Source organism: Phyllostomus hastatus, unplaced genomic scaffold (assembly GCF_019186645.2).
Source record: "Phyllostomus hastatus isolate PE091 unplaced genomic scaffold, TTU_PhHast_1.1 phas_contig_210, whole genome shotgun sequence".
Classification (NCBI taxonomy): domain Eukaryota; kingdom Metazoa; phylum Chordata; class Mammalia; order Chiroptera; family Phyllostomidae; genus Phyllostomus; species Phyllostomus hastatus.
This window is the reverse complement of record NW_025333737.1, coordinates 17418645-17487772: the sequence shown is the minus strand read 5'-3', so window position 1 is coordinate 17487772 and position 69128 is coordinate 17418645. Positions and strand designations below refer to the sequence as shown.

The window sequence follows — 69128 nt, the reverse complement described above, 5'->3', positions numbered from 1 at the left end:
TCTGAGAGGAGATGTGTTTGTTTCAAGTCTCTGTCTCCTAGGAGATTGCTGGCTCCCTCAAGGTAGGGCGGCGTCTGTTTTGCTTATTGCTGGGTGCCCAGGCCTGAAACTGCTAGGCACATGGCAGACGTGCAAAAAGCATTTGCTGAATGAATGAGCTGCTCCCCCAGAAGCCGGCCCACAGCTGGTCCCTCCAGGGCATGCTTGCCCCGGCGCTGGACCGGAGCCCCTGCTGCAAGGCCACTCAGAGGGAGTCTGCTGCAGAGCAGCCCTGAGCACCCAGGACCGCAGCCCCAACCAGCGGGGCTTCCTCTCCTTCCTGAGGAACCGGGGCCGGGGGAGGATGGGTATCTTCCTTGAGGACTTGCCCCTGCGGGAGAAGCATCCAGGTTGCTAGGGTTTGAATATTTGTGGCCCCCCGCCCCCCCGCAATTCATTTTGAAACCTAGCCTCCCCACCCCAGGTGATGGCGTTAGAGGGTGAGACCTTTGGGAGGTGCTTCGGTCATGAGTCACCCTTATGGATGGGACCTCGCTGTTACAAAGGGATCCCTCTCCCTTTCTACCACAAGAGACATCCATGGTCTGGGAGGAAGAGGGTCCTCACCCTGCCGGCGCCCTGCTCTCCGACTTCCAGCCTCCAGAACTGTGAGAAATAAATGTGGTTTACAAGGTTGCCAGCGGGTGCTCATTTGGTTACAGCAGCCGAATGGGCTGGGGCCATCCGCAGCCAGGCCCTCCCGCCCCTCAAACCCGGGGGTCTGCGCTCTGCCGTCCTCTGGCCTCTCAGCCTTTGCTGCCACTGAGCCCTGCCTCGAGCAACACCCTGGCCTCCCCAAGCCCCCACTTCCAGGGCGAGCCTGTCCACCTAGGACCTTTGGGAACCTCCCCGGGCACGTGCCCACCAGCCTTTCCTGCCTGCTCAGACCTCCCCGGGACGAGGATGCAATGGGGTTGCTGCAGCCTTGTTCAAATCCCTCCGAGGCCTCACTGTGCTCTTGCAGCCAAGTCCAGGCTCCTCAGCCCCTACGAGTCCTGCCTGCTCCCCCAGCCCAGGTCTCCACCCCCACTGTCCACCCTCCCAGGCGTTGACGTTCATCTTGCTGACCTTGCCCTGGGGACTTCACACGCTTTCACCATCTCCCCTCAGCCTGGAATCTCTTCCCTTCTTCCTTCAAATCCCAGCCCATGGGCCCCTCCTCCAGGAAGCTTCTGCTCCGTCTTCCCCCTTCTGAGCAAGGCACTCACACATGTTGTTTTATAGTCAGTGTTCAATGAATGTGTGATTTGGACAAATTACCCCTCCTGGGGAGGCCTTGCCCGTTTGGAGGAGCCTAGAGGAGGCTGAGGGGCCCGGGGACCATCTGGGGAGAGCAAATTCTCCCCCACCCTGGGCAGCAGCCAGGGGGAACCCCCAGAGCTGCGTGGCCCCTCCTGCCCTGGAGACCAGTGCAGGCCACTGGGTTCCTGCCCTCTGGGTGACAAGCTGCCAAGACCCTGAGCCTGGGGAACCTGGCCTAGATTTAGGAGATTCTGGAGATTTAGGCTGGGGGTGGCCCAAGGGGCCTTCATGTTGGGGTGTCTGCGGCTGAGGACAGAACCCCCACAGGAGACTGGGCTGCCGCAGGGAAATCCTGAGGGCAATGAACCCGGTGCACAGGCCGGTTGATGGGCCCTTCTCTCTCTTCTGAGGGTCCCAGGCCCAGCGGGGAGGCGTTTTCTCCTGGCTCCTGTGTTGCAGGTGACCTGGGGGCTCTTGAGCTGCAGCAGTGACTCCCTCTGACCACTAGGTGGGGATCTGGAGTTGTTCAGCCCTGGAGTCCGGGGCTTGGGTTTCCTCCTGCCTCAGGCCTGTTTCAGTCTGGGGCTCCCAGCCTGCCTGGCTGCCGCCTTCAGGGGGAGCCGGGTCTGCGTCTGTGCCTCCATCCTAATTTATGACTAGGTCCTGCTACCGGACAAGGGCGCTGAGGGGAGTCAGCGCTCGGACTCTGTGCGGCCAGAGAGACCTGAGTTCGGATCCCAGCTGCTTCTCTATCGCTGTGGCTTTGACCCTTGAGCCTCACGTGTCCTCCTCTTTAAAATGGACTCCTGTCTACTGGTTCCACAAAGGGCAGGGAGGTGCGTGGCCGTGCTGACTGCCACAGAGAGTCGTGGGGACAGGCAGTGCTCTCATCGCTCATACTCAGGTAGCACAAGCAGACTCAGGAGGACAAACTGAACGTGGGCCAGTCTCCATCCGCCCCATCCAACCCTCCCCCGAAGCTGCTGCTTTCAGGGCCTCTGTGGGGGCCCTAAGGAAGCATGGCCCGCCCCCTCGCTCAGGCTGCCCACAGACAAGCAGGGTTGGAACAGGCTGGCCCACTAGGGGGCTTCAGGCTGTTTATCCCCCAAGGTAGGAAAACCCCATATTCCTTCTGTCCGGAATGCCCACTGCCCTTCCTTATTTTCTAAGACTCAAGTCAAAAGTCCTTTACTTCATCATGCCTTACTTCACCTGGCTGCTCCTCCCTCCAGTCCTGGGTGCCCACCGTCCCGGTGTGTCCCCATCTGCTGGCTCGGCTCCTGGATGAGCGAACTTTGGCTGAGTTCTGGCTTCTGGCACAGAGGAGGCGCTTAATGCACACAGCAACGTTGCTTAAAGATGAGGAAGACTGCAGAGAGAGGCCCCAGGGCAGGGTATCCGGGTTGCATGGGGAAGTGGGGAGCCATTCCTAGCTCAAGAGCAGTTGGGCGCTCTGCTCAGGGCAAGCAGCTCTGAGAGGAAGGCAGGCCCAGGAGGGTGGGGTGGCTGGGAGACCTGGAAGGAGAGGAACTGACTCCTTAGAGGGTCTCCCTGGAGCCCCAGACTCCAAACCTGCAGCTTGTCTGGCCAGGTGCTGGGGGCAACTGGGACTAAGCCAGCCTCTCTCCGGGGTCCTGGAACCACCTCCTCAGCTACCACCTTGGGGGAGACAATGAGGCCAAACCTTGTGATGGAGCTGGGCACTCAGGTGGCTCTCTTTGTGCCCTCCTGGGGGCAGTTGTTAATTCTTCTCATGGCTCGGTTTTCCAGGGGGCAGAGTCGAAAGAGCTTGCATTGTGGGGCCAGCCGTACCTGGCTTCTGACTGGCTCTGATGCCGCTCATCCGGGTCACCTTGGGCAAGTGGCTCCACCTCTCTGAGCAGAGCTGGCTTCCTCACCTGTGGAATGGGAGTGAGAATGCTCCCACACGCCCAGGTTGCCGTGAGGTGTAAGGAACCAACGTGTGTCACCACTAATGGTCGTGCTGTTTCTCCTCCCTCAGGGGACCAGTTAAATGCATCTCTGCCCCGCCAATGCCTCCCACTGGGGGCCCCAGGTTCCCTCCCACAGTGGCCCCCACAGTGCCATCTTCAAGAGGGCAGCTGCACTGCAAGTTGGCCTTGACTTCCCCACTCTGAGGCTGAGCCTGTGCCTCAGGCTGGTTTGTGGTGTCCGTGTGGCTTGCCCTCCCAGACCTGCACACTCTCCTGCACGCTGACCTCCTGAACGTGCAGGGCTTTCTGGAGAGCGCCCTGTTTTCCACACCTTCCCCGCCTCTCTGGTGGGAACTTTCCTTCCCAGAGCCCACTCCCTCAGGTCCGTGTTGGGTGTCGACCCATTTGCCTACTGTGCCCCTCCCTCCAGGGCCACGTGGGCAGCTCCATCAGCACCTGGAGGCGGGACTCTGGCCTGGCTCCTAGGGCACCATTGTCAGAGGCTCTGACATCCCCTCCCCCATCACACAAAGGCGCTGCCTTCTCTGCTTCCACTGGGCCCTGGGCCAAGGCTGAGGGATAATCTCCCCTTCTCTCCGCGCCCCCCACCCACAGGCAGGGAAACTGAGGTTCAGAGAGCCTAGCGCAGGTTGCACACGTGGGAAAGGGTGAAGGACTGGCCAGGGAAGTGAACAGAGCTTGGATTTTTCCTTCCAAAGGTGCCCCTTTCTGCCCAGAACTCCTCCGTCTGTCCGCAGACGCAGGAGGGATTGAGTGAGACTCACCTGCTGAGATATCAGAACTAGCCAGGCCCGAGGGAGCTGCTCTCCAGAGGTCTCCTCCCAAGAGGGAAAGGCAGAGGGCACGAAGAGGTTAACTGTTCCCGCTTTCAAGCCACGTCCACAAACAGTGCCCAGTGACCTGTACCCTGTCCTGCGTGCCGGCATCATCCTCACTCTCTCGTTTCTCTCCTCATTTCCACAATTGAGATATAATTCACGTACCATAGAGTGGACAATCCAGTGGTTTTTAGTATATTCATAAGGTATATTCACCACTATCTAATTCCAGAACATTTTCATCATCCCAAGAACGAATCCGGACCCATCCATTAGCAATCCTTGTCTCTGCCCCCAGCCCTCGGCACCTGCTAATCTAGTTTCTGTCACTATGGATTTGCCTACTCTGGACGGTACCTGTAAATGCAATCACGCAATATGTGTTTTTTTATAAATGGCTTCCCTTACTTAGCATAGTATTTTTAAGGTTCACCCACACTGTGGCATGTATCAGTACTTTCATTCTTTCTCACTGCCGAATAACGTGCTACTGTATGCATACGCCACACTTTGAACATTCAGGAGGGATGTCTTGGGAGTGAGGAGTCCCAGTCCCACACCAGGCCCCCCAGCTTAGGGCTCCAATGCCAGTGAAGGTCCCTCCAACTTCTGGCTGCAAAAACTAGTGGGGATTGAGTTGGTGGAAGAAACTGCTGGAGACCCAAGCAGTTACTCTTAAAGAACCCACACACGGACTCAGCTACTCAGACTTAACTCCCTCTGGGCTCTGGTGATGGGGTAGTGGCTTGAGGGGCACCAGTGGCATGCAGGGGGAGGCTGAAATGCCTGCCATCAAGGTGAGCAGAGGCCATTGTCCCTTTTCTGGGCCCTCCCGGCAAAGAGCAGGCAGACTTGTGCCACAGCTAAGATTCCACCACCCTGGCTAACACTGTTTGGTCTGCCTCGAAGGTCCCCAGAGACTCTGCCCCACCCAGTTTATAGACCCCCTCAAACTGCTTTTCCACATGAATGGCTGGTCTTGGCTCTTGCTTCACAACTTCCTAAATCCTCTCAAACAAGCAGCAGCTGGCTTCAGGGGGCCCCGGGCCGGTACTGGGAGTCTAGATTTACAGTTTGGCTTTGCCTGGGGACCTCTAAGCCCAGCACAAGAAGCAGCCATCTCAGACTGCTTTAGAGCCCAAGCCAGGTGTCTCTGGGCAAAGCACAGGCCGGGGCTGATCTTGGCCTGCACTACCCGGTGAACCCCAGGGGCCAGGGCACCCGGTGGACAACTACAGACCATGTCAGAGCACTACCACACTGCCCCTGCACAGCTGACCCTCCACGGAAGGCAGATGTTGGTGGTCAGTGGTCATAGCCAGTCCTTGCAGCTAACTGGCCTGGGTAAATCTCTCCCATTGATCTGCAATCACCAACTAAACCTCAACTACAAGAAGGTGTACTCAGCCCACACAAAGGGTGCACCTCGAGTACCCAGCTTGGGTGATAGGGGAGGCTGTGCCACTGGACCCTACAGGACACCTACTGCGCTAGACCACACTACCAAGACATGGAGTCAAAGCAGCTCTACCTAATACATAGAAACAAACACAGGGAATCTGTTAAAATGAGGAGGCATAGAACATGGCCCAAATGAAAGAACAGATCAAAACTCCAGAAAGAGCCCTGGCTGGTGTGGCTCAATGGATTGAGTGCCAGCCTGCAAAACCGAAGGGTCACTGGTCTGATTCCCAGTCAGGGCACGTGCCTGGGTTGTGAGCCAGGTCCCCAGTAGGGGGAGTGAGAGAGGCAACCACACATTGATGTTTCTCTCCCTCTCTTTCTCCCTCCTTTTCCCTCTGTCTGAAAATAAATAAATAAAATCTTTAAAAAAAAATAACTCCAGAAAAAGAGTTAAACAAAATGGAGATAAATAATCTATTAGATGCAGAGTTAAAAACACTGGTTATAAGGATGCTCAAGGAGCTTAGTGAGGACCTTAACAGCATAAAAAAGATCCCGTCAGAAATTAAGGATACACTCATTGACATAAAGAACAATTTCCAGGGAAACAACAATAGAGTGGCTGAAGGTAAGAATCAAATCAATGATTTGGAACATAAAGGAGCAAAAAACAACCAATCAGAACAACAAAAAGAAAAGAGAATAAAAAAAATGAGGATAGTATAAGCACCCTGTGGGACAACTTGAAGCAATCCAACATTCATTTCATAGGGGTTCCAGGGAGAGAGAAAGAGCAAGAAACCAGAAATCTGTTTGAAAAAATAATGAAAGAAAACTTCCCTAATTTAGTGAAGGAAATAGACCTGCAAGTCCAGGAAGTGCAGAGAGTCCCAAGCAAGATGGACGCGAAGAGGCCACTCTAAGACACATCGTAATTAAAATGCCAAAGGTTAAAGAAAAAGAGGTGGGAGGGTGGGTGTGGGAGAATGGGTGAAAGGTAAGGGGATTAAGAAGTACAAATAGGTAGTTAGCCCTGGGAATGTAAAGTACAGAATAGGAAAGGGAGTAGCCAAAGAACTTACACACAAAGACCCATGGATGTGAACAAGGGTGGGGGGATTGCCTGAGGGAGTGGGGGGTGCTGGATGGAGGGGGACAAAGGGGAAAAAATTGGACAACTGTAATAGCATAATCAATAAAATATAATTTTTTAGAAATGATTTTATTTATTTTTAGAGGGGAAGGGAGGGAGGAGGGAGAAAGAGATAGCAACGTGTGAGAGATACATCCATCAGTTGCCTCTCGTCGCACCTCTAACGGGGACCCAGGCATGTACCTGACTGGGAATCGAACTGGTAAACTTTGGGTTCACAGGCTGGTTCTCAGTTCACTGAGTCACTCCAGCCAGGACTGCATCATTGTTCTCAGCTCAGTGCCTGGCCCACAGCACCTGCTCAGTAAACGTTTGCTGAGTAACACCTGAGTGAAGACAAGGAGGGGCTGCACTTCCCCCAGTGCCACCGAAGCCCCCGCCTGTGTGTTTCTCCACCGCCAAATCTGTCATGGGGCCTCAGCCCAGACCGCTCGTGTTCTCACCCTCCCCGACCGGGGGTGAAGAGGAGCCCCACCTGCTCCTTAAACTGGGCGGGAGGTAGGAACAGCAAGTTTGTTCTCCACGCAGTCCTCGCAGCAGGCCCACCTATCGGATGGGACAGTATTTATGCACAAGACAGCAGTTAGTCAAAGGATTTGAAGGTGGCAGCTGGAGAGGGCATTTGAAGTGGCATTGGTGCCCTGCACTGGTCCTGTCTGTCCCCCTTCAGGACTCGGTCTGTCTCAGACACTGGCTTGATGGGAACGGACTGGCCTTACGCACGCCAGGAGTGAGGGACAGACTGGCCCAGCTGCAGAGCTGGCCCTGTGGGTGTTTTATGGCCGCGTGTCAGCCGGCCTCTGGGCACAATAGTCAGGAGTCCTCCAGTGGCGAGGGGCAGAGATCGAGCTCACGCAGGTGGAGAAGAGCAGTTCCTTGGGTCCCGTGGCACTTGGAAGTGCAGGAGGGGGGGCAGCTGGGGGACAGGGACGTGGGTGTCCTGGGCTCTCTCCCTCTCTGCCTTCCCTCTCCTTCCCATTCTGTGTGCTGTGTCATTCTCTCTGACCACAGATGGGCTTCTTGGTGGGACAGGCAGCTTGGCTGCGGGGAGCTTGGCTGCAGGCAGCTGGAAGCTACGGAACCCAGTTACTGGCCCCTGAGGGAGGGAAACTCCCTGCTGCTGCCCTCAGAGCCACCAGGAAATACTCCGTCTTGTCCAGCAGGGACCACGTGCTCACGTCTCTCGTAACCCGTGTGATCAGTCCATCCTCGCCCTGCACCGTTGTCACACGGTTACGCCAGAAAATCGGGCTTGCTGGTCTCCCACACTGCACCTGCTGAGTGCCAGGTACTTGGCAATATGGTTTCTTTTAATCCCCACACTGCCCTGCAGAAAGATACACTGGTCAGGGCTCTTTTGGTTCCTACTGACAGAAGCCCAACTCCAATTAGCTTTAGCCAAACAAACAAACAAAAAAAGGAAGTTATTGCTCACATCACTGACAAAAGCAGGAGTGAGCTTTAGGCACAGCTGGGCCCAGGGAGTAAGATTACTCTGGGCTGTGTCTCAGCTCCAGCTCCTGACCTGACTTACCACTGTGTTGGCTGGGCTCTTGGCCGAATTCTCCCCAAACAGCAAGAAAGTTGCCCAAGGTGGCTGAGGCCCAGATGGCTTTCCCAGCCCTCAGTCCCAGGAGAAGAGAGAGGCCTGCCTTTGTATGCAAAGCCAACTGCTTGGGGAGACTGACTGGCTCCTATGAAGGTCATTTATCTACTCAGTGGACAGGGGAAGGGCAACTGTAATTGGTCAGAGCCAGTCACATGTGAGGCTTGGTGCCACCAGAACCAGGAAGGGGCAAGCAGGTTACACATGGTCAGCTGCAGTCAGTATAATTTTCCCAACTTGCCCAGGGCCATACAGCTAGAGACACAGCTGGGATTGGAACCTATGTGCTGTCTGTTCTTCCCAGAACATTGCCCCGCCTCCTTTCAGAGTGATATTGACACATCACTTGAAGATTAGATTCCTGGTGTCAGCTGTGCCATTCCCAGCCCCCTTGCAGCAGCCGTGGCTGCGAGGCTGTCCCGGGAGGCAAGTGCAACCACACTCTCTACAAGGTCTTTCACAAGCCCCATCCCACGATGGGAAGAGTCTCTGAGGTCCTGGGTCCTGCTGCCGTACTGACTCAGTAACCGTCACCTGAACACCTTCTGTCCGAACACTGCTCCTGGCAGGGACCTCCCACCTCGCCAGGCAGGCAGCTTGCTCCAGCTCTGAACTGGTCTGATGGTTAGAGAACACCACCAGTGGCTGGAAACAGGGCAGTTTGGGCTGGTTCTGATCATTTGTCTTCACTCATCTACAGAAAAGCTTTTGCTTTATAAGGGAAGAGGAAAGAGAAAGGTAGAGGGTGGGGCCATCCAAACATTGGAAAGATGTTATGCATCCCCTTCCTCTATCGCTACCCGTTTATCTCCCCGAGTTCCTCAACTACTCTCCGCTGATGAGGTTCCTCCACTGGGTATAGTATTCTGTCTCTAGCAGTAGCATCTCTACTCTCAAGAGCCCCCTAGAAAACTGTGGGCCTCAGTAGGTGGAGCTCAGAAGACAGGGGTCTCTCTCCTCCCGCACTGGTTTACACGGAGCCCCGCAGCACTGGCTGATCGGCAGCCACAAAGCGCTGTTGGCTCAGGTTGTTCCGTGGGGTCTGTGAGTAGCCAGGACCTCTCTCCACTGTGGCCGTGTGACAGTGATGTTTTTTAAAAGTCAAAAGTGAGGGGCCGATGGTGTTTTTTAGCAAAAGTGTAAAAATCCAGCCTAAAATGTATATAGAATTCCAAGGAACCTTAAATAGCCAAAAAGAGTCTTAAGAAAGAAGAACAAGACTCACTTTTTCCAGTACATGGTGACCATGCGCTGGATTTTGTCCTCCTGTGTCTGGTTGGTCCGTGTCAGGTCGGTGCTCCTGCCGTTACCCAGTCACTTGCCGTCTCCCTCTGTGGGTCTGCCGTCAGCTCTGCGATGCCTCCTGAGCCGACACTACGCCGTCCCCCACCCCTATGATCAAAAAGTCAAACCAGGCAGAGCCCTGTGGCTCCTCAGCGCAGACCTCCTGCCACCTGGTGTCAGCCTGCTAACCAACGCTCCTAGGGAGTGGCCGTCCAACTGCCACTGGTCCTGCTTGTGCTTCTGGAATGACACATTGTTATGCCATGTCCTGCTCCCCTCCTCACTGGTCTTCTCCACATTTTCCCACATTGTCCTCGAAGATTTAATGAGAACTAGATCAAAGGCTTTACCACACTCCAGAGAGGGTATATCCTTTATCTGCCAGCCTGGACATCCTGTTATAAGAAAAGTGAGGTTGCTGTGGCCTGCCTGCAGCTTTGAAGGGGCAGGGGAGTGCAGGACCGTGGTTTGCAAATGTGAGCATACATCTGAACCACTTGGAGGGTGTTTCGGGGTCTGCCCGCAGAGTCCCAGGTTCAGGGGGGCTGTGTCGGGTCCCGGCATTTGCATTTCTAGTAGGTTTCCAGGTGATGCTGAGACCACTGGTCCAGGGACCACGTTTGGAGAACCACTGATGTGTTGGGATAAAAGGGAATGTTCTGGAGTCAGGTAGACCTTCACCTCTTTGAGCTGCAATTTCTTTGAAATGGAGATAATAATCCCTCCTCACAGGGTAGTTATGGATTAAGAGGGTAATGCATAAAAACTCTCAGCTCAGTTGCTGACCAGGTAGCTCAGTGGGTTAGAGCATCATCCCAATGCACGAAGGCTGCGGTTTGATCCGCAGTCAGGGCACATACAGGAATCAACAAATGAATGCATAAAGGAGTGGAACAACAAATCAATGTCTTTCTCTCTCTAAAATCAATAAATAAAAATTTAAAAAATGTTCAGCTCAGTGCCTAGCACATATGTGATCAATAAATACTGAGTCATGTATCAATACACCTAGTAACAAACCTGTGCTGGCTGCCTTTCTGAACTGCTCACAGCCCATTGCTGAATAATCCATCAGTACACTGGAGCAGGAGTCGGTCAGTTACTCACCTGCCTCAGTTTTTCCTGGGCTGATCTAGGTAATGGGTAGATTTCAAAACTAATTGCCTGAAGAAAGTAGGTTGATTAGCTAAGGAAGAATGGGGAGAAGGGCATAAATCTTTTAAGTGGGAGGCAGGAGGGCTGGCTGAACTGGGAGAGGACCCCTCTGCTTCCTTTTCGCCTCTCAGCTGGTCGCGTGTGGCGCTGTTAGAATTTTACATTCTACCACCCATTCCTAGACACCAGGCCAAGAAGATGGGTACCTGGCCACCAGCCCTCAAGCAGGGCCAACCTCTGCCCCAGATGGACGGCCCCTCAGGCAGTTCTCAGCTGCAGGGGCCTCCCCGTGAGCGCCCACCTTCCTGCAGCTCCTCGGATGCCAGATCTCCTGCCCTGCTCTCCAAATGCGTGTCTCAAAACTGACATGTTGCCTCAGCTTCTATTCCCAAGATTCCGTGTTGGTTCCTTCCTGAGCCTTCTGTCTCACCAGTGGCTCCCAGGCTCAAGGACTGAACAGGACTCACGGGCCAAGTCAGTCGGGAAGCCAATTCACCCACCATCTCTGTCTTCTTCCTCAGCCCACAGGCTTAGGTGCAGAGAGGTGCAGCCCACTGTGTACCCTCCCATCCCCCACCCCCAGGCCCCGGGAGGAGAAGGCTGTCCAAGGCCCCCCTCACCCAGAACTGTGGGGGCGGAGCCTGCACTGGTACACAATTCCTAACACCAGCGCGGGTGAAATGATGCAGTGGTCCTGGGGCTGCAGTGCTTACTCTCTGGCTGAGCAGCTGCAGACGCGCTAATGAAGCTCCTGGTGCTCCCCAGTCCCCTCCTTTGTCCAACTGGAGCTATGACCTCACCTGCTTCAGAACTGCCCAGGGCATTAAATCAGATAGTTTACTTCTAGGGTTTAGGACAGATCCTGACACATAGGAGATTCTTAATAATATTAATCTTCGTTACTCTTAGCTTCTGGGCCAGTTTTTTAAACTCATGGTCAATCTGTGGTGGGTTGAATAATGTCCCCCCGTAAGATATACCCATGTCCTATGCCCTGGTAGCCATGAACGTGACCTTATTTGGACAGAGCCTTTGCAGAGGTGATCAGTGAAGGAGCTCACCGTGACATCATGCTGGATTTAGGCTGGGCCCTAAGTCTCATGGCTGGTGTCCTTACAAGAGAAAGGGCACAGAGACAGACTCACAGGAAGGACGGCCGTGTGGAGGCCGAGGCAGAGATCAGTCATGCTGGCACAAGACAGATTCCTGTAGCTACAGGGAGCTGGGGGAGGGATGGAGGGGCTCTCCCCCAGAACCTGCGGAGGGAGGTTTCCTGGCACCTCGATCCCAAACCCTGGTCTGCAGAGCTATGAGAGAAGGTTAAGCCACCCTAGGAAACTAACCACCCCCTTATCCGAGGGGACGTGTCCTTGTGTACTGTCTGTGGTTCTGCCCATGGTTTCAGGGACAGTGCCAAACCCTATGTGTACATGTATGTGTATAATACATGTCTGTGATAAAGTTTAATTTATAAAGTAGGCAAAATAAGAGATTAACAACAATAACGAATGCAGGTATCTCCTGTTAACTCAATAGAGCATTCCTATGGAATCTTCCATAAGCCAAAATGGCGTAAAGTGAAGAAGCAATGATTTGTTGATCTAAAAACAGAAACCCTCTTTGGGTTTCTTTCTGTTAGTGAAAATAGGTACAGAACTAACATAGGCCTTTGGTAAAAGTAGAGTGTTTGATAAAAGCAATGTGAAATTTTAAAACGTGGAGGATACCTGTAATAAAAAGGAACAATTATATCAATAACTGTGATAAAAAGTTATGTGAACATGCCTTGGCTGGTGTGGCTCAGTGGATTGAGCATGGCCTGCAAACCAAAGGGTCACTGGTTCAATTCCCAGTCAGGGCACATGTGTGGGTTGCAGGCCAGGTCCTTAGTATGGGGCGCATGAGAGGCAACCACACATTGATAATTTGCTCCCTGTCATTCTCCTTCTCTTCCCCTCTCTCATAAAAATTAATAACTAAAATCTTTTTAAAAAGTTATGCAAACATGCTCTCTCTCTCCATCTCTCTGTGTGTCTGATAACGGATCTGATAACTGAAAGAGCTACTAACTGACGGGGCAGGTGACGCCGTGGAGATGCGCTGGACAAAGGGACAACCACGTTCTTGGCAAGATCCCATCACGCTACTCAGAGCGATGTGCAATTTCAAACTTACGAATTGTTTACTTCTGGAATTTTCCACTTAATATCTTCAGACCGTGGTTGACTGTCGGTGACCGAGACCATGGGAAGCGAAGCCGCAGGTGCGGAGGGACACCCTTCCTTGTGGTTGTGCACGGCCCTGCCCCCGCTCGCTCTCCCGGGCCGGGTCTGCCCGCGCCCCTGCCCCTCTCCTCGCTGGGGAACTCGCATCCCCCAGGGCAAGTGACCGCGGTGTTAAGTGGAAAAATTATGATAATGTAGTTAAAAGTCCTTCCCTCTGAGCCCTTAAAAACTTCCCTTCACCACCTCGCATCCCGAATGAAGCCTCCGGGGGGGAATGTGGTCTGAAGATGTCTGGGGTGCTCGCAGCCTTCCCGGCTGGGCGGCCCCTCCGCGGAGGCCGCTTCTGCCACGGCGCTGACCACGGCGCTGACCACACTGTAACGGCCGTGAGAGCCCTTTCTGTCCGGCTTTCTTAGCCTGGAGTGCAGGCTTGGCACATCGTCCTCCTAATAAATGTTTATTGATTTAATAGATGTGATGTCCCCATTCCTGGCCACCTCTACCCCAGTCCGAGAGAATTCCCTGAGAAACGAAACCTTACGTCCACACAGAGACTTGTACACGAATGTTCATAGAGGTTTTACTTGCAATAGCCAAATCTGAAACCGATCTAAGTGCCCATCGGCGGTGACTGAACAAACAAACAGGAGCGATGTCCATGTAACAGAACACTACTCGGCAGTGGAATGGATGCGTCTCAGAATTACTGTGCTGAACGAAAGAGGCCAAATACAACGGGACGCTTGCTGTGCAGTCCCATTTGCATATACTTCTAGAAAATGCAAATTACTCTGTAGTGACAGGGAGAGGTTTAGAAGTTGCCTGGGGCTGGGGTAAAGGGAGGATTGACTGCAAAAGTGGCAGGAGGGGACCCTGGGGTGGGATGGAAATATTCTGTAATTGATGGAAGCTGTGGTTACACCACAGTTTACGTTTGTTGGGAGTCATCCCATTGATACTTGAAATGGGTGCGATTTACTGCACGTACATTATATCTCAATAAAGTTAATTGAAAAGAAAATTCTGTAAAGCTTTTCACCCTAAACATTGCTTCCTCTATTAATAAAGACAGGACACGTGTCTTGCACGTCTCCCTAGAGAGGTCTACGGAGAATGTGTTTAGTCCACAAACATGTGTCCATCGCCAACTCAGTGCGGGCATCTGGTGGGCGCCGGGAGCAGGACTGTGCAGGTGGAACCCCAGGAGGCCCAGGACTGCAAGGAGCTTGCTTAGTTCTTGGAGAGGAGCCACAGCGAAAAGAATCTGCCAAGAGCAAAGAATACAAGTGTGTCTCGTCAGTGTTCCCAAACTTGCCTGAGGTGCTTGTGATGAGTATTGAAAACATCTGGGCTTGTCCCTGAGCTGCTGAGTCAGAATCGCTAAAAGGGCCGAGGAATTTTTATTTTTAAGTGTCTCAGGTAAACTTTGAAATCAGGTGCATTTAAGAAAAGTGCTTGAGTGGGTGGATCTCCATTTCGGGCAGAGCTGGCAATCGCTGTGCGCAGCTGATCAGAGGACTTTGAACTAGGAGCGGGTGTGAAGGTTGTTTGTCCACGCACCTGCCTTTGTCCAAGGAGAGTCCATCAGGTCGTTTGCTCCCTCCATTCCCAGGACCTCACGTTGGCCAGACGTCCCCGTCTGGTTAACACTCTCCCCCTTCCAAAGCTCATGATTTTCTGGTTCATCCTGGGAAAAACAAAACAGCTCCCCCTCCCCCAACCCCACCCTCACCCCACACTCTCCCATAAGGGTAAAGGTTTTTAGTAATCGATTCTGCAACTTGGGTCAGGCATGTAAGTCCTTTGGTGGCATTTCTGCTCCTGTGGCCCGAGAAGTCAGTGCTCACCTAGCAAAATGAGGGAACACATTTGCCACACACTGAGAATGGGGCTGGGGGCTGTGGGGGGACAGGGAGCTCACTCCTGCATTCACTTGGCGGCAGGGAGCCACGGTCACCATGGCAACCAGCACTGCGTCCTCTGCAGGCAGCCATTTTGTTGCCCAGCGCTGCAGGAAGGCAAGTGGTGGCAGTGGGAATGCATCATTCAGGAAAGGTCTACATCACAGCTAAAGATCACCCAGTACCCCAAAGTCAGCCTCCAGACCCTGGGTTCCTCCCCAGGACGCCAGGGCTGTGGGCAGGGGGCAAGAGTTCAGGTGGCTTCCTCCTTCTGGGTAGAAGAGGGTAACCAACCGCCCCTCTTCAAGAGCATGCTGCCGCGATTGTGTTTTGAAACCCCAAATCAGAAGGTCATGCCTGATTTTTAAAAAAAATTTGTAGATTGATCCATGTGAAAAGTCCTTTAAAGGTATATGAGCTATGCCTGGCTGGTGTAGCTCAGTGGATTGAACGCAGACCTGCAAACTAAAGGGTTATGGGTTTGATTCCCAACAGGCCTGGGTTGCTGGCCAGGTCCCCAGTTGGGGGCACAGGAGAGGCAACCACACATCGGTGTTTCTCTCCCTCTGTTTCTCCTTCCCTTCCCCTCTCTCTAAAGATAAATAAAATCTTTTTTTTTAAAGGTATACGAACCAAGTCACAGTGGTTTTTCCTGAAAATTCTAGGCTAGTTGTTCTAAACAAAGGTCACTTTGACCCCTGAGGGGACATTGGGCAATATTCGGAGACATTTGGGTTTTCACAGCCTGGGGTGGGGGTGCCACCTGCATGTAGTGGGCAGAGGCCAGGCATGCTGCTCCACATCCTGCAATGCCCAGGACAGCCCCTGAGCAAAGCGTTATCCAGCCCCAAATATTGACATTGCGGAGGCTGAGAATCCTGGCTTAGGCAACCTGGTGCTGTAGCAGGGGTCCGCCCAGGCACAGGTTTTTCCTCCTCCTGCTTTGGTCGTGGCTTTGACGCCATTGTCAGGTTGTCAGAAGGGAGAAGCTTGGGACCCCTCAGCTCTCCTCTGCTTCCTCTTTTGTTGGCAGATACAAGGAGACAACTGCCTTTGAAGACTATGGCCAGGGCCAGGCAAGGCCTTGGGTTAGCACCTCCCACGGAAGAGTGTCCAGAGCAGACGCCAGCGGCAGCCGGAGGGTGGGAGGAGCGCTGGGTTTAGGGGGAGGCCCTTGTGTTCTGGCTCTGGCTGACTCTGCCTCTGGCTTGGTCACTGAACCTCTGTGCCTCAGTTTCCTCAGTTCCTGTTCTGGGCACGGTTCCTGTTCTTGCCCTCCTTACAGGGTTGTAGTGAGGGTCAGGGGAGATGAAGGGTGGGGCAGGGTTTGGAAGGCACAAAGGTCAGGCAGCAGCAACCCACAGTGCACTGCCTGCGTTTGTTTCCCAGGTGGCTGAGCGAACAAACACCTGGGCCTGGCTGGAGCATCGAGGAGGAGGCCGTGGAGAGTGGCTGGCAGCATGGTGCTGGGCGGCTGGCAGAGCCTTCCTCTGAGGATCCTGCTTTTCTCTGTAGCTCTCAGACAGAGCGGGCCGGGGCTGTACCTCCGTGCAGGTGCCCAGAAGTGCGCCCGGGCCACCCGAGCTGGGGGAGGTCAGGGCGGGGGGAGAGGTGGGCTCTATACAGTTGACCCAACACAGGGGGACCAGCAGCACACAGGGTGTGACGTGATGAACACTTATACCCACCGCTGATGTCCTGAAAGTATTCATGTTCTTCGTTCCTTATGAAGTGGTTTTGCATCGTTTGGATACCTTTAATCATTCGTGTCCATCTTTTCAAGGGTTTCAAATGTACTTTTATGTTTCTAATTCTTTTGTAGCTAATGCTTTCTTCTCTGTTGTGTACATTAGCCGAGATCAGGCACGTTGGAGTGGTATGGCCCTAGACATATGTTGTGTATATTAGCAAACATTTTGAATAAGTGAAAAGTCAATCATTTATTGGAATAAAATTAGATATCTAACAACAAGGATTTATGGGAACAAACTACATGTTCACACACATATGAAAAAAACATAGCCAAAGATTATAGATTAAGAGAAATTTTAAACGTTTTGTAAGTAGAAAAAATTTGTCCAAACTCATAAATTCCTAAAAACATATAGATGTATGTGTATGTGTTTGTATAAATTTTTTGTGGAGGCCAGAGAGTAGAGTGGTCACACCTTCTGCCCAGACGCTGGAAAGGACCCTGTTTGCCAACAGGGAGACCGCTGGGCCGTCCCCCCTCCGTCTCCCCCCGACGCCGCGTTCTAGTCCGCGCGCAGGAGGTGGGCAGTAACCGCGTCGCCGGAGGGGCGAAGGAGCAGCTGACGGAGCGCCCAGTGGCCGAAACTGGACCGACCTGAGTGGTAAACACCGGAGTACTGGACCCAAAATGTAAAATAAGCTTCCGCGAGGTTGTACTGATATAAATAAGTGTTGGATAAATAAATAACGAATCTACTGTGGAGAATAAACAAATCTACTGTGAAGAATTCCGAACAAGGTCTGCAGGTGCACGTTCCCGGAGCAGGGGAGCGTGACCGCCCACTCCTGACCGCCCAGTCCTGCAGCGTGGGCCGCGCACCGTGACCTCCGCCCGCCCACTGCGGTGCGGGGGCGGGGAGACGCCCGCAGGCACCGCCTCAGCCGGCGGTCAAGGTCAGCGTCCTCTGTGAACTGATCATCTCGACAAGACGCACCTTTGATGGGACGTGATGAGAAAGGCGCGTCACTTCTTCCTCGGTCTGGCCCTGAGGGAAACATCAGACAAACCCCCGCGGAGGACGCTCGGCAGGGCGCCGAGCAGCGCGGCTCAAGTGTGTCAAGGTCACGGAAAACCGGGCGAGTCGGAGAAACCGTCCCAGCGGCGAGGAGAGGGGCGGAGGGGCCGTGATGACCAGACGCGATGGGACTATCTCGGATGGGAGGGATCCTGGAGGAGGGAGAGGACTTCGCGTGAAGACTCAGGAATCTGAGTCAAGTATGTACGGGCTTGAGTTAATAATAGTGTATCGACATTGACCCATTAGTTGTGACCAATACAGCGTATTAATATAAATGTTAACAGGAGGGGGACTACAGGGAGCTATATGGGAAGTCTGTACCCCATACACAGACTGCCTTTGCAACTTTTCTATAAATCTGTTCTAAAATAAGAAGTTGACTTAAAATTGGATGTAGTCTATGTTACGTTGTGCACTCAGGGACTTACCGTATTTTCGGACTATAAGACGCACTTTCCCCAGATTTGGGAGGAATAATGGCTGTTAATGCTGCTGTTGAGTTCTGCTTACATTTACATTGGTGAAATGTTATGTCACTTATGTTATTAAATGTTTTGCCACATTTTTTGCTTCAAAATTTTTTTTCCTATTTTCCTCCTCTAAAACCTAGGTGTGTCTTATGCTCCGAAAATATGGGGTGTATCAGGTATTTAGCATACTGGCACGTGGTAAATGTTTAAAGTTAGCTATTATTTATCATTATTGTTCTTATTCCTATTTTTCTTATTAAAATAGCAACCAATACATACTCATTCTAGAAAATTTATGATGAGCCAAAGACAACCGAGAAGAACACCCATAGTTGGGAATGTCCGAGACGACACCTCGCTGCGGACCCTGCAGAGACAGAACTGCACTTTCTGTAGAACTTGGGTCACACCGTGCACACAACTGGGCGAGTAGCCACACACTGCGTAACGTGTCTGTTGTTCCAGCTCTTTACTCTTACCCATAAGTCATGAGCACAAGGAATGGACTCGATGTTAATTAGGACGGAAAAAGAAAACCCTGAAAAATTCTAAAAACAACCTCGATGCTTAAATACGCACAAAGTGTGGCCAAATGTTCATTAAATCAACCCTCATATGAAGAGTTGATGACTTTTCTATTCTAGATCTGTTCTATTGCACGATTTTAAAACATTGTTTAAAAGTAAAGAAAAGAAAAGGGGAAAGCGTGCGGGGACTCTGGCCAGCCGCTGACCGTGGCGCTCTCCCTTGCCCCGGCTCTGATGCCGGCTTCTCTGCAAAGAGTGCGTTTTACTCTCAGGTGGGAGCAATGTCCAGACGGCTAACTCAACAGCAGGTGAGTGTTTGCTCTAGTACTTTTGAGCCAGCTGCCATTTTGCCTAAATTACTGGGTTCACTGATTTGCTTTCTAGGGAAGCTATTTACTATATAGTGTCCTAAATGCTTTCCATATATTTAATGACTGATGAAGTAAATGCTTATTTTGTTCACTTTACAGATGAGGAAACTGAGGCCGAGAGAGGCTAAGTTGCCCAAAATAATAATACCCAAACCACATGGATGCAGAAGCCCAGCTCTTTCCCACTGCACCACGCTGACCCCCAGACCCCCTGGGCCAACCTGCATGTAGCCAACAGCCTGCCCCAGGCTGGTAAGGAGGCGACAATTGCACTAAGCTTCATGATCCTGGGACCTGGCATCTGGAAGCCCTGGGAATCCAAGAGTCTGCAGAAGCCTCGTTGTGTGACGTGGGGATAGTCCCTTTACTTCCCCGAGCCTCAGTTTCCTTTTTGGCGAAATGGAAGTCCTTCCTGCTCCTTAGCACTGTTATGAGCACAGGTGCGTGAAGATGCTTCAGGAACTGTGATGTGTGCATGCAGGCATGGAAGCAAAGGAGAGAAGGGGGTGTCGTGTGAACAGAGGTGGGGACACGGGGCCGTGCAGGCCATTGTGAGGGAGCTATGTGCAGGGGACTCGGGGTCCTGACAAGTGGGGCTGGGAGGGAAAGGGGTTTGTTGTTAAACCCTGGAGGGTATTGTTAATGTCAGACAATAAGCTGGATGAGATTGGATGTGAGTGACAGTGCGGTGGGAAGGGGGACTGTCAGAGGGAGCCCACTGCGAAGACCCGGGGCAGTGGCGTGATTGTCTTCAGCCTCTCAGCGGGGCCTCCGGGCTCCTAAGCGAGTCTGAGACAGAGCTCCCCGGGGAAGGGCCCTCTGGGTAGGCGAGGGCCCCAGCCATGTGTCGGGACTACCTGACCAGTGTTCGCCAATGTCCATGAGAGAGAGGGATGGCACAGGAGGCGAGCACCACCTTCTTCCCAGAAGCCCTGGGAACCTGGAGTGTGAGCCTGTCTCAGTGGCTGCCCCCCTCCCCCCAGTCTGCTGTAGCCAGCCCATTTGATCTCCCTACTGCCTGGGAGGTAGGTAATCTCTTTTCTCCCCAGCACTCAATCTCTCTTACAAACGTTCCCCAGTGGCATTGAATTGCCTCCCTCCCCTAATCATTACTTTCTCCTCTTGACACTCTTGCCAGGATTTTATACTGCTGACCTCGCCTTTGCTCTGAAAAAGTTCCTTTTCTGCCAGGGCCATACGCTTGCTTGGCCAACAATTTAACTGATTTTTCTTGGGTTGCTTTGCTGTTTCCTTTATTCTTTCTCACACCCTCCAAGATTCTATTCTTGGCCTCCTCCTTTTCTCTTGCTATGAACTCTCTGTCTGCGTCCTCACCTACTGCCGTTCTGGACTCCCACCACCCACTCAAGTGTTCCAGCTCTTCAGCCCCCGAACTTCCAACTCCATCTCATCGTGGCTAAAACTGATCTCCGCCCACACCCACTGGCTCTTGCCTCACTTAATGTCATCACAGCCTGATAGAGTTCTGTCGTTGAAGCTGTTGAAGTGCGTGTGGCTGGCCCAGGCACAGAGGGCGTTTACAGGAAGGATGGGACAACTCATCGGCTTGGAGGAAAGGCTGCAGATCCAGGCTTGGAAGTGACAGCAGCTGGAGCAGCCCCGGAGTGCGGAGCAGCAGGTGCAGGTGGCTGAAGGAAGAACGTAGCATAAGAGTGTAGCTACCGCGTACCGCGTGTTGAATATTAAATGAGTTGTATGGGTAAGGAAGCGCAGGCCTGAAGAGGATGATTTAACTCCTGTCCATTCTTGCTTTCTGCCATTATGCTCAAGATCAGAATTCTAGAAGGAGAGCATCTAACATGGTCTTGGCAAAGCCCCTTCCCTGACGGTGCCACCAAACTCTACCCAATGGGAATGATTCCACTCAGAGTAAACCGGGTTTTGAACCTGAAAAGGGGGAGTGGACCTCCAGGGTGCAAAATCGCAAGTGTCTGCCATACTCCTGCTTAAGATGCCCTTAACCCCTGCCTCTTTCCTGCTCCACTTCTCCTAAAGGTCGTTCCAGTGATTTCCCTGCCTTCCTGACTGGCCTCCTTATTGCCACACTTCACCCCCAAATCTGCCCTTCACCCAGTCGTCTTCTAGAACACGGATCTGACCAGTCCAGACCCATTCCCTGCTAAGAACTCTTTAAGACTCCCCATTGCTGTCAGATAAGGTTATTTTTTGGCAGGGGGTCAGGGCTCAATTTAACTTTCGTGACCCTCATCCTAGGCAGGGTGTGTAGACATCAGGCTTTTATCCACTAGCTACGTGAAAAAATAAACACTGTAATAATCCATGAGATCCGAAATGAGCAAAAGCAAAAGACAAACTTTCCTTCAAGGAAAAAAATATTCAGACCTATGAAAAGGACAACAGTACTCATTTTAAAAAATTGTATTTACTTAGAAGCCTTCAGAATGTCAACAAAACTGCTGCAACCTTTTTATGTTCAGTTGCAGAACAGTGTTGAGAACAACGGTTATTTCATACAAGCTTCATCAGAGACTTCTCAGCTGAAGATGAGGAAGCTGCCATCCCCAACCAGGACTAGTCTGCGCTGAGACCAGCAGGCACCTGCTGTGAACACCCGTGCCGTGTGCAGCCCCCGTTCTGCACCCGGCGGGGATGGCAGCCTGCTGGAAACACCACCAGAGCGGGCTAGATGAGGACATACTCAGTAGTATCAACTGTGCTGAAAAAGACGTTGTATAGCTTTAAAACATTTAAACTTTTTTAAACCTCACCCAAGGATATGTTCATTGATGTGTGTGAGTGAGAGAGAGAGAGAGAGAGAGAGAGAGAGAGAGAGAGAGAGAAACATCAGTTGGTTGCCTCCCCCACACACCCCAACGGGGGATCAAACTCGAAACCTTTTGGGACGATGCTCCAACCAACTGAGCGGCCCGGCCAGGGCTACATTTGATTTTTTTTTCCTTTAAAAAGAGTGAGTTGTGTTTAAGGCAATTAAATGTTTTATAGACAAAAACAACAAAAACTGTTAGAGCCAACTTATTCATCATCCTCATCTTCTTCTTCCTCATCTTCCTTTTCTTGCTCTTTTAAGCCTTGACACCAGCCGAGCACCCTCCACACACACATTACGCTCCCCTTTAGCCCGGCATGCAACAATCTCCTTTCCGTTTCTCCTTCAGCCTGGCAGCCTTCTTTTCATCTGGCTGCTTGTCACCTGCAGCCGTGTGACTCCCCACTCCCCCAGCCTCTCTGCAGCATCACCAACGACAGGCCCAGATGTTCTCCTGGGATTTCCGCGCAGCACGCAGAACCAACGAGGAAGCCTGAAGAGGCCTCACGGGAGCTTTGGGGCCCTTGAACTTCCTTTCTGTCTCCCCTTTAGGAGGGGCGTAGGTTTTCAGGACGGGCCTTGCCCGCCTTTGCCATGTCTTCACATTTTCCCTTCTCTTTAGCATCGGTCTTCCCGCCTCTCTGGGCACTGCATAGAAAGAACATCGGAGACACTGACTGAGCCTCTGGGCACTGCTTCTCGTGCCCTTCCCGGCAAGCCTGCACGAAGGATGTGTGGTGATGATACCACGCCTCTTGGCCTCTGAGCGCCTGCTTTGCCCGTGTTTAGTTATTTCTCCTCGGCAAGGTGCCAAGTCGCCCAGCGCCCACTGGCTCTCTCACTGGCCCTGGGGCTGTCTCTGCGGAGCTCAGCTGCTGCAGCCGTTGTGTCGATAAAGTTATCAGCATGGTTTACGAGGCCCTCCCCAAACTTCACTTTTCCACAGAGCTGCATCTTCCCCCACTGCAGCCCCACCACTCCTCAAACGTGCCTTCTGTGCCCTCCGCACACACTCTGTCTCTCGGGATCCCGTACACACTCGTCTGTCAGAGATGGGCTCAGCCATCCTCTGCCATCTCCTTGCAGCAGCTCGACGAGGCAGCGTGAGTTGGTTATTCCCTCCTGGGCGCTCTGATGGCATTCAGTGTGGACTTAGATTGTAACCCAGAGCATGCTTTTCTGCTGCATTTGTCTACCAGTCTGTCTCCCCCACTATACTGGAAGCCCCCCAAAGCAGGGCCTGAGTGTTCCCCAGCTTCACTGCCCTATGGCTCAGCACCGTGCCCAGCACGTGGTGTTGGGGGACTCTTAAACGCATTATGCAGATAAGGAGACTGAAGCCCGTGCCTGGAACAAGTAACCTACCTGACGGAAATGGACGTGGGAGGGATATGTGATAAACCAGATTGTACTTTTAATGGTCTAGGCAGTTGCTAAAGGCTGTTTGCAGCCCATCCCACACCCACCCCACGACCGATGACCACCTATGTATTCCCTTTGCTTTTTGGGAAAACGGGGTTCAAATAGTTAGGAGACATTTAAGTTAATTAAAGATGAGGAAGGCCTTCTGGTTTCTGGCTTCTTGTAGTCAAAAAGGTGAGCTGACTCAGAATGTGTGGACTTGGCCCCTGAGGCCTTTAAAGAAGACAGAATCGATCAGGACCAAGTAAGAAGTCCTGTTAGAGGTGGACAGATGGCCACGCTGACGCCTGGACAGGCTGCCTCTTGAGGAGGCCCATGAGGAGCCAAGGAACTGGCCAGAGGACTCGAGAGTCTCCATGTTCCCATGGAGCTCGGGGATGTTTGGGGGAGGGGAGACGGACCAGGGAGCCCTTGCTAATTAAGCCTTTGCCCATGAGCGAATGTGAGGCTAATAAGGCGGCCCCATTCCAGGGCACCTCCACACCAAGCCAGCCGGTCTGCCTGTTTATTGCCCGTATGGAGATCATTAATGCCTCCTGACACTGGGGTCACCTCTAGGGTCAATCCCTGAGCCCGTTCTGCAAAACAAGGGGAAATGAACTTCCCAGCACATGTGGCTCAGGGTTGGTGGGGAGGGGGCCTCCTAGCACCCCACATCTCAGCTGTGGGATAGATCAGCACCCCAGGTTGTCGGGACCCCCCAACACAATCTCTGCTGCCCAAGCTGGACTCTAAGGGAGTGGTCTTGGGGAAGCACAAAGGGGAGGCCTTCGCCTGGGCTGGGACAACCCCCACTGAGGCTGTCCCCACCGACAGACGGACACTAATCCCCTGGCGACTGGCTGGAGTGGTGTCTGGGAGCTGCAGCTGCAGCCTGACAGGGGCCAGGCTCTGGCCGCAGGTGGTGGGAAGGCCCAGGCCAGGCGGCCACGTGGGCACGAACTGCAGACGGGCCCCACCCTCCCCCACTTTCCACTCAGTGATTGGGCCCCATACTGCTCTGGAATCAAGATGGCGCGGGGGCGGGGTTCCAGGCCAAACCAAGCTGCGATTGGTGAAGGCTAGGCCCTCTGAACTGAAAGATGGCCTGAGTGGCCACTCAGGAAGCTCCCCGTGGTGGTGGCGGACAGTCTGCTGCTTCACCTCACACTTAAGTAACCAAAGCCATGTCACTAATGCATTTCTCCCAGCCTGGGAAGGGCCAAGGTGGGAGCAAGGAACCCCCAGATGGTCCTGCATGGGGGCCCTTCCCAATTCAGGGCTTCTTCCTCAGTAATGACCAGAACTGGGAGTCAGACCCTACCTGCCCAGGAAGAAGTCAAGAAAACCCCCAACTAGCTTGGAGGAAATCGGTAGGATTATGAGGTTAATGCCAGAGCAGACTGAGTGGCAGTTTCCAAGTAAATGATCCCAGGAGGACATGGCTGAGGTTAAATGAAGCCCAATAAATAAAGGACCATGTTCAAAGGAGAAACTTCAGAAAATGTGGGGATGTGAGGGTCCGGCCTGAGGACTCCTTCCTGTCCTCCCCTTCCCGGGGCCTGTGGAATCCTGGAGGAGCCGCAGCCTCGGGCTCTGCCTTCCAAGACTGCACAGACTGGGGGCTGTGCCGTTCAGTGCCAGTGCTGGCACAGCTCCTGCGCTCAGGGCTCCTTGGCCAGCTCTACCCACCCAGCTTCGGGGGCTGAGTGAGGGAATGGAAACTCTTACTGGAGGTCTGAGCAGTTAACAGAGCCCTGACATGTCTCTGATTTCTTAGAGACAGAGAAAGGACCAGCTGCAGCAAGAGGGGTTGAAGGCAGATATTAGGAGGCACTTCCCAAACACTGGATAGATAGAGGCAGCCTATGGATCTTGAAGGTAAGGAACAATAGAGGATTTTATTCCAGATGAAAGCACATTTATCCTTATCCCATGGTAGCCAGTTAGTCAGGGCAGTGTGACCAGCTGGAAAGGGCCATCAGCACCATCTCCGCGTGTGGAAAGCTTGTGGTAGAGTCTGTGTGCTGTGCTCTCCATGCCACTGTCTGCGTGGCATGGTGAATGAACTGCCCACTCCCACGGATCCTGCTGACATCCCAGTGGCCAGCCTGGCGGAAGTCACGGGGAGACAGAGCGTGATGTTCTTGGGACAAGAAGGATGGGAGGCATGATGTCTCTTTTTTGGGGGGCTAAGGGATGATTAAGTCTTTGGTCTTTGGGTGGGTGTTTTAGTTTTTAGAAAATGAACAATAAGGATGGTTAAGATGTTGGGCTCCGGAGTCTTATAAGTCCAATGGGTTCAAATCCCAATTTCATTTTCTGGTTGGAGGACCTTGAAAAATTACCCAATTTCTTCATCTGTGAAATGGGGATTATGAGAGCACCATCCCGTCTGATAGGATGGTAAGGTTGGAATGAGAGAATGTATGTTTCCCTCTCAGAATCTGGCCAAACACGTTGCAGGAGCTCAATAAATATTAACCGTTACTGCGAGCCCTTACATCACTTTTGTCTATGATAGCACTTTATCCCTTCTGCTGCCCTAGGAGGTGGCTGCTGTTATTATTATTAAGTTCAGTTGAGGGATGAGGAAACAGAAGCTTAAAGCCGATCATGCTTCAGGTCGCTCTGTAAACAGCCTGCAGGGGACCTGAATTCAGATTTCTTTAGGTTCAAACTCCAAGGGCTTTGTGATACTCTCTCATGCTTGAATTCTAGTTTGTTTTAGTCCCTCATTCAAGAAAATCCTTGAGGATCCAAATTAAAAGCCAGTTTTCTATCACTCACGCTAAGGAAGAATGGAGGGGAGAAAGAGGAGAAAAGAAATGGGGTTTGGGTAACTAAGTAATTTTTTTGACTTACAATCTTTTTCAAGGATAAATCAAATTTATTGATTTATTTGTTTTTATTTATTTTTAGAGAGAGAGGAAGGGAGGGAGAAAGAGAGGGAGAGAAACATCAGTGTGTGGTTGCCTCTCACGTGGCCCCCACTGGGGACCTGGCCTGCAACCCAGGATTGTGCCCTGACTGGGAATCGAACTGGTGACCGTTTGGTTTGCAGCCTGTGCTCATTCCACTGAGCCACACCAGCCAGGGCTAACTTACAATTTTTTAAAACCTAACTCAGCTCTACCGTCCTCAGTCAGAGAGTAAAATAAGTGTGTATCTCAGAGAACTTCACTGAAGGAACCGGAAGGAAGTTGCAGTGTGAGAACATGTCGCATAAGGGGGAAGAAAATTTGATCGTTAAGGAACCCACCTGCAGACAGGGATTCTAGAACAGAAGGTCTAGATCACTAGCCCTGACTGTGGAAGCCCCAGCCTTGATCATTCCTGATGTCCATAGGGCCTTGGATGAGAGCTACGGGAGGGATCCAGTCACTGCCTGGCCCTCAGTCCTGAGGGGGCTCAGACCAGTCTACCTCGCCCAGGTCAGGGATCAGGCCAGCCCCGCCCCCAGTTCCTTCTAACTGTGAGTTTCCTGACCTTCTCTGTGGGAGGAGGCCTGGGAGGCCAGGGTGAGAGGTCAGGTGAACAGACCCGCATCTGTGGTACAAGGGGAAGCACCTGCAGCAGCAGCTGCCACCTACTGCCCATCCCCCTTGCTCAATCCTCCACATTTCCCGAATGGGCTAAACTCCTGCCTCCACCCGAGTTGTCCTGTGCTTGACAACCCCAGTGGCATATGCGCTGGGGAATCCCAGAACAAAGATTTGGGGCTACAGGGTAACAATAAAGCCACAGGGACAGGTAAATTTCCTGCTGCCTCGCCCGTCTTTTCCTTCGGGTGGTGCTTGGTAAAGATCCCTGTCTTAGTGCACAGCACACACAGAACACCGTGGGGGGGTGGGGGGCGTGGAGTGCGGAGGGATTTTGCCTTCTGGATTTGAATGGGAAGTAGTCGCCGGTGCATGAGGACGTGCGCAGACACTCAGGGAGGTTCTTTCATTATGGGGCACATCCAGACTCACTCCACGCCGAGCTGGGACCTTACATCTCAGGCGTGTCTTTGGCTGTAAGCAACAGACCCAGGCTAACAATAATGCAGAGAAATAGGGTTTCCCCCTCGCACTACAGGGACACCCAGGCTCTTTCGCTCTGATATCCCCAACATATGGACCTTCACCCTTCTTGCCTCCAGGTCTCTGGAGGGTGAGAACTCCAATGATCTCGTCCACAGGGGGAGAGAACTCTACGTCTTCCCCTCTATCAAGAAAGCAAAATTCCCCACCTTCTTCCCCTCCAGTCTCCCACCTGGGCCTCAGCGGCCAACAGTGCCATCCCTAGCTGCGCGGGAGGCCAGGCGAGCAAGGGATGGGATCCCCGTGTTGGGCGCAGAGCAGGAGTTCGCAGCTTGGCCCTGTACTCAGAGATTCTGACTCACTAGGTTTGGAGTTGAGGCTTGACATTGGAATTTATCAAATGCTCCAAAAACCTAGGTTTAAAAAAAATTGTGATGGCTTTTCACCACACAATGGGGCCAGCTCAAGCACATTGGTTTTCTTCAACCCAAACCACCCTAGGCTCAGGGCGAGCCATGTCTCTGCACTGACTGGGATTCTCCAGCTCATCCTGTAGGCCCTGCTCCCTTTGGGATTCATTATCTAGGCGACTAGTCAGTAAGTTCGCAGGTCATTCATTGGTGAATTTGCAATGAATAACTAGTTAGCCAATTAACTGACCAACTAAAGGAATGGTTAGTTGGACTTTCCTCTTGTTTATGTGCCTGGCACAGAGGAAGCACTCAATAAACATTTCTCTCGGTAAATGAATCCATGAAATGGAGATAAAGTACAACTAATACAGCATCAAATGAGATAGTAGCTTCGAAACCACTTTGTAAATGGTAGTATACTGTATGGATGCAAGAATGAACATTTACATGGAAAACTACTTTAAAATGTAGGATCAGGACAAAGGTTGCTCCCCAGCCCTTTACTGATGAAATTCTGTTTTCATGTTTCTGAAATGGAGACCTGCCTTTTTCCCTGTTGTTGATAAGCCAGATTTTGCTTTCAGTAACTTCCTCTACACTTAGTGATAACATGTACTCTTTCTCCTTTTTGCTTGATCTATTTTAAGACAAAATTTCTACTTGTATTTTTATTAGCTTATTGTGGTTAGGAACCACCTAAACCTTTTTGGGACAGAGATGGGATAAAACAAACAAACAAGCAAAAATACACGGGAACTAGCCTTTATTAACTAGGTACTGCACACCAGACATTGGCATTCATTAACTTAGCCAAACCTCACAGTAAGCTAGTAGGTCTTTGTGATCATCCTTATTTTATGTATGTGTTAAGGGACTGGCCCAATGCCACGGAGCTGCTAACTGGTGAGCTGAGAGTCAGAACCAGGTTTCAAAGCTGAGGTCAGTCTGACCAGACCTGAGGGCGTGCCCCTGAGCCAACCCAAGCTGGTGTGATAGAGGTTTGGTTACGGTCAACTGTTTGCTTACCTAGTTGAGAAGAATTTTTGTACCTTGAAATCCTCAAATTAGTTTTGGAAAATAAGTGATGTTTTTTCTTTTCTCCATAGGCCATTTAGCAGTAAATACTATACTTCATCAATTGTCATCTACTCTATTATTTTTTAAAAGATTTTATTTATTTATGTTTAGACAGAGAGGAAGGGAGGGAGAAAGCGAGGAAGAGAAACATCGATGTGTGGTTGCCTCTTGCCCACCCCTCACCAGGAACCCAGCCTGCAGCCCAAGCATGTGCTGAGACTGGGACTTGAACTGGGGACCCTTGGGTTTGCAGGCCAGCACTTAATCCACTGAATCACACCAGCCAGGGCAACTACTCTATTATTGAATGTACCACTGAGAAGAGAAACCACTCAACTATGGCACACCATTGATTTTAAGATGTATCCCAATTTCAGAGACATCAAAATGTGAAAAATGTGTGTGTTAGAATCAATAAAATAAAGTATCCCTCCCAGGAATGGAGAATGTGTGTACACAGCTTCCCTTTCTCTCCTACTTGCCTCTTGGCTGGTTTGCGCTCTACTTTTCACCCCCCAAACCTTGCCTGTCCCTCCCACATCTCCTTTCGCTGTGTCATCATGGACAAGTCGGTACTGATTTGCACTATGGGTCCAAAGGCCGTGACTGTGAGCTGAAAGTCTCCCCAAAGCCTTGCCCTTGCAGAAAGTCTCTACTCTAGTTCCTTGGAAGAGCTACACTGGGTGGTCTCATCGCGAGCTTCCTCCGATGACTGTCAACAAAATTCTTTGCTGAATCTGGCCTAACTCTCATCTTCCCGTGGCACCTGGAGAGGTACTGCCTTCCCTGTTCACCATTCCAAGGCCGGAGCCGGTTGGTTCCTCTGTGTACTGTTTGTTTACAGCCATTCCCTACAGGCCGTGGGAGAGGACATGGGAGGGGGCTTGGGAGCAGAAGCTGAGGCGTGTCATCCAGTTCTCAGTAACACAGGAAACATGACTCCCTAGGCGTCTCCTGAAACACCAGGGCCTTCCCTTTCTCGGCTTCAGGAGGAGGCAGGATGCAGGGAGGATTAAGCTTCTCTACCCCTCTCAGACCTTACTTCCCCTTCCTGGCCTGGGACTCCAGGAGCTGAGTCCGGAAGGGAAGATGGGGTGGCAGGGCCTGGTGCTGCAGGGGGAGAAGGGGATTCCGAGCAGCGGGCCCACCGTGGAGCCCGGTTACAGGCCTGGCAGCAGCAGTTGGCTTCTCCAAGTTGGTGTTCCTCCTTTGCTTCCTCCTTTGAGTGCAGCGGGGTGGGGAGGCACTGATGCTGGCTTTCCATTTCCTAGCATTGGAAAAGGGACAGACCTGTCCAGGGAAGGAGTTTCCCCCTCCTGTTCCCTTCCATCTGATCTTGAGGTCAGAGCCTGGAAAGGAGCAGAGGCTGATGGGAAAGGTTGGGGACACCAGGAGAGGGAGGATGCAGCCCAGGCTGCGGATCAAGGGGCTAATCCGGGACTCCTGTTGACGGAGGACTCTGGGGCCTTTGGGACAAGTGGGCAGGCCTATCCTTGCCCCAGCGTTCTGGGCATGTGTCCGGCAGTGGGGCGTGGGCCTGAGCTGAGGTCCACGTGGGGCTGTCTGCTGTGGAGCTAGAGGGTCCTGTGGGGAGGTACAGACAGACAGACAGACAGACAGGGAGAAATAGAGGTAAGTGGAGTCAGAGGCTGTGCGGGGAGGTCCCGGCAGCTGAGGGCGCCTCATTTTCTGAGGCACAGGGGCCGGCTGGTCCCCAGCGAGACTTCCCAGACTGGAGCAGGCGTGGGGCTTCCTCTTCGGCTCTCTGGGATCTCGGGGAGCTGCTGGCAGACTCCCGGTCCTCGCCGCAATTTCCCCAAGAGGCTCTGCCAAGCCTGGCACCTTGGAGCCTGGGCCTCGGCTCAAATTCAGAGGCTGGCGAAGCACCTCCCTGCCGCCTGCGCAGCTCCAGGCCTCCTCCCGGTCGGAGCGCAGGGCCTGCCCTCCCCCGTGACCTCCGGGCCGACTCCCAGCCCGCTATTCCCGGGCCCCGGACGAGCAGGGGCCGGCCCAGGCCGGGCCGCGCGGGCCGTCGCCGCGGTGCTCGGAAGGGACAGCAGGCGCGAGCGGCGCGGGCCGAGCGCGAAGGTGTGAGAATGTGCGCCGGGCGCGGTCGGCAGACGGCGCGCGGGGCTGCGGCGCGCGGGCCCCTGGACGGGGAGCGCCCGGCGAGGACACCGCGTGCGCCCTGGGCGTCGGGCTCGGTCGGGGGCGTGTGCGGGCCGGGCCCGGCCGGCCCCGCGAGGGCGGCGGTCTGGAAGCGGCCCCGGCCCGGGCAGGCCCCGCGGAGGAGCGCCCCGCGTGCGGCCGCGCCAGCGCCCGGGGCGTGCCGTCCGGGATGTCGAGCCGCGGGTGGGAGTCGCGCGGCGCGGCCGGGCCTCTCGCCGGCTCTTCCCGCCCCTCTAATCTAAACCATGCGGGCTCCCAGCCCGGCGCGGCCGGCGGGGCGGAGGGCACCGGGCCGCGCGGCGGGGGAGCGGCGGCCACACCGGGCTGGGGTCCTGGGGCCGCGGAGCCTGGGGACCCTGGAGACCCCCTCCACGGGGGGCGGCGGGCGCAGACTGATTGACAGCGTCGACGTCAGAGGGGGGGCGTCCCCGCAGGGAGGAGGAGGAGGAGGAGGGAGCTGAGGCCCCAAAGAGCAGCCTCGGAGATCAAGGGCCGCTCCAGAGCCGGGATGTGACCGGCCCCGAGGGCGCGGCGGCGGCGGCAGCGGGATCCTGACCCAGCGGCCGACTCGGAGCCCCGGCTGCCCCGCGTCCCTCGGCCCCGAGCCTGCCGTGGACTCGGGCCGCAGGCGCCCCGCATGCGGCAGCGCAGCTAGGGTGAGTGCGGGTTCGGGCGGGGACGCGGGAGCCAGGCGGACGGACCGGGGCCACGCTGAGCCCGGGCTTGCCCGCAGGGTGGGGAGGAGGGTGAGCGGGAACGAGAGCGAGGGACGAGGCCGGGGCGAGGACCTGGGACGGCCGAGGCCACAGCAGGGCGGCGTGGAGTGCCTGGGACCTGGCTGCCGCCTCGGCCCGACTCCCGGCGGTCGGGGCGCGAGCCCTCCTCTGCGAGGGACCGGGCGCACCGGGTCTGGGAACCCAGGCACAGAGGAGGTCAGGGCCAGCGCCGGGGAACCAGGTTAAGCCGCGGTGGCCTCGCAGTTGGTGTTACCGAGTAAGACAGGCCACGGGAGAGGGCTCGGTTTCCCGCGGTGAATGTCGATGTAGAAATGCGTGTGATGGGAACACTAGACTCCAGAGCCTTTGAAGTAACAGGCTCGTCAAAATTAAAGCAAGGGGCATTGTATGTAATAATGATCGATGATCCAGAATTATCAGAATGTGCGCAAGCAATTACCAGAGAAACAGGGCGAAGCGGGATAAGTAATACGGCGCTCAGACTGTAAAACAACAATAAAATAATAGTCACTTTCACAACCAAGTGAAAATCGTAACCGCAAATTTAAAAGGATGGTAGACAAAGTAACTTTAAATACAGGAACAATGTGATAGGAACCGTTGTATTAAAATCAATAGCAATACTATAAGAAATAGTAATAGTGTAACAAATGATAAAAATATAGGAAAAATGTGAATAAGATGTGCTATTAAGGGAAATGCTCATGTTGGTAAAGTTGACAGAACACTACCATATAAGTTATTATTGGTACTATCATGAATTATTAAATAAATATTAACCCAGATCTAAAGAGCAACGGTAATACAAATAAAGACGGCAAGTAGAATTGCTGGAGTGATAGACAATTTATGGCCAAGGTATTAATGGCCCAAACAACATTATAAATAATGGTAGAGTAACAAGAAGTATTGTACCAGTGTGATGAAGAATAATCAGAACATTAAGAACTACAGCAATATTACAAATTATGACAAAGTAACAAGTAATGATGTGATGAAAAATAACTAGCGAGTTAAGATCTGTCCTGTCACCAATTAAGACAAAGTAAGAAGATACTGGAACGATGTGGTGAGAAATGCTCGGAGTATTAGGAACCATCCTAACAAAACAAGTAATGACGAAACCACAAGAAACGTTAAATATTATAAGGATATGAAGAACATTAATGTGAATACTGAGAACGATAACATTACAGGTTATGGCAAGTGAGGTTTTGAGGCTGTGACAAAGTACAAACAGGAAACGTTTTAGGGATTTTAGGGGTACAGAGTAAAAATCAAAATATGCTGTGTTAACATGACCCGTTGAAACCCTAGGCCCTAGGATGATGGGGCCCTGACGGGACAGCAAGAAGGCCCATATTTAACAATGATGACTTCATAAATCAGACCCGTACTTTAACCATACAGTATTAAAAATAAAAAGTACCAATAATTTATGTGATAGGATAAATATTCTTCATGTTATTGAGCTGAGCAGACTACTAGTCTGGTAACAGGGATAATCTAAGTAAAACAGTTTCCCCAGAGCAAGAACAGCACCACCAGTGATCCAGAGTGAAAAGGAAAACGCGGGTCTCGGGAAACGAGGCCGCTGCAGGCAGCAGGCGCGGAGCCTGCCGGCCGCGCCCGCAGAGGGTCCCCGAGAGGGGCGAGCGCGGGCCGCGGGCTCGGGCTGCGCGCGGGACCGGCTGGGCCGAGCGGACCACAGGGGCGGCCTCTCCACGCCCGCCGGGCGGGAAGAAGAGGACGTTAGCGGGAGCTCCTGGGCTGTCGGGGTTCGGCTCCCTGAGCGGGAGGAAAGGAAGAGGTGAACCCCGAGGAGGGGGAGGAGAGCGCGGCAAGGCCCCGGGCCGAGCCCCGGCGGTGGATTGGGGTCAGCGGACCCCGGCGGCGGACCGGCTCCGCCCGCCGCGAGCTGCAGGGCGCCGCTGCCCAGTTCTGGGTGTGACAAGTGTCCCGCAGAGGACCTAGTGGCCAAGGCAGCATCGCGGCCGGGCGGCCCCTCCTCCTGGCCCCGCGCTTGCTGGCCGCACCTTGGACCAGCCGACACTGGGCGCCCGTCCCGACTGGCCCCAGTTACAGGCAAATGCAGCGTCTCGGGCCAGGGCGCCCAACGACCCGCACCTCGCAGAGTCCCCTCGCCCGGGGGCTCCTGGGTTCCCCAGCCCAGGCCCCGGGACCCGCCCGTGGGCGGAGGGGGTCCGGTTGCCGGCCCTGCGGGGCAAGCCCTGTTCCCTGCTGCCCGGGGCCTGAGGACCAGCCGGGCTGTCAGCCTTATCTTTACGGGCTTTTCCCAGCCCCAGCTGGCCCCGGCCCCCTTTATCTCCTCCGTTGCACTTGGCTTATTTACTTTGTGAGGCCCTGGGAGCCCAAGTCTAGGCCCTGGGATGGGGCGGCCAGTGGACAGGAGGGACGAGGGCCTACATCCTGGATTGGCCAGAGAGACCCAGGGAAGAGGGGACAGAAAGAAGGTGGGAGGAGGAGAAAGGGGGGACATTCTGCCACAGACGCAGGTACAGAAAGGCACCCGGACGTGCAGGAAGCCCCACCAGAGCGTGCCCAGACCCAGAAGGGGGAGAGGAGCAGGGAGGTGCACAGAAGCAGGAACAATGCAGGGTCGCACCCACGATGGAGGCGGGCGGGCAGGGCCCTGCAGCCTGGGCCCTTGTCCTGATGCCCAGGACCCGCAGGCACACGCGCAGGTGGGTGGATAGTCCTGACACCCCGGGGGAGGATGGCTGTGCCCTGGGGGAGGCCTGGGCTGTGCCTGTGAAGCCCCCACCCCCACCAAATACCCTGGTTCTTAGCTGGGAAGAGTCTGGGTCCTTTGCTCTAGAGCTGAGCCCTTTGGAGCTGAAAGTGTGAGCCAGTGAGCCAGTGAGGAGGGATGTGAAAGCGAGGCTGGGGAGGCTCCTGGCTGAGTTCAGGGCCTGATGAGGACCAGCCTCAGGAGGCTGTGGCTGCCTGGGTGACTAGGAGGCTGGAGGGGGTGCGGTGCCTGGGCCTGAGGATGTGTGTGCCGCGTGGGTGATGCGAGGTGTCGGTGCGAGTGGGGATGTGCAGGGCAAAAGCCTGTGCTCCAGGAAGCCTCTCCCTGACCGCCGTCTGAGCCAGTGGGCGAGGGCAGATGGGTGAGGAGGGGCCGCCCAGCCCTAGGCCTTTTCTGCAGGTGTGGAGCCCCAGGAGCTTGGGTCCCACCCTCCTGGCGGGGTGCTTCTCTCCTGTCTGCCCTGGCCCAAGAGGGAGCCTGGACTCCAGCTATTAGGGAGCAGCCCCCAAAGACCCAGGCATCAGGCTCAACTGGAGCCCAGCAGGAGGGCGGGACTGGGGGTATAGCTGGGGCAATGCTGAGAGGCGGTCCTTCCCCGCAGACCTCCGCATCGCGCAGCCCCACACCCTGGGCAGGCAGACCTTGCACCGGGCTCAGACCCTCCCCGGTCCAGAGCCCAGAGGGAGGAGGCGAGGGTCCTGCCCTGGCATATCCTCCCCCCCCCAGCTCGGGAGGGGGCGGGGACCACGTGCGCCAGGGCGGCCTCCCCACCCAGCCTCAGCTGGAGGGGGCTGCGAGGTCCTCTGACCAGTGTGGACTTGGGCCTGTGACCGGTGTGTGCTGTGCCCACAGGAGATGCTGCAAGATAAGGGCCTGTCCGAGAGCGAGGAGGCCTTCCGGGCCCCGGGCCCAGCGCTGGGTGAGGCCAACGCCGCCAGCGCCCCCGAGCCCGCGCTGGCCGCGCCGGGCCTCAGCGGGGCCGCGCTGGGCAGTCCCCCAGGCCCCGGGGCGGACGCCGCTACCTCTGCCGCCGCGGAGCAGGTAGGTGCGCGCCCGCCGCCGTCGGGGAGAGGCCAGGCGGTGGTCTGTCTGCCGGGGTGTGTCAGTCCGCCCCGCTGCGGGCAGGGCTCGCTTCCTGGGGGACCTGGCTGCGTCCTGGACAGGCTGCCTGTTGATGCTCCCCCGGCAGGGGCCCGCGCTCTCTGCCTTTCCGCTAGGAATCCACCGGGATCCCCCCGGGCTACTCTGGAACGGGTGGGGGAGGCGAGGGAGCCCAGGCCGAGTGTTCAGTCCCTGAGACCCGAGAGGCCGGGGGTCAACGCCTGGGACTGGGCGGGAAGAACGGCCCCGACCCGCCCAGTGTGTGCGGGAGCCGCTGCGGAGCTCGGAGGCCGCGGGGACTTCCCTGGGAAGGTCACGGTGATAACCTGAGGATGGCAAGGAACGCAGGCCTCTGTGCACGCGCGCCTTCGGCCTGTGCGGGTCTGCGGGCACGCGCGTCTGGCCGAGGAGGTGGCCCCTTCTGGGTCCGCGCGTCTGCAGCCAGCCGGTGGCGATGTCCGCACCCGGACTGTTCGTGTTTGTGTGCGAATGGGTCCCCTGTCCTGGCACGGGCAGTTTACGTGTCCTCTGCCGGCCCGTCTGCAGGTGCAGCTCCAAAGGAGGGGCTTCAGCTACCGATCACATGCTTTAAAAATTCGTCCATGATACGGGGTAATTTTGTGAAACGAAATCTAGAGGCGTGGGCTGCCGGGACTGGCAGTGTTTCTGCACAGTTCCTTGGGCCTGTGTTCTCCGTTCTGAGGGCTCCGCTGGGGCCACTGGGGCCGTGGGCCAGACGACACAAGTCCCCCTTCCTCCCCTCCCTAGACCATCGAGAACATCAAGGTGGGCCTGCACGAGAAAGAGCTCTGGAAGAAGTTCCACGAGGCAGGCACGGAGATGATCATCACCAAGGCGGGCAGGTCAGCTCTGGGAAATATGCTGGGGGTGGGGATGGGTGGGAGCAGTGGAGATCCCCAGGGGCACCCTTAACACTCTTCTGGGTCTCCAGGCTGGTGGGGTAGCTACTGGAGTTCCCCCCACCACTCTGGCCTTATGGCCCAGCCAGGACTTGGGACGGGGTCTCCAAAACCCACAGACGGCCACCCTGCCAGGGGCACCTGGAAGGAAGGAGGAGAGGGGCAGCACTATGTAAATGAATGCAAATAAAAATCTCCATGCTGGGGGTCTCAGCTAGGGCAGTTTTGGCCCCCTGCGAGGGGCTGCTTTGCCCTCCTCCTCTTGGAGACCTGCCGGGGTTTCTCAGGATTGCATTGACTGGGGACCTGGAGATGCCCCTCAGCAAATGGAGGAAGGGAACAGGGCCCTGCTTTCCTATTTCCATCACGATTGGCCGGCAGCGGGAACCTCCCGTCTCTGGTCCCACCAGTGCCGCTTTCTGCTGCCAACCCCCTGCCCCAGTTGAGGGGAAGGCACCGTTGGGCCCTGTGTGTGCTGTCTGGGGAGCAGCTCCCGGGTGGCTGCCAGAGAGGGATGATTTATAAAGTGGAAACATCTTTAAAATGCGCTGGTGTCTGTGGGAGAGAACCGGGAGGAGAGGGCGAGAGGGGGAAGATGCAGACAGAGAGGCCTGCTGCCGCCAGGAGTCTGGGGCGGGGCCGCCAGCAGAGCTGTCCTCAGGTGAAGCCGGGAGGCTGCGGAAAGAGAGGCCGGGAAGTTCAGGTTCAGAAACCCCTCCTTGCCCCCACTCCCTCCTCCACCCCTCCACCTCCTTCACAGGCTCACACTTGATTTTGATCCTTGGGGGACAGGTTGGGTGTGAAACTGCCCCTCGGCCTGGCTGTGGGCCCATCCCTGGGTCTTCCGAGGACTGAGATGGTGAAGCGTCAGGGGCCGGAGATCTGGAGTCAGGCAGCAGGGGCTTCAGCTCCGGCTCAGCTGCTTCCGTCTGCGCGGCCCTTGGCGAGGGTCTCTGCCCCTCCTCATCCCCAGCTGTAAAATAATAGGCCCTTCTTCATACAGTTGTATGCAAAGCATTTAGCACACCTCCTGCACATGTAAGCACACAATAAATGCTAGCTGTAACATGAATATAACAAATGCTAATAATATTAATCATAGTTAAGGGAAACGTCTGGCATCCATTCAGCATTTCTCTCTCCACTTTCTACAGAACTCTGCTGAGCTACTTAGACTATTCAAAGGGAATGGAAAGCTGGTGGCTTGCAGTGTAGGGGTGCTGTGGTCCTTCCCTTCTGCTCGCTGGCCAGCCTGGAGGTCTCCTTTGTTTCATTGTGGGTGGGGGGTCTGGGCACTGGCTGCCCTCCTGTCTGAGTCAGGGTGGCGGCCAGGGCCTCCAGGGTCTCTGTCAGGAGAGGGAGCAGTTATATGTCAGGGCCTGAGTCTGCTGCGTTTGGGAGGTGGGGAAGGAGGATGCATAGGGGGGCCTGCCGGAGGGTGCCACGTGGGGTGGTCACTGAGGACAGTGAGGGGCCAGGTATCACAAGCTCTCGCTTTTCCCAGTGTCCTGCTCTTGGGCCAGGGGCTACGCTCCCTGTGGCTTGGTGGTGGCGGGTAGGACTGAGGTGCTGCCTGCCCTCCCCTCTTTCTGCGAGGACGGGGCCTCAGACCAGAGGCCCACTGCAGACTGCTGAGTGGACGACAGGTGTGAGGGGGGCTTTATTTCTTGCAACTGCTGTGTTGGATGGAAGGAAAGGAGACAGAGAAAGCTCCAGAACTTCCATTTTTAGGCAGCAGAAATAACCTTGTCTCTAGAAAATAAATGGCCAGCATACTCTTTGGGCAAGCTTGGCCTCTGCCATTTTAAACAAAAGGCATTTGTGACTTTTCTAAGTGGGGTTTCCTGCATCTGCTTGGGTCCTCCTCCCTCCCACCCCCACCCCCCAGTGCACACTCACACGCACCCTTGCAGAGGGGACAGGCTGCAGGCAGATCCTAGCGCCTGATCCCCGTGGAGGCTTAGAGATGGGTCTCAGGGAATGACGGTGTAACTTAAAAATGGTGGTGATGATGTTGGCCACTTGTGGGCTCCTCACAGTCCTTCACTTCTCTGGCAGAAAGTTTTCTTCCCACCAGGTCAGGTCCTTAAGGAAGTCACTAGCTTCAGCCCCCTCCCCCACAGTTCTCCCAGACCCTTTTCCCTCCCGCATAGCTGCCCGCTGACTTCAGAGACCACTTTCACTGCTCACGTCCCCTCCTCCCTCATTGCCTCCCTCCCACCGGCAGCCTCAGGAGGCAGCTCGCTTTGCTCCGGCTGTGGCTCTTCACCCTCCTGCCCGGTGCCCTCCCGGTTCTCTTCTCCGTGTCTCTATCAGCACCCTTCCTGGGGCACTCCCCATCTCAGTAACCAGCCTGGACCTTCCTCCTAACCTTGACTCACAGATTCCTAGACTGTTACAGCTGGATACAAACCCCAACCCAGAGAAGGAAAGACACTTGGCTCTTGTAGACAGAAGCCGAGTTAAGGCAGTAGCCAGGTCTACACCAGCCAAGCCGATACCCCCCCCACCAGAACAAAGCCCCAACTTTGAGACATTTCTTTGATCGCCTACTTCAGGGCCAGCGCAGTGTTTTGAGTGGGGGTTGCTGCCCTGCCCTAGAGCGGGTTAGGGGCGTGACCGCTGCCGTCTGGCTGATGGAAGGGCAGGTCCCAGAGAAGAGGGAGCAGCAGGCTCTCCAGCCAGTCTGAGCCCTTGGGGTTACCAGCCACTTGCCTGAAGTCCTGGAAGGTCTGCGGGCCCAAGGAGCGAGTTTGGATTCTCAAACAATTTGATCTGGTGAATGAAACGCCAACCACCGCGTGGCCCAGCAGTTTCTGGATGCTCAGGAGCCCCTGATGCCCAGTGTAAGGTGTGGCCAGACCCCTCCGCAGCCAGTCTCTGCCCCCCTCAGGCCTTGCTGCCCAGAGGGTCTGTGTGCCGGGGGCAGAGAGCAGACCCCTTCCGCTGCCTCCTTCCATTCCCGTCAGGCTCCATGCCTGTGAGAAGCCGCATTTTCTCCCAAACACAGATAAAAGTGAGCTCCACAAAAATTTAAATATAAACCTCCCCAAAACGAAAATTCCCCAAGCGTCTGGCTGCTCTACTCCTAGGTCACGGTTGTGCCACCAGATAAATCTCCACTATCGGCCTCCACAGCCCGCTGAGTTCAATGTTGCTGGTGTCAGTGACAGTGAATTTGCGTTTGAAAAATGAACTACCGATGAGAACTCCTGTTGAACCTGTATTGTTTGTTATTCTGAGGCAAGGACTTGGCCTGGCTTAATCCGGGGCTTCAAAGCCAATTGCCCTCGCTCTGTATACAGAGCGTCAGCGCTCAGTGGCGTGGGTGATAAGAGAAGTAAGGGTTGAAGACACTGGGAAAGTGGGCTGGGGAGAGAGTGCTTTGATCTCTTTTTAAAGTATTTTCTGAAAGCAAAAGTCTATCAGAAGGAAATGTCTTTAAAAAAAAATCTAAGAGAAACAACTGACCTTCCAAAACAGCATCCATTCCACACGCCCTCGCTCCTGCCCTCCTCCCCACCCCCGGGGAAAATATGTCTTAAAAATGCTTTGAGCGAATTAGAAATCTGTGTGTGTGCGTAAAGTGGAAATCAATTACGTAGCTGTGTTATTGCTCTCAGAAACCATTCGTCTACAAAAGACTCGGGGCCTCAGCAGCCCCCCAACTCCGCCATGGGTGCTGGGCCCTGGCCTCTTCCCAAACCATCCAGAATGCTTCCTGAGGACCCCCGGGTAGTGGGGGTAGAAAGGCGGGTGGGGTTTTCTGTGGACCCCCAACCTTCTGCCTGCAGCCTGTTCCTTTCAAACTCCGGGCTCCAGGGTGAGTGTGAGAGTGTGTGTGTGTGTGTGTATTAATATATATATAAAATTTTTAATGCCAATTTTATTGAAGTGGAACATTCCTGCAGAAAAGTGAACAATTCTTAATTGTGCAGCTCTGCAGACTTTCACAGAGCGAACACACACCCAGATAAAGAAGCAGAGCATTACCAGCCCCCAGCACCCCCCTGGTGCGCTCCCGTGGTCGCCCCCGCCCCTCCCCCAACCTCTGTCCAGACTTCTCCGCCTTTCAACCTGGTCTTGCGCCTACGTTTAAGGGAAAGCACGTAGAGCGTTTCCCAGGCTCCCCGCCCCGCCCCCCCCCCCCAGGAAGTCGGGGCTGCGGTGGGTTTGGGGCTTGGACGCCCCGCTAGGTGGGGAGTCTGGCGGGTCCGGAGGGCCGCTACTCCCTGCCCCCCTCGCGGGACTGGCGGGGGGCGAGGCGGTCAGCGCCTCGAATTGGCGTCCCTCTGGGCCCAGCTGTAACCGTCCTGTTCCCGCTCAGCAGCAGCGAGGCTGCGTTTACGGATTTGTTGCCAAAATCAAAATGCCCCGAAACCGTTTCTCCCCGCGCCCCGTCCGAGGAAGCTTATCTTAGCAGCTCATTCTAAAACCATTTCCGAGGATGGAGGAGATAAAGGCTCCAGCCCCGCGCCCCTTCAGAGCCTGTGTCCTGATCAGAGGGGCAGCCCGGGCTTTCATCTCCTCCCCCGCCGGCGGGGCCGCGGCGTGTTTATTCCCGGCGGGGCCGTCTCTGCGGGTGCCGGGAGCGCCCCTCCTCCTGGGCGTCCGGGAGCCCAGGGCCGGGGCAGGACGCGAGGGGAGCGCGGAGCGGGTGCCGGGGGCACGCGGACGGGGCGCGGAGGAGCCCGGGGAGAGGATGGGGGATGCGGAGAGGCCGGAGGGGCTGAGCGCTGGCGCGCCCCCAGGTGTGTGGGACAGGCAGGCCGGGGCTTCACGTGCAGCGCGCCGTGCGGCCGCGTGGGATGCGGGCTGCTCAGGGCCGTCACCTCCCTGCTTGACCCGCCCTCCTCCCACTGAAGTGTCCAGTTCTGCCATAGGTGTCGGTTTTCAGCTACATTTCATGCCTGTCCTAAATCACAGAAACAACGTGCACCTCACCGCACCCTTTCGTCTGCTGCAGAGGCGAGGACCTTTGCAATGCAGGGTGGGCCCAGAGGGGGTCAGAGCTCCCCAACCCCGCGGGGCCTCAGTGGCTGGAGGCGGGCCCACCTGCTGAGGGCTCCCACTCCCAGCCTCCAGCTCCCACTCCAGCCAGTTCTGGAGCCTATGGGTGGGTGGAGCACGCGCTTCACCGTCGCACTCAGCCTTGTCCCCCCTCGGGACAGGCTGCCTTTCATCCTTCTGGAGCCCCCTAGAGGGGAAACGACTGCGCCCAGGGAGCCCACAGAGTGTGGGCTCCAAAAGCCCAGAGGCAGTCAGGGCCGGAGCTGTTTCCACGGAGGCTCGGAGCTCACTGAGTCCTGGAAGAGCCTTTTGAGGACTTTTGAACTCCCCATGCAGATGGGACACCCCACCTCCCCCCTCCAGCTTCTGAGGGCTGCTGCCCGGTGGGACCGAGGGCTAGGTGACACCTTCCTCCCCTGCCCAACTCCCCCCAAACCTCCCTGACTCTGTGACCAGTCAGGAGTCCGTCTCTGGTCAGAGTCCGCGGGAGAGGCCGAGTCCCAGGTCACCCACCCTGCTCGTCCAGGAGGGCTCTGCTCAGGCTCCTCACTGGCCTTCTGGAAGGTGCTGGGCGTCGGCCAGGCCTCCACGCCGAGAGGAACCAGAGGGAGGAGGACAGCACCCCTCACCCCAGGGGGCCAAGGAGCTCGTGCAGACTGTTGAGGTGGCAGCGAGCCACAGCCTTCAGCCTGTTGTGGACACTGGCCTGGCGGGAGCAGTGTCTGCCCTCTGCTGCTGCCACCTGAAAGGACAAGGAGGCCTCGGTCGGGGCACCTGGACCGGGCACAGCCCCATTTTGTGGCCGTGTCTGTGGCAGCTACAAAATGGTGGCCTGGGAAGGACAGGATTGTGGGCCCTCCCCCGGGGAGGGGGAGGGGGGCAGCTGCGCCTCCCCTTGCTCCAGCCTCGGGCCCACCAGGGGAGAGGCTGGGCCAGGGACGAGGGTGGCGCAGGCTCCAGCTGTGCCCCCAGGCCAGGCGGGGGGCTGGCGAGCAGGAGGCAGGATTGGGTTCCTGAACCCTCTCACTTCCCCGTTCCGGAGAGGGGGTGGGGTGGACATTTGAAAACGCTTTCAATTGACATCTGAGACAAATTCTTCCACGAGGTTTATAAGCCCCTAGACGTGCAGCTAGCGCTGCCCTCCTCCCTCCAGGCACGCACGCGTGCCTGCACGCCGCTCCACCTCACACACTCAGTCCCAGGCACTTGTGCATGCACATGGCCGCTGCAGTGCTGTCCAGGCCTTCCCTCCAGCCAGAGCGAGGGCGGCTGACCGGCCGAGCTGGGGTCTGGACTGGAACCCCTCTCCACCCCCCTCAGCCTCAGGGTCCTGCCCGGGGCTTGCTGTAGGGTCGGCCAGCTTATGGGAGTCTTGGACCCTTCGGGAAGCCTTGTCCTGTCCAGGTAAGCAGGTACCCATGTTGACAAAATGGGGGACTCCCATCATATGTTTCAGGAGTCCGAGACAGCTGGCCAGAGGCAGGGCCGCCTGGTGGCTGTCCTGCAGTGGGCCGGCCAGCCGGGCACTCTCCCGGCTCAAGGGGCTCGGTTCTGGAGGCCCTCCGTGTCTCCCTCTGGGGGGCCGCTTTTGTCAGAGATAGTCTCAGAGGAATGGGGCGGGGGGAGGACGGTAGTGAGAAGGCTCTGTCCGCCCCTCTGAGGAAGTTCAGGGCCAGGACCTGCTGAGCAGGGGAGGGAGCGGTGCCGCGTAGGTGCTGTTGAATGTGCGCATGTGCTGAGGGGTCGGGGAGGCTCTTCTCTGGAATACTCTTTGAGCCTCAGGGTCCTGGGCAGTCTCAGCATGGGCCGCAGGGACTGGAAAACTGTCTGTCTTTTGGTGAACCCATTTTCATAGAGGTAGGTCCCCCACTGGCTTGTGGAGAGAGGAGTGCAGCGGGTCAGCGTTCATAGTCCTGCATGGGTTCATTTAACCCACACGGCAACCCATGAGATACGAGGTCATCTCTGCGTTTCAGAGATGGGGAAACCGAGGCACAGAGAGAACCAAGTGAGCTGCCCTCCGCCCCCCAGCTGTCTGTGGTGGGGCCGGCTGTGAGCCTCGGTGGAGTGGTCCTAGAACCCATGCTCCGCTCCTGGTCGGACTTCCCCTGGAACCCGGTAGTGTGGGCAGGCCAGCCGGACATCCACGGGGACACACATCTCTGCTGAGCCCTCCAGAGGGATGCAAAGACTCCTAGCAGTGCTCTCCTGTCCCCTGCACGTTGGTTTAAGGGTCCCCAGAGACACGACCCAGAGGAGATGTCTCATTGACTAATAGAAGAGGCTGGCAGGGACTTCTGGGTCTTCTACTCTGGTTCCCATGGTGGCATCCCAGATCTTAGCTGTCCAGGGACTGGGGAGGCACAGGAGGGAGACTGAGGTGGACAGTTTGGTGATGAAACCCTCCCTCAGGATCCTGACCAGAGTCTCTAAGCTCTAGCTGCTCACAGCTACTAGGCCTGAATCTTTGGGGATGGGGGGTGGTCAGTTTGGGAGACCATGGTAAACCCTCCTCCTAGACACACTGACTGACAGCTGCAGGGGCTCAGAGAGAGGCCAGTGCATCCTCCTCCTCCTGGTGTGCGGGGAGGCTGGGGCCGGTGAGGGACCTGACTCGCGCAAGGTTCTGATGGAGGCCAGACCTGTGCTGTAGGGGCCGCTGTGCCATCTCTGCTGGTGCTCTGTCCATGTCTGCACCTCACCCTTTGGCTTCCCCCAGGAGGATGTTCCCCAGCTACAAGGTCAAAGTCACAGGCATGAACCCCAAGACCAAGTATATCCTGCTGATTGACATCGTCCCAGCGGATGACCACCGCTACAAGTTCTGTGACAACAAATGGTAGGAACCTGGGGCCCTCACGTCCTCTGCCTTCCCTCCGCTGCCCTCACCACTCGCCACACCCGTGGCCACCTGATGTTCACCGCAGGGACTCACCAGAGAGCCTGAGTGACCGCCCAGACCCACAGCCTGGGGAACCGGCCTGCAGAGGCTGTGGGGTCGGCAGGTGCCCGCCCACCCACCACAGGCTGGGCTGGGCCTGGGGTGGAAAGTGGGCTGCAGTGCTTGGTGGGTTTTGGAGGCCCCTGCTCCCCTGACAGCCGTGGACACACCGGGTTGCTGGCCATGCTGTGGGGGGACAGATGAACACCAACCTGGGGGGACTTAGGCTGTGGCCGTGCTGCCTGGGGAGGGGGACAGGAGCCATTTCTCTGTGGGGGTGGGGGGGGCCGGGGGTGTGGCGCTGCCTGTTCCCGCTCACTTCCTCTCTGTCTGGCTGCAGAGGGTATCCACCGGCCAGAGTGGGGGGCTGCCGCCCCAGGGGGTGGCTGGTGGGACCCTCTGGTGAGGGGCTGGGGGATACAGGTGGCTGAAAGGCAAAACCAAACTGGGTCTGGGACAGCAAACACTGGGCTCCACTTCCTGAGGCCACCTCCTCAGGGGCCTGTCCCCAGGGCCCGGGACAGCACTAGAGGAGAGAGAGGGGCTGAATGGGTCAGCAGCCCCGGGATGGGGCTCCACGGAGGGAGGTTTGTAGGGCCAGCAGGGACTGGGCGGTTGGGGTCCCCAGGTCCCGCCTAAGGCCGTGTTTCCACCCCTTCTCCCCGGGCTGGGCCTGCTTGCAGCAGGCTCTGGCTGAGGGGCAGCTACCGGCTGATTTCTCTGGGGCAAGAAACCCGAGAGGTGTCTAGGCCCCCTGAGAAGCTCCCTCCAAACAAGATCACTTACAGCATTTTGAAATCATCTCTATAACACGCGAAGCAGTGGAGCCTGCATCTCCCCCAGGACGTTTGTGGTTCGCCCTGTTCCTCCCAGCGGACATTTCCCTGTGACCCTCCTTTTTCCTTCACTGTCTCTTCTGCCCCTTCACTGCTCGCCAGTGCGGTAGGACCAGCAGGGATTTTCCCCCTTTGGGTCGGTGGGGATTTGCTCTCAGAGAGGGGACAGGGGCTCCGGGCTTCCCGGACCCCAGGAGACCCACCGCTCTGGCCCCACTGCTCTGTTGGCAGGATGGTGGCGGGGAAGGCCGAGCCCGCCATGCCAGGACGGCTCTACGTCCACCCGGATTCTCCCGCCACGGGGGCCCACTGGATGCGGCAGCTGGTCTCCTTCCAGAAGCTGAAGCTGACAAACAACCACCTGGACCCCTTTGGCCACGTAAGAACGGTGCACTGTGGACAGATGGATGGGTGCTGTGGGGTCTGGAGAATCCAGTCTGGGGATCTAGCTCCAGGCTTTGGCACTTGCCAGGCCAGTCTGTGGCGGGAGCACAAGGTGCCAGGCCCACAGCTGTACCATCCTCCCCTTAATGCTTACTGGCTGGGTGACTGGGGGCACGTTTCTCAGCCCTTTGGAGCCTCAGTTTCCTTGTCTAGAAAGTGAAGGTGACCATATGTGCTTTTTTCACGGTAGTGAGAACTAGATGGGAGAATTTGCACAGAGCACCTTGCATACAGGAGGCTCTAAATAAATGCCAACTGTGACCACAATGACGACGATGACGGGTGACACCTCTCAGCCTCGGCTTCCCCAGAGTTGGCCTTGCCAGAGCATGCGACAAGTGAACTTTCTTGAGAAAGAGTTGTGGTGAGGCTGAAGCCTCTCTCTGGCGTGTCCGCCAGCTGGGCCTGGCCGCCGCCGGCCCTCTGGAAGGGCAAGCCTTGCTCTGGCCCCAAATCAGCTCCTTCCTGGCCTTGCTGGGACCTGGCTCTGGCCAGAGAGATCCCGAAGCCCCACGGATGCTGCTGCTGACGCCCCGTCCAGGCTGCTGAAGGTTATTCTTTCGCCATCTGGCCCTGGCAGGCCCACAAAAGTTTTTTATGTGGAAATTTTTAGCGCAAAGTATGTGGGGCCAACTGAAGCCTGGGGACCTCGTATTATCTGCCAGGGCACAGCCGTACCCCTCTCCGCTGCCCATGGTTCCCCTGGAAGTGTGGGGTGGGGTAGGGGCGCGGGTGCACTAGAGGCTCCCAGATGCGGTTCCCTGGGCTGCACACTTAGTGCTCGGGGCGTGCACGGTGCGGGGGGAAGCAGGCTGCTGGTGTGCAGGTGAGTGCGCTCCTCTTCTACACCTCAGCTCTGTTTCTGGGAATGTGCGTGCAGAGCAGAACTCTGTGAATCACAGCTCCCCGTGGAGAAGGCCACTCGTGCTGCGCTTCCGATGGGCGTGTACGTGACTAGCAAGCAGCTTTTAGTTCTGCTTTTCCCGGCGCCTGTTCAGTTCTCTTCTGTGTCGGTGAACTATAAATCCTGGTCTAGGAGAATGCTTAGTTAACATAACCCCTGACTGACTGCTTACCTGTTTTGTGAGCAGCATGGGTTTCTCCCAGGCAGGGCCGGCAGGTGCTGTGGGGTGTGTGGCAGAGACGTGCGGGTGTGCATGGTGCCATGTGCTCGGGCAACCCTAGCCTGTTGTAGGGGCGGAGACAAGCCACCAGTCCAGGGGGGGGGGCCAGCCAAACCCCCTGCCCCCCACGCCCCGCCTCCTGAGCACAGGGCTGAAACTGAGGGGAGAGGCACCTTCCAGGTGTTCCTGGGGACCACCCTGGCTGAGACCCTGTGCCCAGCCAGCACCTCTCAGGTCCCCTGATTGGCCAGGCTGCAGTGGGGGCAGGGAACCTAGCTGACAGGCTCGTCTCTGCCCACAGCTGTACACACACAGACCCCAGGGACAACCCCCTGGGGTGAGCACAGAGCTTGGCAGGAGCTGAACCTCTGGGTGAGTGGCCAGAGGACCCAGGGAACAGAGGTCTGGTGAGAATTCTGGGTGCATAGCTCACCATGATGGTCCCCAGTTGCAGGGATGCCTCAAAGGACTCCTCTGCTTCCCTGACTCTCTGAAGAAGTGGCAGGGGAGGGAGTCAGGTGGCTGGGAAGCTGGAGCTGGGCTTTTTAGGAGTGGGAGAGAGACCTGCCTTGGTAGCCCACCAGTAGGTTTTCCCAGCTTGGCTTGCCTCTTTGGTGGCTCTACTGGGGCCCATGAGGGTTTGCACTAAGCCTGCATGTAGTCTTGGGTCTGAGTCAGTGGGGCTGCTCGGTGGGCTAGTGATGTCGGGGGAGCCCCTGGCTGCAGTTGCTGTGCCTGCCTGGGGCTCACCTCCCCTGGGCCATAGGGATATTCCCCCTACTAACTCGGCTTCCTCTCCAGAGGGTTGGGATGCAGGGTACCTCCCTGCCCCATCATCCCCACATTTCCCGAGCGTGCGCAGCTTATTGGCTGTAACACCCTCTGTGGGGGATGGAGCTCAGGGAGATGTCAGGCCCAGCGCTCTTTCAGCGTCCACACGCGTCGTTCTGTGCCCAGGGCTTCCACTGTTTGGAGCCCCAGTGCAGAGGGAGCAGCCTTTGGCCAGGAGGCAGGGGCTGTACGGACGGGCTAACTTCCTAGACATCGCAGGGCACTGTGGCCCATTTGGACCTTGGCTCTTGGCTCCTGGGCCGATGCCCACGGGAGTGGTGAGTGCTCCAGGTCACCCTTCCTGGCCTCTCAGTGCAGGAGCTTGGGACAGCGCCATCTCACACTGTAAACTGACCCCAAACAAGCCCTGCATAACTCACTTCCAAATTCTTCATTTTCCCTAGCTTCCAAACCTCAAGTAACTCTCTCTGGCCAGATGGACTCTGGGCTTTCCTCAAAGTGTCTCAGGGGCTCCATGGAGCAGTCACCTCTCATTGGCAGCCTTCTCCCAGGAGAAGGGTCTGGGGTCTGGGTGCGGGCTGGGGTCTGGCCACCTGTCCTACACAGAAGGCCGGGGCTCCAGAACAGGGACCCCTCAGCCCACATAGCCACACGTTCGGAACAGACAGGACTGGGCTGTGTAGGTTCTTGCTGTGAGTCTGGGAAAGACCTCTGTTCTTGAGGGTAGGTCCAGGGTATGACCCCTGGGTGCTGGGAGCAAAGCCCAAGGCTGAGGGCGGGCAGGCAGCAGGGGCAGAAAGGATCAGGGGGCTAGGGCAGGGCTGAGATGCCTCCGTACAGCTCCAATTCAGCCCCACTGCGGCGGCTCTGCTGGCCGCGTCGCTGTGTGCCCTGTAGGTAGGTAGGTAGGTAGGTAGGTCCTGAGCCACAAGGCCGTGTGGTGGAAAGGGGAGGTGCTTCCAGACGTGGAGAAAGGCCCCGCTGTGGTAGGGCCTGCGTGCTACGGCAGGACAGCAGGATGTAGGTCTTACTTTTCTTGTCTCCAGACTCCCAGATCCGTGAGGAGAAAGGTCAGTTTATGATTTATGATATGAATTTGATTTTCGAGCCCGTTCCAGAGGCTGAGTTCATCCTGGGCTTCGGAGTGCGCGCTGCACTTGCTCGGCCACAGAGGAGCATGCGCACAGCGCCCCCTGTGTGCCACCTCCGCCTCTTCACCCCCTCCGCGGCTCCGGAGCTGGGGACCCAGGCTCCGTGCCACTTCTTCGGGGACACAGGTCACGGTCCCCATTATAGGCTGTCAGAGCTTCACGTACCTTTTTGTCTCAGTATGTACCACAGCTGCAGGTTTATACTTTGTTGTCAGATTTGTTTTTGAATAGGAAATACATCCACCTGGTTTAAAAATGAACCGATGAATAAACAAACGTGCCTACAATGCGATGTCTCCCCCGCCCCGGCTCCGCGCCTCCCTCGTTTCTTCAGTCGCAGCCACAGGTGACTAGTGTCACTAATTCTTCAAAAAGCGTTTGTTTTTGCGGACACAAGCCGAGTACAGAATCTCACCTCCCCTCCTTAGACACCAGCGGTACCGCACCACACACACTTCTTGGCACCTGGCCTGGTCATCCTAGTGCATCACGGAGATCAGCCCATTTACATGCAGCGCCCGCACCCCTGCTCCCACAGCTGTGCAGATTTCATCGCGTGTTTGTTCCATAAACTAGGCAGCTGGATCGAAGGACTTGGGTGTTTTCCTGTATTTTTTGCTCTTTTGATTAAGCTGGTGCGTAGGGCATTGTATCCCTATGCCAAGAATACAGTGTGCCCATGCGGAGGGCGTTTGGACTGGTCTTTGGCAACCCTGCCGGCGCCGGTGCCCCCCCAGCCCGGTGGGGGAGAACAGTTCTGGATGTCTGCCAGTGTGATGGGTGAAATGTGGATATTGGTTTTAGTTTTAATTTGTATGCTTTTATTATGACTGAGGTGAGGCATCTTTTAATATGTATTTCCTCTTCTATGAGCTGCCGTCCTTACCTTTGGTTCATTTTTCTCTTCAGTGTTTGCTCCCGTATCAATTCTAGGAGTGTTTATAAATTGGGAGGTTTTAGCTCCTGTCGGTGGCGGGGGTCGCACATACGTTTTCCCCGTTTGCCATTTGTCTGTGGATTTTGCCTGTGGTGGTGTTCCTCTGCAGAAGTTCCTCACTGAATGGATTGGTCTTTTCCTTACAGATTCTGCATTGAAAGCCCCTATCCACTCCTTACTCAGAAGGGCATTTTCTTCTGGTTTCTTTTAGTGTTTTATGGATTTATTTTTACACTTAAACCATTGATTCTTTTGGAATTTATTCTGGCATCATTTGATAGGAGGTGTGAATCCAACTTTTTTATTGTTTTCTAGAGAGCCATCCAGCTGTCCCAATACCAACCAGGCACGGGCATGCTGGCCTCCTGGACCGGGAGGCCAAGTGGCAGGGGACTAAACCCGGTTGCATGGGCGTCTGCTCATGGGCCGGCGCCTGCGGCAGAGGCTTCAGGACGGGGCCGAGAGCCCGGCGGGCCTGGTCGTTTTCCCCTGTTGCTCTTCTTTTGCAGTTTTCTGGGCTGGATTTGCGTATTTTTTTATGTGAACTTTAGAATAAGCTTGCAGTGTGGAGAATGAAGCTTATTTTTATTTTATTTATATTTATGGGGCTAATGCTGGTGTGTGACACTGTATGAGGTTCAAGGGCATGAGGTTCAAGTGTATGCAGTTTGTGGTACCACCTCTGCACCTCCGCTGTGTGCTCGCCGCCCGAGCCTGCTCTCCCGTCATCTCACGTCTGACCCCGTGGCCCCCTCGTCCTCCCCTTTCCCTGTCATTGTATTAGGATCGCTATAGATGATACATTTACTCAGGGAGATCGGGAGGAATGCCTTTCTCTTCGTTGAAGTCTGTCTTTTGCCCTACAAAAGTGTATTCAAGTTTTCTTACTAAGGTCCTACACCTTCTTGTTCAGAATTTCATCTTGTTATGATTATAAATGCAGACTTTCTTCCACTGTTTCCTCACCACTTATTTTTGCTTGGTTTGTGTGCCTTCCCACTGATAGGAAACCATGAGGTGTTTATTTAATTTATTTTAATGAAATGTATTGGCTTGCCCTGGCTAACACTACCACATGAGTTTGGGCGTAATCGCCCTGATGTCCTGGTGCCGGGCTGTGTCTGGCAAACAGTGGGCGCTGGTCAGCGGGGAGTGAGCAGACTGTTGTGGGGGGAGGTGTTTAGACAGGGAGGCGCTTCCTCCACCAGGAGCTGGTGTCCCCCTGAAGCTGCTCTTGTTAACATGCCCATAGGGACCCAGAGCTATAGATCTCCCTCTCTTCCTCTTTTCTCCCCTATTTGCTGAGCCCCGACAATGCGCCATGACCTTGCCGGCGGTTTTGGGAGGTACGGGCATCACACGCACCTCCACGCCAGGGCCCGAGCTCACCAGCTGCACACAGATAGGAACTCAGGCTCGGAAATCAGTGCCAGTCCTGGCTCTGCCTCCCTCGGCCGGCCTGAGGCTGGGCAAAGGCCTTCAGCTCCGAGCTCAGCCCCTCGTCCGTCATGACCGTGGGGCTAATGATGACACCTGCTTTACAGGAATGCTGTGCAGGTGTGTGTCGGGCCCTCCGCACAGGGCCGGGCACGCAGGGCATGTTCGGTGAACACCGGGACGTTTCTGGGCCCCAGGGTTGCTGCCCTGGAAGTGATTCCCAACCTCGGAGATGACCCTTGAACAATCCCGTGTGAAGTGCGGGTCAACTGAAAAACAAATCTGTCTGTACGTGGATCAGCAGGGTCCACCCCGTGCTGCCCGGAGGTCAGGCCGTCTGCAGTTGCCGAACTGGCTGCTGGGAGCAGCGTGTGCCCTCTCGGAGGCCGTCTGGCATCTCCTCAGGATCCCGGCTCCCACCAGCTGCGTGTCCTTGGGCAAGTCGCGCTCCCACCCCGGGCCTCCTGGGCCTCATTTGTGACGTTGGGAGGCTGGACGAGAATGAGCCCCGAGGCCTGCCTCCCTGTGCCCCGACGTTCTGTGTGTCTGACGCAGACACACCCGGCCCCGCTGGCCAAGCGTGCTTTGGCGATCTCCCGAGGAGATGGATGTTTGGCGCTATCGCAGTCGTTAAAACATAACAGGCTTCTGAACTGGGGCCAGAACATAATGAATCCCATTTCTATAAAACGACGATGATGACGAGACCAGCCGTGGAGTGGGGTTTGTTGGCGTGGCCGGCCCGTCTGGCCCCCCTGTCCTCTGCAACGAACACAGGAGTGAGCCTCTGGCAAAGTCGTTCGGTGTGGCGCCTGCGGAGCTTCCGAGTACAGCCAGGCGTGAGTGGCTGGGCTGGCTCCCCTTTCTCTCGGGCTGACGGGGCCGAGGCTCCAGTTTATACTTGTGTTGGTGCCACGGGCGGGGCTTCCTTCCACCACCTGTCCAGGTTCCGGGCTGTCAGAGTCAGGGGGGTGTTTGAGACCACATAGTCAAGAGCCTCACTTTATAGAGGGAGACCCCAAAGGCCAGAAGGGAAGAGCTTTGCTGAAGCCTTGCAGCTGGTGAGCAGAGATCCACAGATGCTTGTGTGCTCCTCTCCATTTCTCCACGGCCGGGACTGTGCCCCCCCGCCCCCCCAATGGCTCCTACCTGCCCCTGCGGGTCTGGCAGTGGCCCTCTTCCCAGGTTCCCCTAGCCTGTCTGGTCCCTTCCTGGGGAAGGTATGTTTGACAGCCAAGGACTTTGTCTGATGGGCTAAGTAGATTGGCCATTATCCCAAGGGGCAAGAGGGGACCATCAAAGGTGGCATTATGACTGGACATCATTTATTGAGCCCTGAGTGCTGGCAGGAGTGGGGGGGGCGGGCATGGGAAGCCAGGGCAGGAAGTGCCAAGGGCCCCGCTCTCCAGCAGCCTGCGGTCTTCCTGGCTGAACCTCAGGGTCTGACAGGGGTGAGTCCTGACCAGCTGGGCCCCAGGGGACAGGGAGAGGACGCAGCTGGAGATGGGGAGGAGGCTGTCCCGAAACCCAGGAAGAGACCATGGGGTCTGAACCGAGGCTGCGCAGCAGGACTGGGGAGGCTTCTGTTTTACAGAGGGAGTCACAGGACTTGGTCACTAGTGACTGGACCTGGAGGTGGGTGACCATGAGGGAAAAAGGAGTTGACAGTGTCCAGGCTCTGGCTGGACTCTTCCAGACTGTAACTGCCCAGGTGGCAGAGGAGCAGGGTGGGGGCTGCCATTGGTCCTAAGGTGTCCCTAAGGGATGGCACGGCCTCACCGTGCAGCTGCCTGTGGTGTCTCTTTGGGTTCTGTCGGCCCGTGGTCCGCGTTCTCCCCGGGGTCTAGTCCCGTGTGCCGGGGAGCATGTGGGCGCTCCCAGAAAGGTGTCTGTTCACATGCTTCGTCACTATTTTTGAAAAATGCCTTAGGCTGTCTTGTCTCTAGTGAAAGGAGAGAGACGAGAGAGGAGTGGGCACAGAGCTGGTCGCCCTGGCCCAGGTCTCGCCATTCCTCTGTCTCCGCTGTCCACTCACTAGTTCCTGTTGTGGGAAAAGGGGCCTGGAGTTACCAAAGGGGTGAAAGATATGGCCCCTCTTCTCGAGGAGTTTATGGTTTAATTGAAGGGACAAGAAGAAATAAGGAGTCACTAGGAAGCAGTACCATACACCAGAAGTTCCAGAACTGGGAGTTTGGAGCAGGCCCTAGTAATCTGGGAAGGCTGCTTGGAGGAGTTGATAGGCCTAAAAGGTGAGGGAGAATGGGTGAGGGAGAGTGGAAAAAGAAGGTAAAACAGCAGCGGGAACTGCATGTGCAAAGACGCCGAGGTGGGAATCGGGAGATTCACAGGGGCATCCAGACTGGGTTGGTAGGTCTTCTGGGAACTTAGGTCCTTCGTTAGCTCCTGCAGCTTGGAAGAACAGAGCAGGGGTGACAGAGTAACCTATTGGGCTTGGGAGGTGTTTCCCCAAACCCAGCTCCTCTCCCCAGGGGACCTTTCCCAGCCTCCTGGAGAGGGACGTCCGTCTGTTGAGCCCCGCCCCCAGCCCCTCAGGACTTGTGTTCTCCGGTCTCACTCTGAGTTTCTTGTCGGGTGGCCCCCTTGGGCAGTGGCTCTCCAGAGGCAGGACCTGGTTTGGGACGCTCGGTACTTGCCCCAGGAGTGTCCAGAGGTTTGTCACTGAGGGCTAAGGGGTAGTGGCCAGTGTAGAAGGCAGGAAAGCTAGTTCCTACTGGACGGAGCTACTCAGCCAAACCAAGGGACCCAGGAAGGCCAGAGCCCACAGCCCAGCTGCTGGCCCCGCCCTCCTCAGCTGAACCTGCGCTCTGGGCTGCCCCAGTCCCAGGGGGTGGCGAAGGCAGAGCCCTCCCAGACCAAGGCTTCTGTGCAGGCTTTCCATGGAAGAGCTTGGCTCTGGCCCTTCCCTCGGCACTCTGGACACTCAGAGGTTAAATCTTTCACTGAGTTTCTGCACCAGGTCTGCTCCCTGGGAACCTGGGAGGGTGGGAGCCAGCAGGGCCAGCCCAGCCGGGCCCTGCCCAGCCCGGCTGGCAGCCAGGACGGGAGCCCAAGGGTTAACAAAAGCGGCAGTGCTGATAAAATGCCCCAAATTCCTGTTCCTGCCTCCAATGGGGAGTGCGTCTGGCAAATGTCAGCGATAAAAAATACATTTTAATGGCACCTGATGCAGTCGCTACCGTGGGGCTGGGGCGCAGCTGAGCGAGGCAGGTCTGGGGCAGCCACTGCCGGGTGTTACTCCCCCGGCTCAGGGCCACGCCCTTCGGGCCCCTCCCCTGGCCGCAGCAACCAGGGTGACCCACCTCCCCAGCCCCAAGCGTCCTCAAGGGCCCATGGGTGCCCGGGGGCCCCAGACTTCTCTGGCATTACTTTAGGAACTTGGCTCACCACCTACCTTGCTACCTTGAACTCTAGCCTTGGAGGGAGCTTCCCTCCGGGTCAGGATGCAGCTGAGTCTCCCAGCGCCCTCAGCAGGCGTCTGTGAGTGCGGAGCAGAAGTGAACAAAGGAGTGACTAGATGGCAGAGGTCAGCGAGCAACGTTTTCCTCAGATCCCTGCCCCCCCACCCATTCCACAGGCTCCTGGGCTGGGAAGCTGCTTTTCTTGCTAACAACTGTGAGGAGGGGCTGAGCCCCTGCAGTGGGCATTTCCAGGGAGGACAGACCACGTGTGAGCAGTGGGGAGGGGGTAAGCAGGCTGGGGGGCGGGGAGAAGAGGGGGGAGAAGAGCGGGAGAAGCCAGGGGGAGAGTCTGCCTGGAGGGGAGAACCTGAGGGAGGTAAGTTATGTACCACGGTCCCATTTTGCAACTATGGACGCTGAGGCTCAGAGACGGTCAGTGACTTGACTGAGGTCGCACAGTGAGGCAGCTCGCCCTGGACTTCTACCTGTGACTCAGAGTTCCCCTTCCAGCACTGTGCTGAGTTCACCAGGGGGCTTTGAACTAAGTTCACGGCCCCAGGGTGACAGCCTGTCACCTCAGCGGGTCCTGGGGGCGGCCTCGAGCTGCAGCAGAGAGGCTAAGTAGGGCCCCGGGGGCTGGGTGGGGGTCCAGGGGCCTGGCTCTGCAGGTGGGAACTTCAAGACCTTTCTGGGCCCAGGCCCTGCAGCCTGGCCCTGCAGCCTGGGCTTTCAGGAGATGAGGGCCAGCTCGGGGCCAGCTGAAAGAGGCCCAGGGTCAGGGGGTGGCAGACCTGGAGCTCAGAATGAGACCCTTCTCTTCTAGATCATCCTCAACTCCATGCACAAGTACCAGCCGCGGCTGCACATCGTGAAGGCTGATGAGAACAATGCTTTTGGCTCCAAAAACACAGCCTTCTGCACTCACGTGTTCCCAGAGACTTCCTTCATCTCTGTGACCTCCTACCAGAATCACAAGGTACAGCTGTGGTCCCCACAGCCTGCTCCACCCCCAGACACCCTGCGGCATTTCTGCTAGCATTTCAGAGAGGAAGCTCTGGAGGCAGTGGGGCTGAGGCAGGTGCAGCTCAGGGACCTCAGAGCCTGCCACGTCCCTCAGAGCAGTGAGATGTCGCATAGTGGGCAGGAAGGGGGACCAGACTCCTCCACCTCTGGCACAGAGTGGTTATGGCCTCTATCTGGGGGCTGGATGAAGTTGGCAACGGTAAAAGCTGGGGCCTGGAGCCTTCCCCATTGGCTTGAGTGCTAGGACCCTTGGTCTCTAATATCCCTCCCTGGTGGGCCTCAAGGGTCGCGTTCTGGGCCTGCAGAGAGATGGGAGGGAGTAAATGGGGAGGGGGCCCTGTGCACTGGCAGCTGTGTGGGAGCAGGGGCATGGAACCACCGCAGGCCCTTCCCAAGCTGTGCTCAGAAGGCCGGGGGTGTCCTGGCTGCCTCTGCTGCCCGCCCTCCCCCGCCCACCTCTCCGTGGCCTCTGCTTTTGCCCCGCTACCCTTTCTGGGTGCTCTTTACATCGTGCACACGGGACTGGTGAGGTGGACGGGGGTCACCATAGAGGACCGTAGGCTGTGGTGGGTCTTAGGCAGAGAGTGACAGAGTCAGATCTGCACTTGGAGTGGTCACTCAGAACCTGATGCGGCAGCTGCGCTGGACAGGGGTGACGTGGACAGGAAGCTGTTACAGGCCCCCAGGAGAGGATGATGCGGGACTGAAGCCAGCAGCGTGGGGAGAGCCGAAGGCAGACTTAGAGGGTCTGCAGCAAGGAGGGTGGGTGAGAGCCAGTGAGGAGATGCCAGCGGTGAGGCCAAGGAGGTCCCAGCGAGACTCCTGGCCAGCCCAGGGCTCGGGGTGTGACTTCCCCGGCCCCCGCTGTGCGTTCCGACCGTGCCTGGGGTGGGGCACGGGGACCAGAGGACAGACAGCCCGGCCCGCTACCCCGGCGACCCTGCTGTGTGTCCTCTCCTGACAGATCACACAGCTGAAAATTGAGAACAACCCTTTCGCCAAGGGATTCCGGGGCAGCGACGACAGTGACCTGCGTGTGGCCCGGCTGCAGAGGTGGGCTTCCCGGCCGGGATGGGGTGGGCGGACTGGGTTCTTGCGCCTGGAGTCCGTAACCTCAGGGCACCTTCGCCCCTTCCCTGTGTCCCTCCGCCTGTGCTCCCCGCTGCTCCAGCAAAGAGTACCCCGTGATCTCCAAAAGCATCATGAGGCAGAGGCTCGTCTCCACTCAGCTCTCGGCCAAGCCCGACGTCAGCCCCCTGCACGGCCCCCACCAGGCGCTCCAGCACTACCAGTACGAGAACGGCGCCCACATGCAGTTCGCCGCGGCCGAGCCGCAGGACCTTCCCCTCAACGCCTTCCCGGCCCAGAGGGACTCCAGCCTCTTCTATCACTGCCTGAAAAGACGAGGTAGCTCTCTCCTGGCCTAGAGGCCCCAGGGGGTCGGGGAGGGGTGCAGCTCTCCTCACACACACTCCCCACTGCTCATGGAGCGTGCACGATCGCACACCCGTGTGCTTGTGTGCACAGGCACACACACGCACGCACCTGGTGACTTGTGTGGCCCAGGGGAGCAAGCCTGAAAGGACAGGGACCACAGCCAGGCTCAGGGCCGGGAGGTTGGGTCTGGCTTCAATGCAGCCTTCGGAACGCTCACAGACAGCCCGTGGCCTGGGTGTCCCCAGGCCCCGTATCCCGCCGCAGTTCAGGTGCAGCTTCGCAGCCTGCGCCTGCGCCGGGAGCCCTGCACCGGGTGGCCCTGCCCCTGGGCACGGGAGGAGGCCGAGAGGTCACAGTCCAGCGTCATCTGCCAAAGCAACCTCAGTCCTAAAACAGGGATGAGCTAGAGACACGACGACGACAGGCTCCCACTTGTCACACCGGGACCTGCGAAGGCTTCCGGAGAGCGGGAACACGCTGCCGCGGGTGGGGGTGGGGGGTGGGGGGTGGGGGTGGGCTGCGCCGTCCCCGCCGAGCGGGCTTCTCCGTGAAGGACAGGCGCCCTGAGCGCCGGGACCCACCCAGCGTCCGCGCTCTGGTGCGGGGTCTCGGTTTCCTGGCCTACAAAATGGGGATGTTATTCCACTGGGAGACTTCCACTGAATTCCACTGAAATTCTCCTGGGAATGAGTTTGGGGACTTCGCTTGCATTCCAGAACGTTCTCTCGGCCCAGCTCCCAGCTCTGAGGATCCCCCGTGCCTGTCCCGTTAGAACCACTGACCTAGACCCGAGCTGGCGATCTGCGGCCCGTGGGTCCGTGTGTGCTGGCCTGTGAGCTGTACAACATGGTTTTCACGTTTTCAAATAGTTGAAAAAAATCAAAAGACTACTTCATGATATGTGAGCGTTATATAAAACACAAATTTTAGTATTCATAAAAAAAGACAGTGAAACACAGCGGTACATGTCTATTTACCTGTCGTTGTGGCTGCTGTCCTGCGACCACCGCGGGGCCGAGCGGAGGGAGGCCTGGCGCCGCCGCGGCCTCGGGCCTCACTGAGTGTCATGAAACCAGGGCGACCCCAGGCCACTTGATGTGGACTCGAGTTCAGTTCCTGCAGCATGTTTCTGCTCCCAGAAACATCACCACCCTTCTCAATGAAGACCCAAAACACTTCAATATTAAACTTTGAGATAAGTTAAACTGTATATACATTTAAGAAAGATTAATTTACAAAGGTAAGAGTGATTTTTCCAACCCACTGATCCCAGTTCAGAGTCTTGGGCGGTGAGAGCTGATCTCGCAGCTCAGGGCACAAGGCGGACCGCCCCGGACAGGGCGCCCTTCCGTCGCAGGACTGGTCACACCCCCAGCCCCACTCGGACTGCCACCACCCGGACCCGGACGACGCAGGCACGCCCCTCCCCTCAGGCACTCATCCTGGGACCGGGGAGGAAACCCGAGTGCCGGAGGAAACCCGCGTGGATGTGGGGAGAAGGAGCGAACTCCACACAGACGGTGGCCCTGGCCCAGAAATGTTTTTTCCCTCATCAACATTATAAAGAAATGACGTTGAGCAAAACAGCTTTATTCAGAGGCCTAATGCAGTCGTGACAGGTTCCATATGGCCCACAAAGCCTAAAATATTTACTATCTGGGCCTTTACAGAAAAAGTTTGCTCACTCCTGACCCAGAGTGACTGGGCCACTTTCCAAGTTCAAGAGCTTAGTGTTCTTGAGAGAAAGGAGGACTTGGGAGAGGAGATGGAGAGAGGGGACGAGTGGGGGACGACTGAGAGGGCTGGGTAGGAGAGAGGGAGGGGCGAGTCCCTCCCTCTCGGGGAAGCTGCCTCCAAAGGGGGCAGAGAGGAGCGCAGGCCCGCACACATGGCCACTGCCCCGGGCCGCCCTGCGCTGTGCAGGCACACAGCTCGCAGGACGAATCCCTAGAGAAGACCGGGTGGTGCGCCAAGAGGAGCCACTGGAGAAGTGTTCTTAAGTCTGCTGAGTAAGCTGCTGCCCCGGTCCCGGGGCCTGGGGCACCCCTGGGTGCCCGGGGTGGGGGGTGGGGAGGCCACGCTGCACCAGGCAGTCCAGCCCTCGTGGATGGGGCCGTGGGAAGACGCACAAACGTGGTTTGGGGCAGCGGCTGCCCTCTTTCCCGGAACAGACTATTAGCTTAGGCTCCCAAGTACAAGTCACCTTTTACTTATTACCAGCTCCATTTCTTAATTTTGTAAACAGTGTGATATTGGAATCTGTGATTAACAGTTTGATGGGACTTCTTTGAACATGCGTAGGGTTTACTTCTTCTGAAAGCAACAGGAACGTGCTACCCGGAGCTTTGGCTGGCTAAGGCCTTCGTGGGAGCGGAGGCTAGAGGCAGAGACGCTGCGGCTTTCATTTTCTGGCTAATTCAGACAGATGTGGCCTCTGGGCTTGGTTTGGTCTGGAAGTTGTCTCTACTTTCCTTGGCCAGAAGTGGGCCTCGTCTGAGAACGCCAGCACACATGAAGGCCACTTCCCATCCCCAAGCGTCAAGGCAAAGGATCAAAGCTGTGCGCCTCCTGGCCAAGCACATCGCTCAGTGTCCAGTGATGCAGTGTCCCCCTTGGCCTGTGAGCAAGGCCCATACTCTTACCGCTTCTTGGCTGCTGCCACCTTGTAGAAGCTGTGGCTGATTAAGATGGTTCGGGGAGTGCCAGGGCGACACGGGGCAAGGGCGGGCCCGAGTGACGAAGGTAGGCTGTCCTGGCATCGGGCCGGGTGCTCTGATCCGGGGGCTGGTGGGGGAAGGCCCTTCCTGAAGGTTTCTTTGTCTTCCAGCAGACAGTGCCCGCCACCTGGACTTGCCCTGCAAGCGCTCCTATCTGGAAGCTCCCTCCGCGGTGGGGGAGGATCACTACTTCCGGTCCCCCCCTCCCTACGACCAACAGATGCTGAGCCCCTCCTACTGCAGTGAGGTGACCCCAAGAGAAGCCTGTATGTACTCAGGTTCCGCGCCTGAGATGGCCGGGGTGTCTGGGGTGGACGACTTGCCCCCACCCCCGCTGAGCTGTAACATGTGGACGTCGGTCTCCCCGTACACGAGCTACAGCGTGCAGACCATGGAGACCGTGCCTTACCAGTCCTTCCCCACGCACTTCACCGCCACCACTGTGATGCCTCGGCTGCCTGCCATCTCCGCTCAGAGCCCCCAGCCACCGGGGAACACCCACTTCAGTGTCTACAATCAGCTCTCGCAGTCTCAGGTCCGAGAGCGGGGGCCCACCGCCCCCTTCCCCAGGGAGCGCGGCCTCCCCGCGGTGTGCGAGAGGAAGCCGCCCTCTCCGCACCTGAATGCTGCCAGCGAGTTTCTCTACTCGCAGAGCTTCTCCTTCTCCCGGGAAGCCTCCCTACAATATCATTCAGGAATGGGGACCGTGGAGAACTGGACTGACGGGTGACTCCCACGTCCCCCCCCACCCCGAGACAGCCCCAGGACCGTGGTAACCCAGTGTTAGCCCCTGTGGGTGGCCTGCACTACCGAGAAACACAGGAAGGTATTTTAAAGAGTGGGTGTGTGCGTGTGTGTGCGCGTGTATCGGAGGGCCTCTGTCTCCCGCCAAACCTCTGAGGCCACGACCAGGCAGAAAACACGGTGGTCTGAGAAGTGCTTTTGTCTGCAGGACCTGCGTCCGCTGTTACCGGACATCCCCTGAACATGCCCACAGGTGGGGTGGAAGGGACAGTTCGTGTGAGTTCTCGAGAGGTTTTTACAATGTCATACTGACTTACTCAGGGCCAGGTGGTGAGGTCTGCCCGCAGGGACAGTGGCGGGGGGACTCTCATTGCCGGGGTGGGAGGGCTCTCTGCAGGCCGCAGAGCTCCTGGCCGCAGTTTCATGAGCGGAGCTGAGAACCCTGTTGGGAGCCGAGCCTCGGCCCATGCCTGTGGCTTCTGGAGATTCCGGGAGGCTGCCTGAGAGGTGGGCCCGGCCCGGCGCAGAGCACACTCAGAGCAGAGCTGGCTGCTCAGCCAGTGGCCTGGAAACTCGCCCCCGGAGCTCTGGGGGCTGAGGGCTGACTGTCAGAGAGGGTCAGGTGCTAGGGGCCACCTGATGAGTATTAAATTTTTTTTCCTTCAAGAGGAGGGAAAATGAAACCAATGGCATCTCTGTCATCATTCAGGTTTTCTTATAAAGTACAGAGCCCGTCCCCTTTGGTCCCCGACGTGCAGGCTCTCACTCCTTCTGGGGTGTAGGACCTGGCCTCTCGGGCACCGTCTGCGTCCTGGCGCTGGCGACGAGGAAGCGCTGGTGCCCCGGCCGGGCACCTCCAGAGCCTGTTCCGCTCCGGGTCCCTCTGGGGCAGGGTGGCCCAACAGAGGTAAACATGAGACCGGAGAAAACATTCCCTCCTCCCAGTAAATTCAGCGCTCCGAGGAGCAGGGACGACTCTTCTCCCGTGGGGCGGGTCGGAGGGCCTCCACCCAGCGCTGTGGCATCACCAGGCCACCCGTGCGGCTGGTGCGAACCCTGTCACCAGATTGGGGAAGTCACTACATTCTTTGCATGCTGAATAGCTATTTATATATTATATAAGTAAATAAAGAAATATATATATATATATCTCACAAATGCAGGCCACATGTCAAATTCAGCTTTGCTTTTTACAAATGAATAAACTTTAAAAAGTGAAACGTTGGAGGGGGGTATTTGGAAAGACATCTATTTAAATTTTTATTACACACCTGATGTTAAAAATTAAGAATGGTGTAGAAAAACATATAAATAAATAAATATATATAGAGAGAGATATAAACACACACAGTACAGATTAAACTTCTATTAGAAGACACATTAGCTAACAGGGGACATGGAATTTCCAGTGTTTCATTATATAGCATGGACGTTTTATTTCACGTATCGGAACATAAAGCCATTTGACAACTGCGAAGTGTGTGGGTGCTCTTTACTGCTGGCTCGTCCGTTCTCGGTTCAGCAACGGCCTCTGCTTCCCCTTCGCTCGTGGTTTTCTCTGGAGGGCCACGCGGGGCCCTCGGTGCCGCTGACACTTGTATCAGGAGCCTCTCCACTTCAAGAGATGTCGGTTACGACACGGAGCAACTGGACTTTGACTTCATGCTCCTCCTCCAGTGACGGGCCCACGAAGACCCCGGAAGGACGGGGTAGGCCGTGCACAGGAACCCGTCACCTCTCAGTGGTCAACACACAACCTGGTGATTCTGGGAGGTGGTCTCCCAGTGGGGTTTGTGCAGCTGCTGCAAAAAAGGAGCTGAGCGCAGGTTCCCCTCGAGGCCGGTTCCCCTGGGCTGTCGGCCGTGAGGTCGTCAGCCACCCACACCCAGAGAGGCGGGCTCCGGGCCTGACGAAGCCGTCCACACGCACACTCCTCCGCTAGGTTCCCTGAAGCCTGGTCGCAGGAGGGAGGGGGGAAAGGGAGAGGGAATCCAGTCCAGGTTCTCCCTACTGGATTAGCAGAGAAACCGGTGTCAGAAGGTGCTACTGCGTCTCCCTCCACACAGCCCCCTGCCTCTTGCCCGCCCCTCACGGCTCCTGTGCCAAAGCCATTCACCGCCATCCACCACCTGAAGTGCAGGCTGGTCTGGGGCGCCAGGGGGACAGAGGGCGAGGGTGAGGGTGTCTTTTCAGCCCTGTCCTCAGCAGGATTAAGATGAGACTTTCTGCTGGATAAAAAGTCAGTCTTGTCTCCTGTTTCCTCGGAGTCCTTCCCTTGTGGCTCTCGGGTTTCTCTCTGGCTGGACTTCTTCCCTTGGCTGTTGGCTCCCTCCCTGGGCTTGCTGATCACTAAGGAAAACTTAACTCGTCTCGGGGGACAGGAGAGGGGGGCGGTGTGCTCTTCCGAACACACACTTGCTCTGCTCCTTCCTTTCTGGGTGAAGACTGCATTCTGGGATACTCCGTACCTTCTAGAGCCCCCGGCAGAGGGCTGGGAGCGAGCTGTGGGTTCCAAAGCTCTTTCCAGACACGGAGCTGCCTGCGTCCCAGGTAGAGAGAGCCATTTCTAAAGGGAGCGCTTGCCTGCAGGCACCCCGTAGCTTCCCACCAGCTTTCTGGGAAGCAGGAAGGAGCTCCGTGGTCTTCCCCGCCCGGGTATGGCCAGAGCAAGGCCTGCAGTGGGATTTGTGGAGCTTTCCTGCCCCTCTGGATCGACAAGTCAATAAAAAGGGGGCACATGGGATACCCTGGAACAAAGGGCACTATTCAGTAGCGCCAACAGGTCGTACATCATCGGGCCAGAAGCCTGCCACATGAAAAGTGTCTGCTTCTGCTGTGCCCTGCCTGGGGAGGAAAAAAAAGAACGATGAACATTCATCTGTGAGGCCACAGGCGGGCGCCCCCCAGGGCTCCGCGCCCCAGCCCGGGCCCAGGCCACTGGGAAAAGCGGGGCTAGGCTCTCCGCCAGCTCAGCCACCCGACAATGTCCTCCCGCAGCGGAAGAGGCTGGAATAACAAAAGGGAGAATGAGAAGAGAAGTTGTGTGGGTCAGACTGACAAATTGTTAAAAAACCAAACCAACTTCCAGCCTCTGCTGGGCCTCAGGAGGTCAAGAGGCCTCGGCTGGCCCCGCTAATGGAGCCTGCTGGAGGGGCAGCGCCGGCCCCTCGGTGTCTTATCTTACAGCATAAAATTAAAACCCACTTAAAAGGCCGGAGGGCATGTTAACATTCCCCCTGCTGTCTAATTGAAGTAGTTTCCAGTGCAAAGGATTTCACTTGAAAGATGTCCCCCTCCACGCCCCGGTCCTGGTCCTGCTGCTTGGCCGGCAGGGGCGGGGGCGGGGAGGGAGAGGCTGTCCTGTCGAAGACCAGCACCAGCTCCGGCCAGAAATGCGCCCCTTCTGCCTGCTGCCCCCACCCAGGCGGCAGGTGGCGACAGCAAAGGTTAGGACAGGTTGGGCTGTTTTGTATTTTTTTAAATTTACAAATTCATTAGCAGCTGTGTCAGCAGAGGCCAGACCCCTGACGAGCAGCCCTGGCAAGGACTCCAGTATGGCCAGTGCCACAGGCAGACCTGGCGGTTTCTGCGGCCGGAGGTTTCCACTCTGTCCCCCAGCGAGGCCCTCCTCCCTCCTATGCAAACGCGCTGCAGGTCTCCAAGGCATACGGAATCAATCAGGGACATCCTGTAAAGGTGATGAACTTGCACCGGCCATCCCGAGTAATGGGAACCAGTCAGCCCGAAGCCGGCTGGGACTGAAAGCCAAGGTGACAGCTATTAAGCAATTGTGTGCAGAACAAAATGGCAAAGGGGCCAGGTAATCAATTCAATTTCGATGGGCAAACCCAGCAACGGCAGCGTCTGTCGCAGCTGATTAGAGAGGGCCCGGCCGGGGCGCGCCGTGCGCGCCCATCGCAGATCAGAAACAGGCCCGGGATGAAAAGGGAGGGAACTGTCTCCTGAGAAGCAGGCGATGAAGGACTCTGTTTTATGTGACTGTGTTCTTCCTCCTCTCCTTGAAGAAAGAGCAGAAAAAAAGCAAGCAGTTTGGAGATTAGATAGTTTTCTTTTCAGCCATTTATCATTATGAAAGAAAGTAGACAGGGCAGGGGCAGAAAACTCTCCAGTGGGATTTCTGCAAAGTCTCACTAAGAAGGACCAGGTTTACACTCCGCGGCTCAGACGGGCCCTGCTCATTACCACAGCCTGACGGGATCTGCGCAGCATCCAGGGTCCCTCTCCTCTAACGAGGGTGAGCAGGCCCCCTGGCTTTGAGGATCACAGACATTCTCCTGCAGAAACCCCAAACTGCCAAATTGTATCATTTGCGAAAATTAATGCCCGAGTTAGAGTAATGGGGAGAGGAGGCAAACGGGGAAGCAAAAGATGAGATGGAGTTGGGCTGAGTCCCAGCGGGTTAGGCCCCAGCTGCGGCCGCCAGTTACCTGGGCCCTGCTGTGTGCCCGCCGTCAGCACTGGCCCTGGGAGGGCCCTGGCGGCCGGCCTGAGAACTCTGGGTCTGAGCCTGGTTCTCTGGTGCGGGCGCTGGGGGAGGCAGAGCAAGGGGGCACCCGCAGGCACAGAGGCAGTGACTGGCGATGGGGCCTGTGGAGGCAGCGGGAGGGGCTTGTGAGCAGATGGCGAGGGAGGCACAGCCAGGAGGCTGAGGGCGGCCCTGGAGCCCAGGCCGGGGAGTGAGCATCCGGGGTGGGAGGGCTCGGGCAGGGCTGGTGGGGAGGGCGGGAGGGGGCTCAGAAAACCAAAGCAGTGGGTGCCCGTGATCAGATCGTGGTTAGGAGGAGAGTTACAAATGGTTGATTAACCTGAACAGAACCAACCTCATCAACAATCTAACATTTAATTCAGTGACACAACACCAGTGTTATGTAACAAATTAATAAACTTCTAAGAAAAGACGTGGGGAAACCTCTCTCGGTCATTGCTGAGACTGTCCTAGTCCCTTGGAACAAGGCGGACAAAGGCTCTCAAAGTGTTCGCGCCCCAAAGATGGCAACCAGCCAGGGGGACCCGGCTTGGTGCTCTGTGACACTCACGGTGGTGCTGTTTGTAATAGCCCCAAATGGGCAGAAAGCAAATTACAGTTGGGTAAATTACGATATACTCTTATCCTGGAACATGATACAGTCAATGAAATTACGTTTAAAAAGTGTATTAATGACATGGGGGTTTGCTCTAAAACGAAGTGAAAAAAGCAGATCATAAAGAGTATGAGCTAAAGAATATTTGAAAAGGGAAAAAAATATTGGCGTAGCCAAACTCTAGATCATTCGATAGCAATCAACAGAGAATGAAATCTATGAATACATATGTCCACGATATATCGTGTGAAAAACATTTTCTGAGTAATGTGTACGGTCTCCTATTTATGCAAAATACAAAGTAAAAACCTCTGTGAGGGCACACACGTTTGTGCGGGGCACGTGTGCCAGGTGAGTCTGTGTGTGAGTGAGTGATGTGTGAGCCTGTGACATGGACTTGTGAGTGTGACTGTGTGTGTGTTAGGGGCATAGAGCAGGTGTCGGAGGAACTGTTTCTGATAGTTCCCTCACACGTCTGCTTTGTTTGACGTGTGACCCTGAGCATGGGTGACTCCTGTAACTAGAAGGTTTGCCGTCAGTAAACACGAGAGGACGAGAAGCTGTGATTGTAGACGTGCCTGGAATGAAAGAAGAAAGAGCGGAAGAAACGGCTGCTGCCCGTCCAGTGGAGGAGCCCGACTTCGGGCCCTCGCCCGACTTCCTTCCCTCCCGACTCTCGGCGCCCCCCTCTGGGGACACGGCCTCCTCCGCCCAGGCCTGGTGCCGCGGGCTCGGGGTCTGGGCGGCCGCCCCTTCTCCCCAGCTGCTCTCCCTGGGTGACGCCACCTCTCCCCGTGGCTCCTTCCACCGGCAGACACCGATGAATCTCATCTAATCTCGTCTCCCTCCTGAGACTGCCTCCTGCACGTTTCTGTTTAAGAGACACCAGGATCTGCAGCCCACCCCGTTCGAACCTGAAGCCGTCTCGCCCTCCCAACCTCCCCTTGGGTCCCGCTGGGTGGACGGCACCACCAGCCAATATCCCTGTTGCTCCAGCCAGGAACCGGAGCTTCAGTCCCGACTCCTTCCACCCCCTCCCGCCCCGCCGGCCGGAGCACTTGCCAAATCACACACCTTCTGCCTCCTGAAGGGCAGTGCATGTGCCCGCCCGCCCTCTCTCCCACCAGGCCCGCAGTGCCGCCCCAGTGGCCCGTCCCTGTGGCAGCTGCGTGAGGCTGCAGAGTGTCCGGGTGTCGTGAGCAGCACAGCTGGGCCGTGAAGTGTCACTCGTGGGGCGATGGCTGCGCAGACTTGGGAGGCCAGGGAACTGCCCGAGGAGGCTGCTCAGAGCGAACTGCGGCCTTCACTGGGGAATCCGCGTCCAGCCCGGTTCGGCCCGAGAACCCTGCTGCGCCGCCGCCGTGCGTGTGCGGAGGAAGCTGGGCACGGCTGTGGCTCACCTGCGGGGCCGCGGGCCATGCCCCAGGGTGACAGGCTGCCTGAGCGCCCTCCTGCCCTATGGGTCAGCGTCCGGACTGCGACGCTCACACTGACAGCTCTCTGCGGTCCGGTCCGACCCAGCTGCTTCCCCGGAGCAACCGAGCTGCGGGGATACCAGGTCAGGGCCGTTTCCGGCGTCCGCCCTCCATGTCCCCGCATCGCTTTCTCCGTCAGGGGTTCCAAACTGTCCCCTCCCCCAACCTTTGCGCGGGAGGCCACTGGGTCTATGACAAGACACGACTGGCCTTGTCTCCGAAGGAGAGAAAATCCAGACCACACCAAAGACAAGAAGCCCCCGACATGGCTCCTACGTCAAGCACCTGGGACAGGGTGCGGGCCTGGGAAATGCTGGTGCCTTGTCCGTCTGTCTGTCACAGGTGCCGAGGAGCTGAGGGACGGCAGCCGACCAGCCCCTCGCCAGCCTCCCCGCACACGCCTGCTGAGCTGGATGAGCTCCTCGGTAAGCTCCACTCCGGCCCTTCTTTAGAGTTGGGTCTGGGGAACTGGGAGACTCCTCTGAATCTAAGTTAGTGACTACTCGTAGCACTTAGGTTTATAATCGCCTGCACCAACCACAACTGCCCACCACAACGGGGCACCTACTGCCCTCCACCACACAGACAGGCAGGCCGGCCCGAGGAAGGGGGCTCGCCCTGCATTCAGTCTCACCGTCTCATGAGTCTGGGACAGTTTGATCCAAAGCAGGGGAGTCAGTGCGTGATCCCGGGACCTCTAAAACAACCGCTCGGAGTATCTGGGGGCGGCTCCGAGCCCCGCCGGGCGTGGGAGGCAGAGCCCGAGCGTCTGTTCCTTGCCTTTCCAGTCCCTGGTCACACGGGTTTCCTCGGCGTGACTTGGGAGAGGCTTGTTCTGGAGTCACTTTTCTTTAGCACCGAGAATTCCTAGCTGGGGTGCCTGAAGCAAGGGCTGGGTCTGTAAAATGACGTGTCTCCATTAGGAATGATGGAAACTATGTGAGCCGCTTTTAATAGGATCAAATATAGCACAGTACAGCCTCCTCCCTAGACCCCATGTGCTGAGGGCCTGGCGCATGTGCTCCGCCGCTCAGACGGAAAAGCCAAGCACTCTCTCCTCAGGGCAGTCGATGAACCTGAATTTACTGAAGACACAGCAGTGAAGGCTCAGGCGTTAAGGTCTGTCTGGCCTGCCCTGGCTGGGGTGGCTCAGTGGACAGAGTGCTGGCCTGTGAACCAAAGGGTTGCTGGTTTGATTCCCAGTCAGGACACATCCCTGGGTTTCGGGCCAGGTTCCCCAGTAGGGGGCGGGCAAGAGGCAACCACACAATGATGTTTATCTCCCTCTCTTTCTCCTTCCCCTCTCTCTAAAAATAAATAAATAAAATCTTTAAAAAAAAAAAGGCCTGGCCTGTCACAGTGGACAACCGAGTGTGATTTTCTAGCCCAAGACAACGAGCCTTTGGCTTCTCTTTACACCAGCGTGGAGAGGTGAGGAGAGCGTGGGACCGGGTGGGAGAAGGTGTGGGTCCTAGTCCCGGTCCCGTCACATGCTGCCGTGCGACCTGCCTCGGTTCTGGGCCCCCTTCCCCTCCGTCCTTGCAGGCCCTCGCATCCCTCGCAGCCCCAAAGGCCTGTGACCCCGTGAAAAATGTCTGCAGTCGTGAATTTCTTAGAAACGCGGGGCCTCTGTCCGAATCCATAGCAGGCCTCTCTCCAAAATAGGGTAATGGAAGGAAATACTAGAACTCCTTTATTTATTTTAATCTCATGCTTTTCCAATATCTAAGGCCTATCAGCACAGCAGTACATACATACAATGTATAAGTGAACTGATGAATAATAAATAGAATATTGGGAGTATGTGCCTTAACGCTTGCTGCTGAAGGGAGTGGACATTTAAAAAGTGTCTGGAGACTGCATGGTGACAGAGAAGCCGCTGCGAGGCTCCGGGTGCCACGCGGCCTCCCACGGGCGGTTTACCAGAGCCGGGGACGGAGGGGCACCGCAGGCAGGGCGGGAGAGGGGGCCTGGCACTCCGCCACCCATCAGACGAGTCCCTAATCTCCGGGGCCTCTATCTCTCCCACGTTAATTAGGGGTAATAAAGTGCTCAATTCCAGTTGCGCCCTCCCCCAACCCGGGATGCCAGTCTGCACGGGCTTCGTTTTAGATGCTTAAAAGATGTGAGACTTCTTTTCCTGGGAAACTCCTTTTATTGCTTTCCAGGACTTTATTGCTTCTCCTGTCTCAC

At 56.3% G+C, this 69128-nt stretch overlaps 2 protein-coding genes across 3 annotated transcripts; one reads left to right on the top strand and one right to left on the bottom strand.

Moving 5' to 3' along the window:
- Window positions 1-31053: 31053 nt before the first annotated feature.
- Window positions 31054-34052, bottom strand: LOC123816870 (basic proline-rich protein-like). Its single transcript, XM_045836093.1, has 2 exons — window positions 33095-34052; window positions 31054-31724 (listed from the first exon to the last, which is right to left on the bottom strand). Exons 1-2 carry the CDS (start codon window positions 34050-34052, stop codon window positions 31054-31056), a joined length of 1629 nt encoding a protein of 542 aa, XP_045692049.1.
- A 1128-nt stretch (window positions 34053-35180) lies between these two features.
- Window positions 35181-60344, top strand: TBX4 (T-box transcription factor 4). 2 transcript variants are annotated; one of them, XM_045837195.1, is made up of 8 exons: window positions 35181-35366; window positions 36195-36289; window positions 44076-44195; window positions 45365-45512; window positions 55261-55413; window positions 56425-56513; window positions 56632-56867; window positions 59728-60344. In XM_045837195.1, exons 1-8 carry the CDS (start codon window positions 35181-35183, stop codon window positions 60342-60344), a joined length of 1644 nt encoding a protein of 547 aa, XP_045693151.1. The 2 variants fall into 2 exon arrangements, with proteins under 2 accessions (XP_045693151.1, XP_045693150.1); XM_045837194.1 differs by having other exon boundaries at window positions 59725-60344.
- Window positions 60345-69128: the final 8784 nt, after the last annotated feature.

What these genes read in the sequence shown, in the direction of transcription:
- LOC123816870 (XM_045836093.1), bottom strand. Translation starts at nt 34,052, where the DNA reads ATGTCCCCCCTTTCTCCTCCTCCCACCTTCTTTCTGTCCCCTCTTCCC. An exon ending in TTCACTCTGGATCACTGGTG is followed by an intron (nt 31,725 to 33,094) that starts GTGCTGTTCTTG and finishes CTGGGTTCCCAG; the next exon opens with ACCCGGTGCGCCCGGTCCCT.
- TBX4 (XM_045837194.1), top strand. Translation starts at nt 35,181, where the DNA reads ATGCTGCAAGATAAGGGCCTGTCCGAGAGCGAGGAGGCCTTCCGGGCC. An exon ending in CCTCTGCCGCCGCGGAGCAG is followed by an intron (nt 35,367 to 36,194) that starts GTAGGTGCGCGC and finishes TCCCCTCCCTAG; the next exon opens with ACCATCGAGAACATCAAGGT. An exon ending in TCACTGCCTGAAAAGACGAG is followed by an intron (nt 56,868 to 59,724) that starts GTAGCTCTCTCC and finishes TTTGTCTTCCAG; the next exon opens with CAGACAGTGCCCGCCACCTG.